This window comes from Halichoerus grypus, chromosome X (assembly GCF_964656455.1).
Source record: "Halichoerus grypus chromosome X, mHalGry1.hap1.1, whole genome shotgun sequence".
NCBI classification, from domain to species: domain Eukaryota; kingdom Metazoa; phylum Chordata; class Mammalia; order Carnivora; family Phocidae; genus Halichoerus; species Halichoerus grypus.
The window spans coordinates 64,437,035-64,509,123 of record NC_135727.1 but is presented as its reverse complement, the minus strand read 5'-3'; the positions used below and the strand labels follow the sequence as shown (position 1 = coordinate 64,509,123).

General features: G+C 37.4%; 1 protein-coding gene across 2 annotated transcripts; it reads left to right on the top strand.

Annotated features, from left to right (window-relative positions):
* The first annotated feature begins 25,069 nt into the window (after positions 1-25,069).
* On the top strand, positions 25,070-43,567 carry LOC118528822 (putative P2Y purinoceptor 10). Of its 2 annotated transcripts, none has more exons than XM_036081447.2 (2): positions 25,070-25,165; positions 39,708-43,567. In XM_036081447.2, the coding sequence occupies exon 2, from the start codon at positions 39,760-39,762 to the stop codon at positions 40,744-40,746; it is 987 nt and encodes a 328-aa protein (XP_035937340.1). In that variant the 5' UTR covers positions 25,070-25,165; positions 39,708-39,759; the 3' UTR covers positions 40,747-43,567. The 2 variants fall into 2 exon arrangements, with proteins under 2 accessions (XP_035937340.1, XP_035937339.2); XM_036081446.2 differs by having other exon boundaries at positions 25,078-25,165; positions 39,711-43,567.
* Positions 43,568-72,089: the final 28,522 nt, after the last annotated feature.

Genomic DNA, 72,089 nt, shown 5'->3' with positions numbered 1-72,089 from the left:
GTGGGGATCCTACACTCTCAGTGAGTGACAGAGCACAGACTCACAGACTGGTAGTGGCGGGGAAGGGATTTTAGGGCAGCTGCGGGGGTGGAAACCCAGAGCGGCAGGGTTGTGCATGTGAACTGAGAGCGGCTGGCAGTTTTAGAAGCACAAAGGGCAGAGACATGCCCCGACCTGGAAGCAGGACTGGGGGCAGTGCAGAGGGGTGGACAACCCAGGATGCTGCAGTTTATAGCAGCACGGACAGAAATGGAGACAGTGTGGCCTGGAGAGCTCACTAAAGAACAGACTGCGGTCTCTCTGCTCTGAGGCAGAGGGTTGGAAATGGTCTTTCCTGCTCTGACTTGCGGAAAAGACGTGGAAAGCTGCCAGAGAACAGAAGCTCCAAAAACTGATTCCCGCTGAGCCCATCCCTCGCCACAGGGAAGCAGGGCAACTCCGCCCAAACAGGGTTGCCTGAGTAACAGCACGGCAGGCCCCTCCCCCAGAAGACAGGCTGGGAAAGAAAGAGGCCAGCAACCCTAAGGTCCCAAGAAAACAGGTGCATCTTGCATGGGTTCTGGTCAATAATTTGCACTCTATACATTCCCTCAAACACCCATCAACAGAATGACTAGGAGGAGGAGCCCCCAAAATAGAAAAGACTCAGAGATTATGACTTATGCTGCAGATTTACAAATGGATGCAGATATAACCAAGATGTCAGATGGAATTCAGGCTAGCAATTGTGAAGACAATCGCTAGAATGGAGATATCAATTAATGGCAGCATAGAGTCTCTAAGGGCAGAAATGAAAGCTGAATTGTCAGAACTTAAAAATGCTAACAATGAGATCCAATCCAATCTAGATAATCTAACAGCTAGGGTAAGTGAGGCAGAAGAATGAATAAGCGACCTGGACGACAATATAATGGATAAAAAGGGAAAAGAGGAGGCCAGGGAAAAACAACTCAGAATGCATGAAAATAGAATCAGAGAAATAAGTGACACCATGAAGCATTCCAATGTCAGAATAATTGGAATCCCGGAGGGAGTGGAGAGAGAGAGAGGACTAGAAGATGTATTTGAGCAAATCATAGCTGAGAACTTCCCTAATCTGGGAAATGAAACAAACATTCGCATCCTAGAGGCAAAGAGGATCCCTCCCAAGATCAAGGAAAACAGGCCAATACCCCGGCATGTAATAGTAAAACTTGCAAATCTTAGAACCAAGGAAACCATCTTAAGGGCAGTTAGGGGGAAGAGATTCCTTACGTACAAAGGGAGGAACATCAGAATAATGTCAGACCTATCCACAGAGACCTGGCAAGTCAGAAAGGCCTGGCAAGACATACTCAGGGTACTAAATGAGAAGAACATGCAACCAAGAATACTTTATCTGGCAAGGCTGTCATTTAGAATGGATGGAGAGATGCAGAGCTTCCACGCCCGCCAGAAACTGAAAGAATATGTGACCACTAAACCGGCCCTGCAAGAAATATAAAGGGGGGTTCTATAAAAGGAGAAAGACCCCAAGAGTGATCTACAACAGAAATTTACAGGGACAATCTATAAAAACAACGTCTTCACAGGCAACATGATGACAATTCATATCTTTCAATAATCAATCTCAATGTGAATGGCCTAAATCCTCCCATAAAATGGCACAGGGTTGCAGATTGGATAAAAAGACAGGACCCATCCATATGCTGTCTACAAGAGACTCATTTGGAACCTAAAGATACATTCAGACTGAAAGTGAAGGGATGGAGATCCATCTTCCATGCCAGCAGACCTCAAAAGAAAGCTGGGGTAGCAATTCTTATATCAGACAAATTAGATTTTAAACTAAAGTCTGTAATTAGAGACACAGAAGGACACTATATCATTCTTAAAGAGTCTATCCAACAAGAAGATCTAACACTTGTAAATATCTATGCCCCCAACATGGGAGCAGCCATCTACATAAGCCAACTGTTCACCAAAATAAAGAGTCATATTGATAACAATATGTTAATTGCAAGAGACCTCAATACTCCACTCTCAGCAATGGACAGATCATCTAAGCAGAAAATCAACAAGGAAACAAGAGCTTTGGATGATACATTGGACCAGATGGACCTCACAGATATTTACAGAACATTCCACCTTAAAACAACAGAATACTCATTCTTCTCGAGTGCGCATGGAAATTTCTCCAGAATAGACCATATACTGGGTCACAAATCAGGTCTCCACCGATACCAAAAGATTGAGATTATTCCCTGCATATTCTCAAACCACAATGCTTTAAAACTGGAACTCAATCACAAGAAAAAATTTGGCAGAAATTCAAACACTTGGAAGCTAAAGACCACTCTGCTCAAGAATGTTTGGGTCAACCAGGAAATCAAAGAAGAACTTAAACAATTCATGGGAATCAATGAGAATGAAAACACATCGGTCCAAAACCTTTGGGATACTGCAAAGGCAGTCCTAAGGGGGAAATACATAGCCATGCAAGCGTCACTCAAAAAAATAGAAAAATCCCGAATTCACCAACTAACTCTACAACTTAAAGAACTAGAGAAAAAGCAACAAACGATGCCTAAGCCATGCATTAGAAGAGAAATGATTAAAATTAGAGCAGAAATCAATGAATTAGAAACCAGAAACACAGTAGATCAGATCAATGAAACTAGAAGTTGGTTCTTTGAAAGAATTAATAAGATCGATAAACCACTGGCCAGACTTATCCAAAAGATAAGAGAAAGGACCTAAATTAATAAAATTATGAATGAAAGGGGAGAGATCATGACTAACACCAAGGAAATAGAAACAATTATTAGAAATTATTATCAACGACTACATGCCAATAAACTGAGCAATCTGAATGAAATGGAGGCCTTCCTGGAAACATATAAGCTGCCAAGACTGAAACAGGAAGAAATTGACAACTTGAATATGCCAATAACCAGTAACGAGATTGAAGCAGTGATCCAAAACCTCCCAAAACAAGAGTCCAGGGCCTGATGGATTCCCTGGGGAATTCTACCAAACATTCAAAGAAGAAATAATACCTATTCTCCTGAAGCTGTTTCAAAAAATAGAAACAGAAGGAAAACTTCCAAACCCATTCTATGAGGTCAGCATTACCTTAATCCCCAAACCAGGCAAAGACCCCATCAAAAAGGAGAATTCCAGACCGATATCCCTGATGAATATGGATTCCAAAATCCTCAACAAAATCCTAGCTAATAGCATCCAACAATACATTAAAAGGATCATCCACCACGACCAAGTGGGATTTATCCCCGGGATGCAAGGGTGGTTCAACATTCGCAAATCAATCAATGTGATAGAACACATTAAAAAGAGGAGGGAGAAGAACCATATGGTCCTCTCAATTGATGCAGAAAAAGCATTTGACAAAATACAACATCCTTTCCTGATTAAAACTCTTCAGAGTATAGGGATAGAGGGAACATTCCTCAAGTTCATAAAATCCATCTATGAAAAACCCACAGTGAATATCATCCTCAATGGGGAAAAGCTGAGTGCCTTTCCCTTATGATCAGGAACACGTCAAGGATGCCCACTCTCCCCACTACTGTTCAACATAGTACTAGAAGTCCTTGCAACAGCAATCAGACAACAAAAAGAAATAAAAGGTATTCAAATTGGCAAAGAAGAAGTCAAACTCTCTCTTTTCGCAGATGACATGATACTTTATGCAGAAAACCTAAAAGACTCCACCCCCAAATTACTAGAACTCATACAGCAATTCAATAATGTGGCAGGATACAAAATCAATGCACAGACATCAGTTGCTTTCTTATACACTAACAATGCAACTGTAGAAAGAGAAATTAGAGAAACGATTCCATTTATAATAGCACCAAAAACCATAAGATACCTCGGAATAAACCTAACCAAAGAGGTAAAGGATCTATACTCTAGGAACTACAGAACACTCATGAAAGAAATTGAAGAAGACACAAAAAGATGGAAAAATTCTCCATGTTCATGGATCAGAAGAATAAACATTGTTAAAATGTCTATGCTACCCAGAGCAATCTATACCTTCAATGCCATCCCAATCAAAATTCCAAAGACATTTTTCAAAGTGCTGGAACAAACAATCCTAAAATTTGTATGGAATCAGAAAAGACCCTGAATCACCAAGGAAATGTTGAAAACGAAAAACAAAGCTGGGGGCATCACGTTGCCCGATTTCAAGCTATATTACAAAGCTGTGATCACCAAGACAGCATGGTACTGGCATAAAAACAGACATATAGACCAATGGAACAGAATAGAGAACCCAGATAAGGACCCTCAACTCTATGGTCAAATAATCTTTGACAAAGCAGGAAAAAACATGCAATGGAAAAAAGACAGTCTCTTCAATAAATGGTGCTGGGAAAATTGGACAGCCACTGAGAAGAATGAAACTCGACCATTCTCTAACACCATTCACAAAGATAAACTCAAAGTGGATGAAAGACCTCAATGTGAGACAGGAATCCATCAAAATCCTAGAGGAGAACATAGGCAGTAACCTCTTTGACATCGGCCAGAGCAACTTCTTTCAAGATACATCTCCAAAAGCTAGTGAAACAAAAGCAAAAATGAACTTTTGGGACTTCATCAAGATAAAAAGCTTCTGCACAGCAAAGGAAACAGTCAACAAAACAAAGAGGCAACCCACAGAATGGGAGAAGATATTTGCAGATGACACTACAGATAAAGGGCTGGTATCCAAGATCTATAAAGAACTTCTCAAACTCAACAACCAAAAAACAAATAATCAAGTCAAAAAGTGGGCAGAAGATAGGAAAAGACACTTCTCTGAAGAAGACATACAAATGGCCAACAGACATGAAAAAATATTTATCATCATCAGCCATCAGGGAAATTCAAATCAAAACCACATTGAGATACCACCTTACACCAGTTTGAATGGTAAATATGGACAAGGAAAGAAACAACAAATGCTGGAGAGGTTATGGAGAAAGGGGAACCCTCTTACACTGTTGGTGGGATGCAAGTTGGCACAGCCACTTTGGAAAACAGTGTGGAGGTTCCTCAAAAATTTAAAAATAGAGCTACCCTATGACCCAGCAATTGCACTCTTGGGTATTTACCCCAAAGACACAGATGTAGTGAAAAGAAGGGCCATATGCACCCCAATGTTCATAGCAGCAATGTCCTCATTAGGCAAACTGTGGAAAGAGCCGAGATGCCCTTCAACAGATGAATGGATAAAGAAGATATGGTCCATATATACAATGGAATATTACTCAGCCATCAGAAAGGATGAATACCCAACTTTTACAACAACATGGATGGGACTGGAGGAGATTATGCTAAGTGAAATAAGTGAAGCAGAGAAAGTCAATTATCATATGGTTTCACTTATTTGTGAAACATAAGGAATAGCATGGAAGACATTAGGACAAGGAAGGGAAAAATGAGGGGGGGGGCGATTGGAGGGAGAGATGAACCATGAGAGACTATGGACTCTGAGAGACAAACAGGGTTTTAGAAGGTAGGGGGCGGGGGGGATTGTTTAGCCCAGTGATGGGTATTAAGGAGGGCACGTACTGCATGGAGCACTGGTTGTTATATGAAAACAATGGGTCGTGGATCACCACATCAGAAACTAATGATGTATTGTATGGTGACTAACGTAACATAATAAAATTAAAAAAAAAAAAAGGAAATGCCCCTCCAGGTCAAAGGCGGTCAAGACTTGGTGTAAGCAGCTCTGACACCCACTAGGTGGCACTTTCTTGCTCCTTGAAGGCTTTCAGCACTGATGGGTGGGATGAATATGGCAGCACCTTGTTTGCTAGATCCAGAGCTGAAAGTCCATGCCCCCCACTCTTCAGTGAGCTCTTCCAGAAAAGCAATCAATCACTCTTGTGTTTCTCGTTTCTGTCAGAATGCTGCATTCACCCTGCTTTGTGACCGAGTTTCCACCACCCCCCTCAGGCACATGAATGACTTTTAACATTCCAAATTTTAAGGACCCCTGAGGAGCAGACCTGCACTGTTCCTCCAGGGGATGGTCTTGCCAAGCTTTTGCCATTTGCTGGGCCCATCTCAGGAAAGTGGTCACACAACTGTACAGCAGATCAGTTTATGGCAAAACAGAGCAGAAAGCCAGCACTAGGACTCGCTGTTCTCATCCAGCTTCTGAGCTCCTGTGCCTGGGAACAGTGTAGTACTTAAGTGCTACCCATTCTTCTTGCAACCCAGGGGATCCTCAGACCATGGTGTCATACCTAGGATTCCATCCCACTTTGCTACCTGAGGACCTAGAAGCTAGGCACATCCCTCACTGTAGCAGACTTTTACAAGTCCAGATTTTGCACTCTTTGCTGTTTATAATAGTTTGGGGTTGCCTCTGTAAGCAGGCTCCCTCCCCACTACCATTTCCATAGCTAAATCTCCCCCAATTCAAGTCTCCATACCTCCTACCTTCCCAGAGGTGGCTGCTTTTCTACTTGTAGACTTGCAATTTTTGTTCTCGCAAAACTTCAGTTTATTTCTTGGTTGTTTCAAATGATTTTATAACTATCTAGCTGTGTTTGAGGGACGAGACAAGCTTAGGGTCCTGATAATCTTCTACCATCTTAACTCTTCTACAAAATATTTCTTCTATTTGAAGAAAGACACTTCAGTGTAAGGCTCAAAAAAGTTTTAGTGAAAAATATGCAAAAATTAAAACTCTTCAGGGAGCTAAGATGGTGGCATAGTAGGAGGACCCTAGGCTTGACTCATCCATTGAACACAGCTAGATAATGATCAAATCATTCTGAATACTCAAGAAATCAACCTGAGGACTGATAGAACAAACTGCAAAACTAGAGGGAGAGATGAAGCCATTTCAAGGAAGGTGGAGACATGGTTTGGGGGAGAAACAGATTGTAGGTGCTGTGGAAGGGAGGGAGCCCTGGTCAGAGAAAAATGTGAGGAGTGGAATGCACAAGGATATGTACCAGGAGAACAATTGTCCAAAGCCATTGGCTGGGAAAGTGAGAGGGGCTGAATTTCATGTGCTTTTGGAACCAGTGGGGCTCAAAGACTGGGGTTTCAGAGGTCCCTGGGTTTAGCTGGGATAGAAACATGAGGACACTACCTTATTCCTGGAGTAGAATCAGGCAAACAACCCCGGGGCAGACTATGTGATCTGAAGATTGCCTAGTGGCACAGGGAGACACCATTCACTCTTTTTGGAGTGCATCTGTGAGAGTGCATTGCCACTCTGGGGACAAAAGAACTGGTGGGTGCGATTTTCCTCCTCTGCTACCACCATATGTGCAGAGACACCTGCTGAGTACAGGTAACCAAGACACTGGCTGTTTAGCCTGCTTGCTCCAAATCACATGCCCATGTGTTCTGGTACATTTGTCCTAGGTCAAACCTGCATCTGTCCCAATGTGGTGAGACCCTGTCCCAAAGGACCAGTGTAGGTCCCCAACACACCAGGTCCCTGAAGTTTGGAATTTTAAAAGTCAACAGGCCTGCCTAGGGTAAAGAGCAAAGTACACTGTGCTGCTCCAGGAAGGCAAATGACCCAGAGACCAAAAGTGTGAAAACACTGATCTGAAAAACACCTGTGACACACAAGGGAAAATTATGCACTTTTGTGAAAGTGCTTCCCTGAGAACAGCAAACACAGACACCCCTCTCCAGGGACAAAGGAGAGGGCTGGCACCATTTCCTTTCCCCACTCCTCAGCATAAACCACTTCAGTAAATAGTACTTGGTCAACACTGGCTGCCTAACCTGCTTATACAAAGTTCTCTCTCCTCCCCCTCCCTGTGCTCTGCTGGTACTGTTTTTCTAGGGCAAATATGCCTTAGGAACAGCACAGTGGGTCTCTCCCCCAGAAGACCAGCAGAAACTCCTGCACACACCATGTCTACTGAACATAGAGCTCTGCAAAGCTTCAGTTCTAGTGGAAATAGCATCATGTCCCTTTTAACAAACAGACCAGAGCACACCTAGTTAAAACTCACCACACTCTGCCCAAGGTCAAAACACTCTCCATTGCAGGAAAGGAGAAAATCTATAGATGACTGACCTGAAGGACAGAGCATCCAAAACAGCAGCAGAGTGCATGCAGCACACACCAGAGACACTTCCTGAAGCCCCACGTTTTGACATTATATGACCTCTTCTTCATAAAGCCTTTACTCTCAGGAGCAGGAAACATAACAGGCTTTACTAACACAGGGAAGGACACAGAGACTAGAAAAAAATGCCAAGATGGAGGAATTGATCCCAAAAGAAAGAAAAAGAAAAGGTTATAGCCAGGGATCTAATCAAAACAGATATAAGTAACATACCTGATCCAGAATTTAAAGCAACATTCATAATGATAGTAGATGGGCTTGAAGAAAGCATAGAAGGCATCAGAAAGACCCTTACCACAGTGTTAAAAGACATAAAAACCAATCAGTCTGAAATGAAAAATACAATAACTGAGAAACTAAACCAATTGGATATAATGACTACAAGGAAGGAAGAAGCAGAGGAATGAATAAGTGATATAGAAGATAGAATTATGGAAAATTATGAAGCTGAATGAAAAATGGAAAGGAAAATCTTGGGTCATAAAAGTAGACTTAGGGAACTCCGTGACTCCATCAAATGTAATAGCATTTATATCACATGAGTCTGAAAAGAAGAGAGAGAAAATAGGGGCAGAAGGTTTATTTGGGGAAATTATACCTGAAAACTTTCCTAATCTGGGGAAGGAAACAGACATCCAAATCTAAGAGGCACAAAGAACTCCCATAAAAATCAACAAGCAGGTGAACACCAAAACGTATTGTAGTTACATTTGAAAAATATTGAGATAAAACATTCTAAAAGCACCAAGACAAAAGAAGCCCCTAACTTAGAAGGGAAGACCAATAGGTTAGCAGCACAACTTTCTACAGAAATTTAGCAAGCCAGAAGACAGTGACATGATATGTTCAATGTGCTGAATGTGAAAAATCTACAGCCATGAATACTCTATCTGATAAGGCTATCACTCAGAAGAGAAGGAGAGATAAAGAGTTTCCCAGCAAAACAAAAGCTAAAGCAGTTAATGACTACTAAACCAGCCCTACATGAAATATTAAAGGGGATTCTTTGAGTGGGAAAGAAAGACCAAAAACAACAAAGACTAGAAAGGAACAGAGAAAATCTCCAGAAACAATGACAAAAGAAATAATAAAATGGCAGTAAATACATATCTGTCAATAATTACACTGAATGTAAATGGACCAAGAACTTCAGTCAAAAGATATAGGGTGTCAGAATGGATAAAAAACAAGAACCATGTATATGCTGTCTACAGGAGACTCGTTTTAGAATTAAGACACCTGCAGATTGAAAGTGAAGAGATGGAGAAATATTTATCATGCAAATGCATATCAGAAGAAAGCCAGAGTAGCCATACTTATAACAGACAAACTAGATTTTAAAACAAAGACTTCATCAAGACATGAAGAAGGGCACCACCTCATAATAAAGGAGTCTATCCAACAAGAAGATTTAACAATTGTAAATATTTATGTCCCCAATTTGGGAGCACCAAAATATATAAAATAAATAATAACAAACATAAAGGAACTCATTTATAATAATACAACAATAGTAGGGGACTTTAACACCCCATCTACAGCAATGGACAGATCTTCTAAGCAGAAAATCAACCAGGACACAATGGCTTTGAATGACACACTGGACCGGATGGACTTAACAGATATGTTTAGAGCATTTCATCTTAAAGCAGCAGAATACACATTCTTTTCAAGTGCACAGGGGACATTTTCTGATATAGATCACATACTACGTCACAAATCAAGACTGAAAAGTACAGAAATCTTGTGCTCATACCATGCATGCCTTCTGACTACAATGCTAAGAAACTTAGAGTCAACTACAAGAAAAAAATTGGAAACACCAGAAATACATGGAGGTTAAGGAACATCCTCTTAAAAAATGAATGGGTCAACCAGGAAATTAGACAAGAAGTTTAAAAAAAATACATGGAAATAAATGAAAATGAAAACACGATGGTCCAACACTTTGGGATGCAGCAAAAGTATTCCTAAAATGGAAGTATATAGCAATACAAGCCTGACTCAAGAATCAAAAAAATCTCAAATATGCAACCTAACTTTACACCTAAAGGAGTTGGAAAAAGAACAACAAATGAAGCCTAAGGCTATCAAAAGAAGGGAAATACTAAAGATTAGAGCAGAAATAAATGATATAGAAAGAAAGAAAACACCAGTAGAACAGATCAATGAAACAAGGAGCTGGTTCTTTGAAAGATTAATAAAATTGATAAACATCTAGCCATACTTATCAAAAAGAAAAAAGAAAGGAACCAAATAAATAAAATCATGAATGAGAGAGGAGAGATCACAATCAACACCACAGAAATACAAACAATTATAAGAGAATGTTATGAAAAATTATATGCCAACAAATTGCACAAATCAGAATAAATGGATAAATTCCTAGACACATAAAAACTACCAAAACTAAAACAGAAAGAAAGAAAACTTGACCAGACTGATAATCAGCAAAGTAATTGAATCAGTAATCAAAAATCTCCCAACGAACAAAAGTCCAGGGAGAGATGGCTTCACAGGTGAATTCTACCAAACATTTAAAGAAGAGTTAATACCTGTATTTCTCAAACTAGTTCCCAAAATAGAAGTGGTAAGAAAACCTCCAAACTCATCCTATGAGATCTGCAGTACTCTGAATTAAAAACCAAATGATGCCACAGAAAAAGAGAAGTATAGGTCAATATCCCTAATGAACATAGATGCAAAGATTCTCAACAAAATATTAACAAGTTGAATCCAAAAGTACATTAAAGTATCATTCCTCAGAGTTGAATGGAATTTATTCCTGGGTTGCAAGGGTGTATCAATATTCACAAATCAATCAGTGTGATACACCACATTAATAAAAGAAATTATAAGAACCAAATGATCCTTTCAAGAGATGCAGAAAAAGCATTTGACAGATTACAACATCCATTCATGATAAAAACTGAACATGGTAGGTTTAGAGGAACCATACTTCAGCATCATCAAGGCCATATACAAAAATTCCAGAGCTAATATCATCCTCAATGGGGAAAAACTGAGACTTTCTCTTCTATGGTCAGGAACAAGACAGGGATGTCCATTCTCAACACTGTTGTTTAACATATTACTGGAAGTCCTAACCTCAGCAATCAGAAAACAAAAAGAAATAAAAAGCATCCAAATCAGACAGGAAAAAGTCAAACTTTCACTATTTGCAGAGGATATGATACTCTATGTAGAAAACCTATATAAGCAACTAATGAATCATTGGACACTACATCAAAAACTAATGATGTACTCTATGGTGGCTAACTGAACATAATAAAAAATAAATAAATAAATTTAAAAATAAATAAATAAATTAGAAAGAAAGAAAGATAGAAAGAAAACCCAAAAGACTCCACCAAAAAACTGCTAGAACTGATACACGAATTCAGTAAAGTCATAGAATACAAAATCAATACACAGAAATCTGCTCATTTCTATACACCAATAATGAAGCAGTAGAAAGAGAAATCAAGGAATCAATCCCATTTACAATTGCACCAAAAACCGTAAGATATTTAGGAATAAACCTAACCAAAGTGTTAAAAGACCTATATTTTAAAAACTATAAAACACTGATGAAAGAAATTGAAGATGACACAAAGAAATGGAAAAACATTCCATGTTCATGGATTGGAAGAAGAAACATTGTTAAAATGTCTATACTACCCAAAGCAATCTACACATTTAATGCAATCCTTATCAAAATACCACCATCATTTTTCACAGAGCTAGGACGAACAATCTTCAAATTTGTATGGAACCACAAAAGACCCCAAATAGCCAAAGCGATCTTGGAAAAGAAACAGAGTTGGAGGAATCACAATTCCAGACTTCAAGTTATATTACAAAACTGTAGTCAAGAAGACAGTATGGTACTGGCACAAAATAGACACATAGATCAGTGTAATAAAATAGATAACCCGTAGATGGACCCACAGCGATATGATCAATTGATCTTTACCAAAGCAGGAAAGAACATCCAATTGAAAAATGACAGTCTCTTCAACAAATGGTTTTGTGAAAAGTGGACAGCAACATGCAAAAGAATGAAAGTGGACCACTTTCTTACACCATACACAAAGATAAATTCAAAATGGATGAAAGACCTAAATATGAGACAGGAAACCATCAAAATCACAGGCAGTAACCTCTGACATCGACTGTTGCAAATTCTTACTGGATATGTCTCCTGAGGCAAGGGAAACAATGGGGAAAATAAGTTATTGGGGCTTCATCAAGATAAAAAGCTTCTGCAAAATAAGGAAACAATTACCAAAACTAAAAGGCAACCTTCAGAATGGGAGAAGAAATTTGCAAATAACATATCTGACATATTAGCATACAAAATATATAAATAACTGATAGAACTCAACACCCAAAAACAAATAATCTGTTTAGGAAATGGGCAGAAGACACGAATATACGTTTTTCCAAAGAAGACATCCTAATGGCTAACAGACACATGAAAAGATACTCAACAGCAATCATCAGGGAAATACAAATCAAAACTACAGTGAGATATCACATCACACCTGTAAGAATGGTGAAAATTAACAACCCAGGAAAAAACCATTGTTGGCAAAGATGCGGGAGAAAAGGGAACCCTCTTACACTGTTGGTGGGAATGCCAACTGGTTCAGACACTCTGGAAAACAGTATGGAGGTTTCATAAAAATTTAAAAATAGAACTACCCTACAATCCAGCAATTGCACTACTAGGTATTTACCCAAAGGATACAAAAATGCTGATTTGAAGGGTTACGTGCACCCCGATGTTTATAGCAGCATTATCAATATAGCCAAATTATAGAAAGATCCCAAATGTCCATCGACTGATGAATGGATAAAGAAGTAGTACATATATAGAGTGGAATATTACTCTGCCATAAAAAAGAACAAAATCTTGCCATTTGCAGTGACTTCATGGAGCTAGAGAGCATTATGTTAAGCGAATTCAGTCAGCCAGAGAAAGACAAAAATATATATCACTCATATGTGGAATTCAGAAACAAAACATGAACATAGGGGGAAAAACAGAGAAGCAAACCAGAAAAGAGACTCTTAACTAGAGTGAAAAAACTGTGGGTTGCTGTAGGTGTGGTGAGCTGTAGGGTGGGGTGATGGTTTATTATTTTTTATTTAAACTCAGTTAGCTAACATATAGTATATCATTAGTTTCAGATGTAGAGTTCAATAATTTATCAGTTGCTTATAACACCCAGTTCTCATTACATCACATGCCCTCCTTAATGACCATCACCCAGTTACCCCATCCCCTCCACCTCCCCTCCGCAATCCTCAGTTTGTTTCCTATAGTTAAGAGTCTCTCATGGTTTGTCTCCCTCTCTGATTTCTTCCCATTCAGTTTTCCCTCCTTTCCCCTATGTTCCTCTCCATTATTTCTTATACTCCACATATGAGTGAAACCATATAATTGTCTTTCTCTGATTGACTTATTTCACTCAGCATAATACCCCCCAGTTCCATCCACATTGATGTAAATGGTAAGATTTCATCCTCTCTGATGGCTGAGTAATGTCCCATTATATATATATACACCACATCTTCTTTATACATTCCTGTCAATGGACATCTGGTCTCTTTCCATAGTTTGGCTATTGTGGACATTGCTGCTATAAACATTGGGGTGCAGGTGCCCCTTCAGATCACTACATTTGTATCTTTGGGGTAAATACCTAGTAGTGCAATTACTGGGTCATAGAGTAGCTCTATCTTTAACTTCTTGAAGAACCTCCATACTGTTTTCCAGAGTGGCTGTACCAGCTTGCATTCCCACCAACAGTGTAAGAGGGTTTCCCTTTCTCCACATCCTCGCCAACATTTGTTGTTTCCTGTCTTGTTAATTTTAACCATTCTGACTAGTGTAAGGTGGTATCTCATTGTGGTTTTCATTTGTATTTGCGTGATGCCAAGTGACTTGGAGCATTTTTTCATGTGTCTGTTGGCCATTTGTATGTCTTGGGAGAAATGTCTGTTCATGTCTTCTGTCCATTTCTTGACTGGATTGTTTTTTGGGTGTTGAGTTTGATAAGTCCTTTATAGATCTTGGATACTAGCCCTTTATCTGGTATGTCATTTGCAAATATCTTCTCCCATTCCATAGGTTGCCTTTTAGTTTTGTTGACTATTTTGTTTGCTGTACAGAAGCTTTTTATCTTGATGAAGTCCCAATAGTTCAATTTTCCTTTTGTTTCCCTTGTCTTTGGAGACATGTCTAGCAAGAGTTGCTGTGGCCGAAGTTGAAGAGGTTGCTGCCTGATTCTCCTCTAGAATTTTGATGGATTCCCACCTCACATTTAGGTCTCTCCATTTGAATTTATTTTTGTATACAGTGTAGGAAATTGACCCACTTCATTCTTTTGCTTGTTGCTGTCCAGTTTCCCCAAATTTTTTGAAGAGCCTGTCTTTTTCCCATTTTGGAAGATTCCTCCTTTTGGAAGATTAATTGACCATACAATTTTGGGCTTAGTTCTTGATTTTCTGTTCTGTTCTATTTATCTATGTGTCTATTTCTATGCCAGCACCATACTATTTTGACTACCTCAGCTTTGTAATGTAACTTGAAGTCCAGAATTGTGATTCCTCCAGCATTGCTTTTTTTTTTTTCTTCTTCAAGATTTGTCTGGCTATTCTGGGTCTTTTGTGGTTCAGTACTAATTTTAGAAGTGTTTGTTCTAATTCTATGAAAACTGCTGTTGGTATTTTGATAAGGATTCCTTTAAATATATAGTTTGCTTTGGGTAGTAAAGACATTTTTTAAAAATTTTTTGTATTGTTATGTTAATTCCCATACATTACATCATTAGTTTTAGATGTAGTGTTCCATGATTCATTGTTTGTGCATAACACCCAGTGCTCCATGCAGAACGTGCCCTCTTCAATAACCATCACCAGGCTAACCCATCCTCCCACCCTCCTCCCCTCTAGAACCCTCAGTTTGTTTTTCAGAGTCCATTGTCTCTCATGGTTCGTGGGTAGTAAAGACATTTTAACAATATTTGTTCTTCCAATCCATGACCATAGAATTTCTTTCCATTTATTGTGTCATCTTCAATTTCTTTCATCAGTGTTTTATATTTTCCAGAATATAGGTCTTTCACCTCTTTGGTTAGGTTTATTCCTAATTGTTTTATTACTTTGCTACAATTGTAAATGGGATTATTTTCTTAATTTCTCTTTCTGCTGCTTCATTATTGGTGTATAGAAATGCAACTAAGTTCTGTGCATTAATTTTGTATCCTGAAACTTTACTGAATTTGTTTATCAGTTCTAGCAGTATTTTGGTCAAGTATTTTGGGTTTTCTGTATATAGTATCATGTCATGTGCAAAGAGTGAAAGTTTTGCCTCTTTCTTATTGACTTGATTTTCGTTTCTTTTTGTTGTCTGATTGGTGTGGCTAGGCCGTCCTCCACTATGTTGAACAGAAGTGATAAACATGGACATCTCTCAATTTTTCCCATTAAGGATGATGTTATCTGTGTTTTCTTCATAGATGGACTTTAATATGTTGAAGTAAGTTCCTTCCAAACCTACTTTTTAAAATTAAAAAATATATTTATTCACCTGTCAGAGAGAGAGAGAGATAGAGAGAGTGCACAAGTAAGGGGAGCAGCAGGCAGAGGGAGAAGAAGGCTCCCTACTGATCAAGGAGCCTGATGCAGGACTTGATCCCAGGATCCTGGGTTCACGACCTGAGCCAAAGGCAGATGCTTAACTGAGTGAGCCACCCAGGCATCCCCTTCCTGTTTCAGTTTTGATACTCTATATGTTTCTAGGAATTTATCCATTTATTCTGGATTGTCCAATTTGTTGGCATATAATTTTTCATAATATGGTCTTATATTTGTCTTATATTTGTATTTCTGTGCTGTTAGTTGCTATTTCACTTCTCTTATTTGTGATTTTATTTATTAGTCTTTTCTCTTTTTTTCTTGATAAGTCTGGCTAGAGTTTTATCAATTTTATTTAGTTTTTCAAAGTACCAGCTCCTGGTTTCATTGATCCAATTTTTTTTTTTAGTTTCTTTATCATTTATTTCTGCTTTAACCTTTATTATTTCTTTCCTTCTGCTGGTTTTAGGTTTTGTTTGTTCTTTTTCTAGCTCCTTTAGGTATAAGGTTAGGTTGTTTATTTACGATTTGTTTTCTTTTGGAGGTAGGCCTGTATTGGTATAAACTTCCCTCTTAGAACCACTTTTACTGGGTGCCTGGGTGGATCAGTTGGTTAAGTGACTGCCTGCAGCTCAGGTCATGATCCTGGAGTCCCAGGATCAAGTCCCACATTGGGCTCCCTGCTCAGCGTGGAGTCTGCTTCTCTTTTGATTCTCTCTCCTCTCATGCTCTCTCTCACTCTCTCTCTCAAATAAATAAAATCTTAAAAAAAAAAAAAAGAACCACTTTTACTGCATCCTAGAAGGTTTGGACCATTGTATTTTTATTTTCATTTGCTTCAATGTACTTTTTTATTTTTCCTTTTATTTCCTTGTTGACCCATTTATTGTTTAGTAGCATGTTATTTAAACTTCAAATATTTGTGGTCTTTTCAGATTTTTTTCTTTTGGTTGACTTCTAGTTTCATAGTGTTGTTTTCAGAAAAGTTGCATGGTATGATTTCAATCTTTCTGAATTTGTTGAGGCTTGTTTTGTGGGCTAAATGTAATATATTCTGGAGAATGTTCCATGTGCTCTTGAAAAGAGTGTGTATTCTGCTGTTTAAAGATAGAATGTTCTAAATATATATGTTAAATCTACCTGGTCCAAAATGTCTTTCAAAACCATTGTTTCCTTATTTATTTTCTGTTTAGATGATATGTCCATTAATGTAAGTGGGATATTCAAGTCTCTTACTATTATTATATTAATACTGACTAGTTCCTTTATGTTTCTTATTAACTGTTTTATGTATTTGGGTGTTCCTATGTTGGTTCCATAAATATTTACAATTCTGTATCTTTTTTTTTGATTGTCCCCTTTATTATTATATAGAGTCCTTCTTTGTCTCCTGTTATAGTTGTTGTTGTTTTTTTAACATCTATTTTTTTCTGTGTAGGTAATTCTACCCTGACTTTCTTTTGGCAATGATTTGCATGATAGATGAATCTTTATTCCCTCACATTCAATTTGCAGGTGTCTTTAGGTCTAAAATATGCCTCTTATAGGCAGCATACAAATGGGTCTTATTTTTTTAATCTATTCTGACATCTTATGTCTTTTCGTTGGAGCATTTAGTCCATTTGCATTCAAGGTAACTATTGATAGATACGTATTTATTGTCATTTTATTATTTGTTTTGTGGTTGTTTTTGATGATTTTCTCTAATCCTTTTTTGTCTTTCTCTTTCATGCTTTGCTGATTTTCTTTAGTGATATATTTGGATTTCTTTGCCTTTATTCTTTGCATATTTATTAGTGGTTTTCCATATATGGTTTACCACTAGCTTTATAGGAAACATTAGCTGCATATAGCAGTCAATATGAAGTTGATGGTCACTTAAGTTTGAACATATTCTTTACTACTCTCCTTCCCACGTTTTAGGTAAATATTGTCATATTTTACATCCTTTTATTTTGTGGGTTTCTTGACTGATTTTTTACAGAAAAGTCTTCTTTACTCCTTCTGTGTTTCTTTCCTTTGTATTACTACTTTTGGTCTTTCCATTGAAAGAATCCCCTTTAATATTTCTTGCAGGGCTTGTTTGGGGTCACAAACTCCTTTAGTTTTTGTTTATCTGGGAAACTCTTTATCTTTCCTTCTGTTCTGAGTGATAGTCTTTCTGGATAGAGTATGTTTGCCTGCAGATTTTTCCCATTCAACTCTTTGAATATATCATGCCACTTTCTTCCGGCTTGGAAAATTTCTTCTGTAAAATCCCCTGTAAGTCTTTTGGGTTTTCCCTTCTGAGTTCTGTCTTTTGTCTTGTGGCTTTTAATTTTTTTTCTTTATCACTGTATTTTGCCAATTTAAGTACAATATGTTTTGGTATTTATGTGGTTTTGTTGATTTTGATGGGGGTAGTCTCTGCCTCCTGGATCTGGATATTTGTGTCCTTCCCCAGATTAGGGAAGTTTTCAGCTATTATTTCTTCAAATGTATTTTCTACCCCCTTTTCTCTCCTTCTGGGATCCCTTTAATACATTGTTATTACATAAATGGAGTCACTGAGTTCCCTGTCTATTGTGTTGCATAATTCTTCTTTCTCTCTTTTGTTCAGCTTGATTACTTTCCATTACACTGTCTTCTAGGTCATTAATTAATTCCTCTGCTTCTTCCAGACTGTTGTTCATTCTATCAAGTGTATTTCTCATTTTGTTTGTTAAGGCTTTTATCTCGGCTATATTATTCATCATCTCTGTGTTAAGTGTCTCACTGATATCTTCCACTCTTTTCTCAAGTCCAGTGAATATCCTTGTGATCATTATTTTAAATTCTCTTTTGGGCATGTTACTTATATCTATTTCACTTAGATCTCTGACTTGTCCTGTTCATCATTCGGGATAAATTTCTCTGTACTCTCATTTTCTTTAAGTCTCTGTGCCTGTTTCTGTGTATTAGGAAAGTCAGCTACATTTTCTGTTCTTGAGGGTTATTGTCTTATGAAGAAGAGGTCCTGTAGTTCCCTGATGTGTAATGTTTACTGTTCCCTAGGGCCTAGCATTTCTAGGAATGTCTCCAATATGTGCAGCTTGTGCTCTGCTGTTTTGTCCTGGCTGCTTTATCTTTCATGCCAGTCATCTGTAGAGACTATCTTTGCCTATTTTGGCCAGTGTTTTGTCCATGGCCTGAATATGGTATGTTTTAAGTAAGTGTGCTCTTCTCTGTGAAATGAGACCTGTCCCCACTGCCACTAGAACTAAGACTCCACAAATCTACATCAGAAGACACAATGTTTGCAGGGGTTTGGGTTGGTCTTCTTGGGGAGTGACGCACTGTACTGGGACTGAGGCAAGTGTGACTGGGAATGGCGGTTCTGCTGGAGTGGGGGGAGCCTTGGTGTAAACAAGTTAGTGGCAAGTGGTTCTCGCAGGTTGCCCCATGTTTATGTTAAATGATAGGAGGAGGGAAATGGCACCAGCCAGTTCCTTTGTTCCCAGAGGGGTGTGTCCATGAATGCTTTCTCTGGGATGTGCTCCAAAATGAATGAATAACTTCCCCACCATGTGCACCAGGTGCTCTTCAGATTCCTTATTCCATGCTGTATGTCCCCAGGTTGTTTGCCTGCCTTCTCACCAAGATCAGCACAATGCCCTCTGGGCTCTATCCCAGTCAAGCCTGCTGACCTTTAAACATCCAGGGTCAAAGCCCTGCTAGTTGCCGGAATTCATTAAATTCACCCCCCCCCTCACTATCCAAACCAGTTTCTGTGGGGATTGTCCCATGTGGTCCCCTGTGTGCTAGTTTGTCTCTCCCCCCTTTTCATGACTGTGCTCCCTCTGACCTGCAGGATTTATTTCTCTCTGAAACTGTGTCTCTACAGTTCCTACCTTCTTTGATGTGGCTTATTCTCTACCTTCAGTTGTGGTGTTTGTTCTGCCAGTCTTCAGAACAATTTCTGGAGTATTTAGGATGATTTGATAGTTATATAGTTGTATTTGTCAGGTGAGGTGAGCCTAGGGTCCTCCTATTCCACCACCATCTTCCTACTCCACATCCAAAATAAGTATTGATGGATACATATTTATTGCCATTTTGTTACTTGTTTTGTGGTTGTTTTTGTAGTTTTTCTCTGATCCTTTCTTCTCTTGGGTCTTTCATGTTTTTTGGCTTTCTTTAGTGGTATACCTGGATTCCTTTCTCTTTATTCTTTGCATATCTAGTACTGGTTTTTTATTTATGGTTACCATTAGGTTTGTAGATAACATTTTCTGCATATAGCAATCTATATGAAGTTGATGGCCACTTAAGTTTGAAGCCATTCTTTACTCCTCTACTCTCCTCCATGTTTTAGGTATATGGTGTCACATTTTATATAATTTTATTTTATTCTTACCTTGATTTTTACAGAAATATTTATTTTTACTGTTTTTGTGTTTTTTTTTTACATTTTTTACATGGTTTCACTTATTTTCTTTCCTTTCCACTCAAAGAGTCTCTTTTATTATTTCTTTTTTTAAGTAGGCTCCATGCCCAACATGAGGCCCAATCTGGAGGTTGAACTCACAATGTGAGATCAAGACCTGAGCTGAGATCAAGAGTCAGATGCTCAACCGACTGAGCCACCCAGGCACTCCCCTTTATTTTTTCTTGTAGGGTTGGTTTAGTGGTCATGAACTCCCTTTATTTTTTCTTGTAGGAATGGTTTAGTGGTCATAAACTCCTTTAGTTTCTTTGTTTGAGAAACTCTTTATCCCTTCTATTCTAAATTATTGCCTTGTTGGATAGAATATTCTTGCCTGCAGATTTTTCCCTTTCAGCACTTTGAATATATAATGCCACTCTCTTCTGGGCTGCAAAGTTTCTGCTGAAAAATCTGTTCATAGCCTTGTGAGGTTCCCCACATATGTAACCGTCTTCTTCTCTCTTGCTTTTAATTTTTTTCTTTGCTATGTCTCTTGGTGTGGGCCTCCTTTGTTTGATTTTTTGGGGGGACTCTCTATGCCTACTGGATATCCCAGATTAGGGAAGTCTTTAGCTATTATTTCTTCAAATTAATATTCTGCCCCCTCTTCCTACTTTTCTTCTGGTATGCCTATAATGTGAATGTTATTATGCTTGTTGGAGTCACTGAGTTCTTCCCTTAGTTACTCTCATTTTGCATAATTTTTTGCTCTCATTTTTTTCAGCTTGATTATTTTCCATTACTTTGTCTTCCAGGTCATTAATTCATTCCTTTGCTTCATCTTGCCTGCTATTTATTCCATCAAGTGTATTTTTAATTTCATTTATTGTGTTCTTTATCTGTGATTGATTCATTTTATCTCTTTATTAAGGGTCTCACTGATGTCCTCCACTCTTCTCAAGTCCAGTAAGTATCTTTATGATCATTACTTCAAATTTTCTATCACACTTATTACTTATATCTGTTTCACTTAGGTCTCTTGCTGTGGTTTTGTCCTGTTGTTTCATTTGGGAGATATTCCTCTGTGTCCTCATTTTGTCTAAACCACTGTGTCTGTTTCTGTGTGTTAAGAAAGTCAACTAAATCTCCTGTTCTTGAAGGTAATGGCTCTATGAAGAAGAGGTCCTGTAGTTCCCTGCAGTGCAGTATCCCCTGTTCCCCAGGATGTGGTTCTTCAGGGAGTATCGCCTATGTATGTTGCATATGCCCTCCTGTTAAATCCTGGTCACTTTTTCCTTCAGTTCAGTTGTCTGCAGAGCCTTTCTTTGCCTGTTGTGGGCAGTGTTTTGTCCCCATCCGGGTGGAGCACGTTTTAAGAAGGTGTGCACCAGTCTGTTTGCAAAATGAGACCTGCTGCTGCCACTGTCACCAGGACTGAGTTTTCACAAAGCTCGTGGGTTGGGAGACAAGTTGTTGATGGGGTTTACACAGGTCTTCTGGGGAAAGGAACCTGCAGCACTGGGACTGAGGCAAGAGTGACTGGGAAGGACAGATCTGCTGAAACATGTGGACATGGAGCCTGCTGTAAGCAAATTAGGTAGAGATTGTTGGCATTGAGCTTGTTCTCTCAGGTGTCTGTGGGTTTATGCTGAAGTGCAGAGAACATAAATGTCATTTGCCAGCTACTTTGTTCCTGGAAGGGTATCCCCATGATCCCTGCCTTTTTGGACCACACTTAGATGAGTAAATAACTCTCCTTCCTGTCTGCCTCCGGCATTTTTCAAACTCTCCTTCCAGGCTCTAGTCCCCCTGGCTGTTTGTTGTGCTCTCTCTTTAAGAGTTGGGACTCAGCTTTCTGATGCCCTTCAGGCTCATCCAGAGCTAACCCTGATGACTTTTAAAGTTCTAGGCTTTAAGTCCTGCTTCAGTATTCATGAAATTTGGCCCCTCTCACCCTCTTGTTTTCAAGGCTAAATATTTTGTGGATTTGTCTTCCTCATGCACACTCCCCAGTGTGATTGTGTATTTCTCACCCTTCTCTGTGCCACCAGCTTTCTCCTGAGCATGGACTGCCATGGTTGATTTCACTCCCAAGCCAGATCTTCACCCTTCCTACCTTTTTTGAGGTAGCCTCTTCTCTACTTTTTGTGGAGTTTTTTCTGCCAATCTTTGCATAATTTTCTGGGTTATATACACTTATGTGAGTGTTATCTAGTTGTATCCATGGGATGAGGTGAGTTTATGACCTACTCTGCTATCTTCCCCATTATTTCCTCTCCAGATATTGGAAACTGTTATCTAAAGCAATTAATATTCACTAGTTGTAACACAAAAGGAGTTGAAATCACAGTTCACTCTTCTTAAAAAATTATTTGTTCCACTATTTTTCCAGGAAGGACTGAAAATCCATTTAAAATGCTGCATACTATAGCAACATAATATAAATAAATGTTATGTGTAAAATAATAAAGAGAAAATGAGCAAGGACATAAAAATAGATCCATGAAAGATGATAATAAAAATTACCATAAAAAGATCTCCAAACTTGCTACCAGTAGACTGTAAATTAGTTCTAGGTTTTTCAGCAGACTATATAAAAAAGACATATGTAACCCAATTATTAGTATCTATAAGAATCAAATCAAATCAAACCAATTGCTTAAGAAATATTTAGTTATTCATAATACTAAAATCAGGTAGTAGTCTTGTGTCCTCCTAAAAAACACAGTATGTTGTAATGAATAATGTCCTTAACGATAGTTATCCCTCCTAATCTACTCATACTATTAAAGAATACCCAAAAGACTTTAAAACACCAACTCATAAATTTACCCCAGCCTAGGGAAGATATGATGTATCAGTTAAAAATAAACATTGAGAGGATATATACAGAGAAGAGAGGAGCTCAGAACTATGGGCAAAATAGGAAACATATACTATTTTTTAGACTCTTATGACTGAATATTTATTACTTTGAATTGATATTGATTCCTACACTGTCAGTCATATTCAATAACCAAAAACTCTCTTCAAAATGTTAATTGGAGATAATTCAGTTATCTGCTTTTTTGGTTTGTCCACAGATTTACTCCTTTTAATTAATACTCAAAACTTTATCTGAGTTGAAATTGTCTTTGTCTAAACTGGGTCACTGACTTCTGAGCAACTTTTACTTCCCTTTTTAGGACCAATGAAAAGAGAGGATACTTGCATGCAAAAGAGAAATGAGGTAAGCTGGCAGGTTTTCTTAGTAATGTTAAGGTTTTTTTGTTTTGTTTTGTTTTGTTTTTGTTTTTGTTTTCTGTGAAATGAAGGTGGGAGGTAGTGACAATAGCTAATTATCAGGAAAGGGATCTTTTTCTCCTTCTGTCTCAGGGTTTGGCTTTAAAGCTCAACAAGTCTGGAGATTTCTTTGTCCAGAAAATAATCATACCCTAAGAAAACTGGCTCACAGTGGGCCCAAACTCACAAAGGATGTATTTTTACGAGAATTTAATAACTTACAGTAAGGAACAGAACTGCCAAGTGGACTGAAATGTGTGTTGGACTGTCAGCGTATTCTCCTTTTAGGAAGGGGTCAAGTCAGAAAACTAAATTGACAACAGATTCAAGCTGGATAAATATATGAAGTCAGAATTAAGAAGAGAATTGCAAGGTCAAGTGTATTTCATTTGATATACCTCAGCCAGGATGAGTATCCTTTCCCTTTGCCAGTCCTCACAAGTCATGGTCTTTTCATAAAGCAGTTCAAATTCTTAGTTTCTAGTGCTGAAAGTGTGTCTTTTCCAACTCTTGGTAACCTTGAAATTTGTATTAGAAATCTCTGAGTGTTAGGCATGGCTTCATATAGTTTTTGAATGGTTCTGGTTTTATAAGGAGAGCTTGTTGCAGATTTAGGTTGCCCTCCTACAAAAATGTTGTCATCCACTTTCTTTTTTAATTAGTTTAATCCACAAATTAAAATGCTACTGTTCAACCTAACCCATGTACTTTCTTGTTTTCCCTTTGCTATGGTTATTACCCAGAAGGCTCTTTGCAGCTCTTGGCCCTGGGTTCTGAATGTGGTTCCTTTACATGCCCACAGAGGTCTGTATGCTTTGCAAGCTTTGTTTATTTCATAACTATTTTCAGACTTGGCCAACACTATAATCCCCAGGTGTATATTTTTTTCCTTTATTTGCACACTTATAAGGTCCCATAAACATTATACGTGAGGATCAAAATCTTAGTACACTGGAGAGAGACTCTGTAATCAGCACTATTTATTTATTTATTCATGCATTATTTGAACATTTAGTTTTATCATTCATTAGCTCACTTATTCATTTAACAAACACAAAAAGTCTTTGTGCTAGACTAACTGGGAATACAGAGATGAGTCAGACATGATTTTTGCCCTCAATCAGTTTGCAGTATACACAGAGGATAAACCGTCAACAAAGATAACTAAACTACACATTAAATTATGAGCTTTGGGATGAGAGGTTGAGGGAAGAGCACGCCATATGGAAAGAAGAGTGTAGCAAAAATGGTTCTACTGCTCTTAGTTCTGACTTATATTTTTGAGGTTTCCTCACCCTACGACCTCAGGCTTGAAGGAGTTGCAACTTTCTTGTTCTAAAGTAAACTCTCTTCATATTTTGCCTCAAAATCCTATCTTGCCACGGAGATTCTAGTGAGACAGATAGACATGTGAGTTTTGGTGGAAGGAGATAGGGTGAAGAACAGAAAGGAAAGCTATTATGCAGTTATTATTTGATTTTGCACAGACTTTGGCTCCAAACTCCGAATTTCTCTGTACAAATGAAATAAAAATGAAATAAAACTTGAGTGCCGTCATCTGCTCAAGGGACTTACCTTTGGTTTGTGCAAATAAGGTTTCTGTGGTGAGACACCAAATGAACTCAACTTCCTCTTTCAACAACATATTTTTCAGTTATCAGCAGGATCTGTGCCACCCAGAGTTAGGCTTTTTCACCCTCAGCTCTCTGCAAAGAAACAAGAGTGCTAATCCTGACAAAGCTCCAGGGTAAGTTACAGCCTAGTATCTGGGAATTGGTGGTTCCATGTGGAAAGATTGGTGGGGGCATGAAGATCCAGGATAGAAGAAGTTGTGGGACCATTGTTCAAATTGAAAATGGTCCCTGGTTTCTCATTTGAGACTTCTTACAGCGGGATCAATGGTGATTGCCCTTGAGTCTAACTAGAGTACAACAAAGTCAGTTAATGCCATCAGTCCCCACCATTACTCAAGGTGCATGGAGTATGTGACGCAGCTCACTCTTTTCTGAGGGCTCTTTGTTTCTCCATCACCAGGGAAAAGAGCACAAAATGTTAAGAAAACTGTGTTTGTGAGACTCATTGAGACAAGTTGGCATATACAGTCAGAAAAAGAGTATTTGAATTTTTGCTCTCTATAATTTATCTAGTTTCATAATGAAGGAAAAGTTTGTGTATAAGCTTCTTGCTTTGGTAAGTTTAGTTTTCACATATACAGAAACAGTAAGTTCTTTCAGGATAGAAGGAATCAGATCATAGATTTTGGAGTTGAAAGAGCTCTTAGAGATTCAAATCCACCACAATACAGATGGGGAAACTGAGAGCCAGTGAAGCAAAGACACTTGATTTCAGACAAATGTAAAAGTAAAGACAAATGATTTAAGAGTGTTTTCAGAGGTGTTTCTTGATCTTTTATAAGTTGCTTTGTTGACCCAAGTTTAGCCCTACTGGATAGCAGAGCCCTTAAGAGGCACGTATCTTTCAAGTGATTTTTGTTCTTATTACTCTGAGTGCTAGCAACCTCTCTGGTTCTGAGCCAAGATGACTGAGTCAAAAGGAAACTTCTGTTGGGGAGTCTTTAAAGGTGGACTGTGCTATGCCTCTTGGTACCAAGATGATTCTGAGTAAAATAATAAGCTTTGTTGTAATTTTGGTGGAGAGTAGTCACAGTCCCAAAGATCCTGCCAGTGGGGAAATTTTTATTTTGATTGCTTAAATGGATGCAGGATGTCACTGTCATTTCTATTAATTGAGGAGTTTATCACTTAGTAATTGTGACACAGTAAAATTATTGATTGCTAAAATAGGTGGTATGCTGGTATACTGAGGTGGGAAATGGCCTGAACTGTACCAAGAATCAGGTAATGCATTCAGGGTAATTGTCTTTGCACACAAAGGTTGAACACAGGTCCTTTTTTGTTAAAAGCAGTTCCTAATGAAGCTTACTTAACTGGGAAAGTCATTGAGTTCATTTTGTACAGATTGTTCAAACCCTGGCAGTGGTGGAGCATAAGACTAAAAAATGAGTGAGCATACTTCTGGGTGATTTGGGGTGGCTTTTCATGGCCAGTTGTGTTTGAGGTAAGTCAACTGATATCTTAATAGGCAGGGCAGTCTCTTCAGCCACAGCTTGAGCAAAGAGGACAGAGCTGTCTGTTGTGAAACCACTCTAAGAGTTCCAATAGTCAGAACAATGACCGGTAGGTAGTCTGTGCTTTATTGTAAAACTTTTGGTCAAGAAGTCTACTTACATCCAGGCCAGAATATTTTGCAAGGAAATTTTTATCTAGTATTAGTTTGCATGTATCACAGACAGAGTAATGAAGTAGATGGATCAATAAACACAGAATCAAAAAGTTTTGGTCCTAGTTCAAGTTTTGCTAATGATTCACTGTGTGGCCTTTGGCAAGTTTTATTTTGGTAGGTCTCAATATTCTCACCTGTAATTAGGTGGGAGAGCTTAGAATTGATGGTCTTTACTTTCCTTCATAACAACGCAATGACTTGACTCTAGGCTCCTAGGTACCTGAGAAGAGTTGTATATCATTAAGTGGTAAATAATAAGGCCATAGCATGAAAATCTAACTAGAGAAGACTTTCTGGAAATATAACCTAGATCATAAATGGAACCCAGTAAACTTTGTCAAGGGCCATTATATTTCTTCCAGAATAATATTGTCATGAGAATTCAACTTTTAGACCACAGGCAAGTTTTTTTTTGTAAGCAATTTCCTTTTTTTAATGAAAAATACAAACAACAAACAAGGGAAATAGCTCTGAAATTTGATTTCCACAATGACATTGTCACCTAATCACTATTTCTCAATCTTCCAAAACAAAAGTTCCCTTTGAGAAACCTAAAAATGTCACTACAAGGTTATCGTGGACTTGCTTCCCTAGGAACCAGACCCCAGGCTCCTAGAAAAACCTACCCATTACATTGACATTTTCGAGTACTATGTGTTCAACAGCTACAAAGATTTTATAGACCTGTACTTTCAACAGTTTGTATTATAGGAACAATGATTTTGATTCCCAAATATGTTTACTATAATAAGGAATATTCTTTTTTTCAGATGACTCACGCTTCCAAGCCTTCCACTTTAAGAATTATTATTTTAGTTCTGTTAGCCATAACCATACATTTTTGGGGATTTTCTAAACCCAGAAAAGTACAGGATCCAATCAAAAACCTGTGGAGATTACTTTCTGTACAAGTAAAGGGGAAATGAACTAACATTTATTTAATGTCACTGTGTACCAGACATGAAAATATGTCATTTCTTGTACATTTTCCATTTAGTCTTTACAGCAATCTATGTTGCAAGGACTATGATCTTACTTTTATAAATGAGGAAACTGAAGCCCAAAGATATGAAGAAGTTGCTTCAGGCTAGTCAGCTGATAACTTAAGATATGACCCCAGTTCTGCCCAAAGAAGGTGATTCTTTCCACCTCCAAAATACTTCCCCCACTGCAAAAATGATATCTAATTAGGCCTCGTTCTTAAATGATTAAAAATCTAATAAAGATGCATGCATGGAAGTTAAATTCAAACATTTAAGATTTTGTTTATGAATAGTCTAATTGCTTTAATTCATTTTTCAGGAGAAAAATAATTTTTACTTCCTCTAATTTATAGAAAAAATGTCTTGTCTAGACTTACAGAATATATCCAAATCTTAGTGTTTCTTATATCAAGTGATTTAGAGTTGATTCTAATCAATTCAGCAAATAACAGAGTTCCAAATTCCAGTTGTTCTTTTTTGGCTGTGATTGTGATTGAATGAAGAGCACTATGGTCATGGTCAGACTGGCTTAGGTAATACATGTGAGACTTTCATGGTTTAAAGAAGAAAAAGGTCAAGTAAGGCAAATCAAGTTAGGTTCCCAAATGACTTGTAAAGGTTGTCCCTTAGGGAATGGGAGGGCCCCCCTCAGAAACCTTTCTCTATTTGATTTTCCCTTCTCCTTCAAAGATGACAACCCCACATACTGGCCCTATTATCAAAGAAAATAAGAGACACAAATTTGATAAACATGTTCACTTAGTGTTATTAATGACTTAATGATGAGGGGTGAAAAGAGGGGAAGGACTGAGAGAGTGAAGATTTGTAGAGTTGTATAGGAAAAGAGCAGTCACCTTGATACCAGAAGCCTAGGTTTCACTCTCCTCACTGTGCCACTTGCAAACCTTATATCTTCAGGTAAATAAGGTCACTCTTTGAGCCACAGTTTTCTGATCTGTGAGATGGGGATGATATTCTCTGACCTGATCATTCATAATATATACCTCTACTAATGATTAACTGCAATTATAGGTATAATAATAGTTTGTAAATTATAAATCAGTAGATGGTTTAAGATGGTGGTTGCTGCATTAATGATGACAGTGGCAGTGCTGGTAGTATTATTTAGAGGCAGGCGTTGAAAGGGGCCATGCCCATAAAATAATAGCAAGTTAGGGCTGGAAGGGAGTTAAAAATCATGCAGTTCAAACTGTCTATTTTAATAATGAGGGAAATGAAAACCACAGAAGGGAAGAGGCCTAGCAGGGCAACAAAAGAACAATCTAATAGTTACTAGACTCTAAATGTCTTAGCTCCAAATCCAGTACTTGTTTCAATATATCCTACTGCTTTTAAGTCTTCCCCAACCTATAGCAAATATTGTCACATTCAGCTTACTACTGTTATAAAGAAATTGTCTCAGTACTCTATTCACAGATCTGTTATGATTTGGGTTCACAGGCAAAACTTCCTAAAGATCCTTGGTTTTGATGCAATCTTACCCTGACACCTGGTAGGCAATCATTTGCCATATATGCATAGATATAAAAGTGCTAGAACTAGAACTGAGAATAATAGCTTCATCTTTGATGAACAGTCTTATCCATAAAAATGCCACTTTAAAATAAATTTTTGTTTGTGGAAAACATTGTTTGTATAAGAAAAGTTTTAGCTTTCTCTGCTCATAAACAGCTTAATTACAATGGAAATCATAATAGCTGACTTTGAGAAAGTTAATCCTGCTGAGCCTCCATTTTCTGATCTGTAAAAGGAGTATAATAATAATTTCCTCAGAGCTCTTACAAGGATTAAACGTAACATATGAATAACACTTGGACAGTGACTGACAGGATGCATGTGGAAACTTCTTGGACTTAGCATTTCACTGAAACTTAGAAATCTGGTACAAATTCTGATGACATATGTAATTTCACATTTGTGAAATCTAGCATTTAGGTAGTTGGTTGGGAAGCAAAACTACCTTCAGTTAGATCTTACTGGTACCTCCTAAGTTTTTGGACTCAGCTCCACTGAGTTATATTTAAAGACCTGACATACCTTTATGTTCTGAGACAAAATTTAGTTATTTCTGTGAAGTTAATGTTTAATGACCATATTCCTACTTAAGCTTTTGGGGTTCCTGTTGGATTGTAAATAAAAATCTGGGGTGGCATGCTTTGGAATTCTTAGGTGTCCAGATTTATTAGACTCCAACCTTATTATCCTTGCTTTGACCATATATTCAGTAGCAGAGGAGACTATGACCATTGATGGTGAGAGTTGCTCATGAGATAGATATTAGAAGTAAAGCTAAGGCTCTACCTATATGTGCTTATTCTATATATTCTTGTCTTTACAAATGAATGTATATGAATGGAGCACTTAGGGCATGCCTAACCCTCTGCTAAGTAAAGTGAAGAATATAAAAGTCTAAGATACAGAGTCCTTTGTCAGAGAGACTACATTGTTATGGTGTAGGCTCTAAGTCCATATAAAAGTACCATATGTGTACAAAGAAGGATACAGTCATAACAGAGTTTTCCAGTGCAAGGAAAAGATGAGAGTTGAGAGAGAACCCTGAGAAAAAGTAAAATATTGGCCTCTGAGATAGGATCCAGGAAGAAACTTCCCTTTAGGGATTGGCTCCTGTCATCAGATCCCTCTTTGAAGAGAAGAGGCATCTCCCATCATGGTCCTGGCCTTTGGTGTAAGAAGCATGTATTCTGGACAAAGCACTGCACACTGGAGTGACCAAGAGGCATTTACTTTGATAAGGGTGATATTGGAGGCACTGGAAATTCTGCTCTTATCTTTATCTAGGTGGTTCACATCTACAGAGCTAAGGGCTGAAGTATATGCTGAGAATGTGGCATTTTCACAGGTTATAATTTTGCCTGGACTTTATTGTCAGTATGGTTTTTGTTAGCTGAGCTGAGTTGATTATACAACAACAATGAGATTAAGTCCTTGGAATTAATCTCTCCATGAGCCAATTAAAATTGTTTTAATAGTGCTGTATGGTTAGCTTTGTTCTAGAGTTAGAGAAAAATAGATAATGAAATTTAGAGTATGACCTCTGATTTCACAACCCAATGTAGAAAGATCCATAAATAGTTAAACAATATGAGTTGTCACAAAGCAAAGTATTTTTTTCAGTTAAAAATATCTACTGAATGACCAGTCATTCTGCTAGATTCTAGAGATTTAAAAAGAGTGAGATGTGGTTTTTGCCTTCAAAGTGCTCATAGTTTAGTTAGAAATATGGACATAAATGGAAACATTTGATATAATGCAGTGAGTGTATTGTTAAAGCAATTCCTATGGTGACATGGTAGCCCCAGCTTGCATTTTTAATACATCATTTTGATAGCAGAGTAGTTAATAGATTTTAACAGGGCAATCCTCAAGGGAAATAGATCAGTTAGTGAGTGTTTCAATAATTCAGAAAGGGAAGAGAGAGTGTGACAGTGATGGAGGGAGAGAAAACATGATTGAGAGAGGAGTCTAGGATTATTCTAAGAAGTCTGATAGATAGTGGTGGGTAAGTAAAAGGTCAGGGACTATGATGACTTTTGTTTTGGACATATTCATTTTGAGATGCCTACACATATTAATATGTGAAATTTCAGCTGGATGCTGGACAAATGGGTTTAATATCTTAGGAGAGACCAGGCCTGGACATAGAGAAATGAAAGTCATCAGGATATGGGTGGTAACTGAAGCCATTAATGTAGGTGGTGTTACTCAGCACGAAGATGATGAATAAGAAGAGAAGATGCAGAACTAGGGAAAACAAACATTTAACGGATGTGAAAGAATAAAAAAAACCATGAGAGAAACTCAGTATAAATGGACAAATAGTTAAGAGGAGAATTAAGAAATTCTTGTTTGAAAGCCAAAGGAAGAGAACTTTGCAAAAAGATGGAAGTGGGCAGATTGTGTCTGGGGCAACAAAGAAGCCCTGCATGATTTAGCAACATGAAGGTCACTTGTCACTTCGCTAAGCAGTCTCAGTGAGGTTGTGAGGGTATATACACCACCTTGAAGTGCATAAAGAAGAGAGTGAAGAAAAGGAAACAATCAGTGTAAACAACTATTTTGAGAAGTTTATTTAAGAAGAGAAAAAAAGTAACAAAGAGATAGAGTAGGATGAATACACAAAAGAATTATTTTGGAGGTTGGTGAGACTTGATGAAAAAGATCCAACTGAGAACGGAGGAAAGCATGATGATCTAGAGTAAAAGGGAACAATTAATGAAAGAAGATCCTGAGAGAGATAAAATAAATTGAGAGCATGGAAATTCATCTTGAGCAACAAGAAAGGCAGCTGTGTTGGAAAGTAAGAAAGATGTAGCTGTACTTAAGATTATATGTGTTGGGGGGAGACAGTAGATGAACTTGAGTTACTTCTCACCCAATAACCTCAATTTTCTCTGTGATTTGAGAAGTTAAGACTTTCTGCTGAGTAGTTGGTGGGAATGCAAATTGGGGCAGCCACTCTGGAAAATAGTATGGAGGTTTCTCAAAAAGTTATAAATAGAACTACCCTATGACCCAGCAATTGCACTACTAGGTATTTGCCCAAAGAATACAAAAATATTAATTCAAAGTGATACATGCACCCAGATGTTTATAGCAGCATTATCTATCATAGCCAAATTATGGAAACAGCACACACATCCATTGACTCATGAATGGATAAAGAAGATGTGATATAGGTATATATACAATGGAATATTACTTAGCCATAAAAAAGAATGAAATCTTGCCATTTGCAATGACGTAGATGGAACTAGAGAGTATAATGCTAAGCAAAATAAGTTAGTCATATAAAGACAAATACAATATGATTTCACTCATATGTAGAATTTAAGAAAGAAAACAAGTGGAACAAGAGAGAGACAAATCAAGAAACAGACTCTTAACTATAGAGAACAAACTGATGGTTACTAGAATGGAGGTAGGTGGGGAGATGGGTAAAGTAGGTGATGGGGATTAAAGATTGCACTTCGTGTGATGAGCACTGGGTGTTGTATGGAAGTGTTAAGTCACTATATTGTACACCTGAAATTAATATTATATTTTATGTTAACTAACTAGAATTTAAATAAAACCCCTAAAAAACACTCTTTGTTGAGAAAGGTGAGGGATGGGAGAATAGGAGAAAAGAAGCTTTAGTCAAGTTGTAAAGGTGCTGAATGGCCACCATGGAAATGGAAAAACATACTAATCAAGGATGTGCAAGGAGAGTCTGGAGCGAAAAAATCTTAGGCTGGAGATCATAAATTTCTAGTTTTGGCATTCCAAATAAACCCTAGTATTCTTAATAGGATCATTCAGCAGTTTGGATAGTAAAAAAGAAAATGGATTGTGGACTTGATCTGGGATTAAGGCGTTGCCAGTCTGGTACAGCAGAAGAATGGTGAACAAGGAAGTTGAGGTTTCTTGTGTGAGAGTAGTTGGTTTGACCATTTAATGTAGGCTGAGTGAGGGAGGAAGTAGGATAAGGGTGGGTGCTGGGTTGGACCATCAGAATTGGAGGGATTTAAATATTTGAAGTCTCTGGGAATGTATGATGCAGGCTAGTATGGTGAAACTTAGTAATTATAATGTTAGAGAGTCAAGAATTGATGATGCTTGGCAGAGAGTACAAACTTCAAAAGTCCTGTAATAAGGATAATCTGAAAGTGCTTTGGAAAAGTGCAAAACTGTGATATCTTTTTATAAATTTTCACACATTCTATAACTGAATGTATCTTTGACTCCTCAGTCAAATGGTATCTCAAACTGGCTAATTCCATACATGATTTTTCTTGTAATTTCATTATTCCTGCCATGCCAAATTCATTGCTGTTGCTGTTTTTACCTCAACTGTTGCACCAGTAGGGTAACCAACTGTAGTTTCCCTTAGACTTTCATAGTTTTAGCCCTGAAAATCCTGTCTCAGGAAACCCTCAGTCTTAAGCAAACAAAACTGATGGTAACTCTACAAACTCCCAGCTGATATGGACTTCCTGTCTTTGATGTCCCATCTTTCCAATCCATCTTCTACACTTCTGCCAGAGTGATTGTTTTAAACCATCAGTATGGTAATGTGACATATCTTCCCAGAATCCTTCTATGACTCCTCCTAAAACCTTCCATGACTGGGTTGCATCTACTTTTTTAGTTTATTTTTCCTTTTACTACCTTCTCCCATTCTTACTTCTCATTCTACCTTTCCCACCATCTCACTCTGTTTTCCAGCTAGACTAGAACACCTATTATTGCTATCTATAGGTCCTTTATTAACTTCAGGATGTTTGAATGCTATCTATTCATTGCTGTCATTCTTCTCCCACCCTTTCTTCTCCAGTACCCTGCCCACCCAAACTGCTTGTTGAAAATGGATTTACCTTTAAGTTGAACTTCCAATCCTCCTCTTCTGTGCAGGATTCATTTCTACTCCCATAAAAACTTCTTTATTATCTCTTCATGGCAAGTTTCAAAAATCTTTATGGTTAGTTATTCTTATGTCTATCTCTCTTAAATGACTATAAACATTTTGAGGACAACAGTCATGCATTATTCTTCTCTGAAATTTCCCACCTCGCTCTACTATTCTTAGCAGTCAACATACTGGATACACCCATAGCAGAATTTTAATTTGCTGTATGAAATCATAATCCACTGAATCCCAGATGAATAGCATTGGTAATACTCAGTGCAGGCTTTCTTGAATAGATGAAACTTGACCAAAACTTTAGAGAGCTATTAGGATTTAAATTAAATAGTGTATACTTCAGGAAAAGTAAGTTAATTTTATCTCTTCCTCAGTCACCATCTCTGTTTTTCTTTCCAACCCTGTCCCTACAGGGACCAATAAGAAAATTCAGATGGCTTGGAACAAGTACTATCTCTTCTGGCTTGAGGTGCTCTATCTCTCAGAATTCAATAAAAGCTGCCTGACATTGTAAAAAGAGCATTAAGAGGTCTACAGGTCTGACTTCTGGTCTCAGTTCCATCATGTTCTTACTAGGTGACCTTGAACAAGGTATTTAATTGTTCGTGAATAAATCTCTTTGTCAGTTAAACACTATGGTGGGGTATTACTGGTATTGTCTCACTTACCTACAGGGATGATGCCATGATAATATGAGGATTTCTTATCACCTATACCATTTACTACATTTCTTGTCATGCACTGTTTATGATGCTGGAGATTTTAAAAATATTTCTCCCACCAGACCAGAAGCTTCTCAGGGACAGAGATTATGGCAGATAGTTCTGTATTTTCCACAGGACCTAGCACAGAGTTTATAAGATTATGTGTATTAAATATATGCTGATTAAGGCAGCCAGAGTCCTCAAAAAGCCATGGCAAAAAACAAAACAAAACAAAACAAACAAAACTAAATAGAGTTATTTTTCCTTTATGTTTACTTTTAATGTTTGGAGAGCTTTAGTGACTACAGATGAAGCCTTCTCACTCTCCTTTAAGTTCCTATTCATAGGCGAGTAAGAAGCTATTTGCTGATGAGATAAGGCAGTTTTACCCTTTGCAGAATGGCAGCCAAGAAAAATAAAAGATTGAGATACATTTAGAAGTAGACCACAAGGACTAGCTTCTTTCTGAGTTCCAGATAATAGTCTTAATGATACTCTGAGACCTTGGGTGGTGCTGGTTTCTACCCATAGAATATGTTTGACCACTTGGGCTTTCTAAATTATTTTGCATTTCTCTCAAGTTTCTACAGGTATGAATTTTCTGAGTTAAAAGGGTAGGTGCAAGGAACACTGATGATAATAACCCAAATCAGAAGACAACATCATAGGGAAATAGCAAGCAGCAGAAATGTATTAGTTAACATATCCAAGTTTGCATTTTTGCTTAATGCTTCCAAACAGGGACTTTAAACTACTGTCTACAGTCCAATCCAATTATGCGACTTTTCTGTGAGTGCTTCCTAAGTAGCTGGCTGCCCTGGCAATATGGTGATTAACATAACAGATCTTGTTATGGTACTAATGAAGCTAATGGCACAATGGGTGAAAAAGACAACAGACAAGTAAACATTTAAATTACAAATGTTGATGCTATGAAGGAAGGAACTGAAAGTTTGAGAGTATATAATGATGTGCATGTTTACCTAGATAGTATTGGCAGTGAAGGTCTCTTTGACCTGCAAACTGAGATTAAAAGGAACCAGACAGGTGAAGCCCTGGAGGGAGGTAATTCCAGACAGAGAATAAATGTGCAGAGGCCTTCGTCAGGAAAAAACTTGGCTTGTTCTAGAAACTGAAAACATCTCAGTGTAGTTGAAACATAGAGAATGAGGAAGAGAATGGAATGAAGTGATGTTGAAGGGCACAGGAGACATATTAGCTACAGCCTTTAAGCTATGGTGAAAAGTTTGGCCTTCATACAATAGAAAGCCAGCAAAGGATTTTAGGGAAGAGAATGACATATTTCAAAGAAAGATTATTTGGGCCACAGTATAAAAAGTGTTAGAAGGGGTTAATAAGTGCCACAGCAAAGGTAAGGGAGTACGGAAACAAGGGTAGTTTCCAATTCTAATATACTACCTCTACACAAAGCAAGTTTTGTGACTGTTGCAACTTATTTAACCTCTTTTGGTCTCAGTTTCCTCATCAGTGATATGGAAATAATCATAGGGCTGCTATGAGGATTAATGAGATAATATATGAAGAGTGCTTTGCCTGTAAATAAATGGTAGCCCTTAATAAATGGTAGTGAAAATTAATGTTAGTGTTAGATACAGTATGGGGAATGGATTGCAGGGGTTAAGACTGGAGTGCAGGGAGTATGGTAAATCAATCTCTTTCAATAGTCAAGAGGAAAGGTGACAGTGGCCTAGATTAGGATGGCAACAGTGGAAGTATAGATGGATTGGAGAGATATTCAGGAGGGAGAATCACCTGGTTTCTGATTGGATATGGGGGAAATGTAGTGATAAGGGTTAGCGAAATTGTTACTTTCCAGCTTGAGTGTCCAAGGAAAGTCATGATACTTATTGAGAAGGGAGGCTCAGATTCAGGAATGAATCACCAATCTTACACATTTTTCTGAGACAGGAACCAAAGATATATCTAGATTTAAGGGGAGAAAAATTGGCAACATAGGTGGCACAAGCCAACTAGAAATAGTCAACAACAGAACTAGAGGCAAAGAGAGAGAAACAGAGACAGTGGCAGAAGCAGAGACAGAAGGAATGTACTTCAACCTTAACCCTTCCATTCAGCATTTTTCTATTAGTGGCTTCTTAGGTTGTTCTCCTTTATTAAATTTCAGAAATGTCACAGATTGTCCACAGTAAGCTAAATATTTCCTGAGAGAGCTTATATTTCTGTGCTACCCAAACCAAATTCCCCCAGCTTCACCCTACCATGGGAATTTTACATTTAATTGTCACCAGATTTGGGGCAAAATCATCCTATCTTCCCTTCAGTCTGGAAAAGAGATTTTGGAAAGCAGAGCATGCAAATCTCTAAGCTCACAATAAACTGTGAATTGCAGAGGCATAATCCCCCCACCCGCCACACACACACACACACACACACACACACACACACACACACACACAGAAGGTGTGAACTTGATCTCTAGCTCGCTATTCTCGCTTAATAAGTTTCTGTTATTTAACACAGAGTTGTGAATGGAACATCCCCCTTTAGTAAGTGAAACTTTCTACACCAGTGAAGCAGGAACAAATACCCATGTCTATAAAGTACAAAAGTAGAAGTGTGATTTGGGTGGGTGTGAGATGTTCTCAGTTCTTGGAACTGTAGTGCACTTGATGAATCTTCCCTTGGTTTCTCACAGTTTTTGCATGGATAATAGATAATAGTAGAAACATTGCCAATAATGAACTCAAAGTGGGTGTTGAGGAAGGATGGGTGTCATGTGTGGGGACAGGTGTTTAGTTATATTATAATAGCCTAACTAGAGTAATCCTAGTGTTATAAGATTATAAGGTCCCACTATGGGATTAGAAAGGTTCTTCTATAATGTGCCCTCCAGATGTCATAAGCCCCATTCTATTAAGTAGCCCCTCCTAAGCAGAGAGAAGAAAGTGGTGTAGTGGAAATTGCATAGGCTTTGGAGAAAAGAAGCCATAATAGTATATCCCATTTTTACTATTTTCTAGGTTTGTTACCCCAGAAAATTTACTGTATCTCTCTGAACCTCAGTTACTTCATCTGCACTACAAGAGTAATAATAGTACCTACCTCTGATGATAGCTATGAGAATGAAATTGGATAATGCATGTGAAAAATTTCATTGCAGATTCTGGGGTGCATTCTTGATAGTCACACCATGATAATTATTTTCTCTTTTCACCTGTGAACAACACTCCACCTTCTGTTCAAAGTCATACATACATAAGCAAGATGACTGCATGACTTTTTAGAACATGTCACAAGCCAAGTAGCAAGGATGAAATAGGGGAGGGAAAGTGAAAGTACTCTTTAGAATAATGGTAGCTCAGAATGTTGACTTTTTTGTATGTGATTTAATCATTTGGGGTTCTGTTTTTAATTCACATTTCTATTCCCTGGAATAGGACTTAAAACGCTATAAGAAGTCATTCTGCTACTTATGAGGAGAATCTAAAAGCAACCACTTCTTTGTTTTGTAAACTTACTTAAAACAAAACAGAAACAATTAAAACAACAAAAATGTTATTTCACCTAAGAAGCAACCTCACTACTGTATTCCACTTCTAGCCCTAAATGCAGTAAACATTCTTGCAATATGAACAGAAGCTATGTTTGTAAAATTTGTTTGGGGGAGGAAAACAAATGAAGAGAAGGGTGTTTATAAGGATTAGGCACCTTGTAATCCCATTTGAAGTCCCAGATCTTCTGTTTAGTATCTTTTTGGCCTTAATAAACCTCTTTTGGTCTTACTTCTACATGTATTATGTGAAGGTTGACTTAAATGATTTCTTAAAGGTATTTTTCAGTCTAAAATTCTACAAGAGTTTTAAACTAAAATAATGAAGTCGTTGCTCTCTTATTATTTGCAGGCAGCCTGTGTAAATCCATGACCAGACTTTGAGAAACCCTAAAGATTACTTTATTTTACCCATGTTCTATATATATTACATAATAAAAACCACACTAAAGCATAAAATAAAATTAAGGACATTCATATTTTTTCTTATGATGATGACTATTTTAATGAAAAAAGCATTAAGCTTTAAATTGTTTCCAAAAAATGATTTTGTGGCCTATTTTACTGGTTCCCTAATCAATGTTTACTGTGACCCTTGGATCATCTGCCATGTACATGATGTCACACCAGTACAGAATTCTTAGGGAGAAAATTAGTCTCTTCCCTTTCAGATCACGAAGGGGAATTCCTAGTTCAGATTCTGATTTCATGTATTAATGATGTTTTTCATGTAAATTGGAATAAGACCTAAGCCAGAGAGAGAGAGAGAGACAAAGTGTATGAGAACCACTTATGCTATTGTGATAGAATGATAAGAAGTTAGTGCTCCCAAGTCCTGAAACTCAGCCAGTATACTGGCAATGTGGGCTAAAGATGCAGGGCCATTTTCCAAGTGCTGTAGGAAGGAAGGTAGGAAGTCAGAACCCAAAGGAGAAGAAAGGGGATGTAAAAGGTAAGGCTGGATTTCTATCATTGCAATTGTAAATGAGCAGGGCTTGGGGCAAGAAAAATTTGGATGCAAAAAGAACAGACTGAAATGCCATACCCTTTTTGTTGTGGTAAGAACAATAAACTAAATATTTCAGGACATCCTTGCCTACAAGACACAACTTAGACAATTTGGGAGGGCAGTTTGGAGACAATTCCATGGTTTCCTGATTCATTAGGTGACCTTGGATCAGTAGTATATATTCCTTGAGCATCTGCTTCTTCATCTGAAAACAGGTCTTTTCTAATTCTAATACTCTGTTTCTTTAAGTATAAAAAGGAATCTGGGTGTTGGCTATAGAACTGGTTAGTCATTATACTCTTTTTCTTTGATTAAGCAGGGATTATAACTCCACGGCTTACCTTGATGAGTATACTGAAATATTCAAGATGGTTAGCAACAGTACCAGCAATGCTGAGACTGACTGCAATGCTACTGATGTGACATTTCAGAACTCCCTCTATGCAGCCACCTACATCCTCATATTCATCCCTGGTCTTCTGGCCAACAGTGCAGCCTTGTGGGTTCTGTGCCGCTTCATCAGCAAGAAAAATAAAGCCATCATTTTCATGATCAACCTCTCTGTGGCTGACCTTGCTCACGTGCTGTCCTTACCCCTCCGGATTTACTATTACATCAGCCACCACTGGCCTTTCCAGAAGGCCCTTTGCCTGCTGTGCTTCTACCTGAAGTATCTCAACATGTATGCCAGCATTTGTTTCCTGACGTGCATCAGCCTACAGAGATGTTTCTTTCTCCTCAAGCCCTTTAGGGCCAGAGACTGGAAGCGTAGGTATGATGTGGGCATCAGTGCTGCCATCTGGATCATCGTGGGAACTGCCTGCTTGCCATTTCCCTTTCTGAGAAGCACCTACTTAGCCAACAACACTGAGTCCTGTTTTGCTGATCTTGGTTATAAGAAAATGAATGCAGTGGCTTTGGTTGGAATGATTACAGTTGCTGAGCTGGCAGGATTTGTGGTCCCAGTAGTAATCATCGCATGGTGTACTTGGAAAACTACTATATCCTTGAGACAGCCACCAATGGCTTTCCAAGGAATCAGTGAGCGGCAGAAAGCACTGCGGATGGTTTTTATGTGTGCTGCAGTCTTTTTCATCTGCTTCACTCCTTATCATATCAACTTTATTTTTTACACTATGGTGAAGGAAACCATCATTAGTAGTTGTCCCATTGTCCAAAGCACACTGTATTTCCACCCTTTTTGTCTATGCCTTGCAAGTCTCTGCTGTCTTTTGGATCCAATTCTCTATTATTTCATGGCCTCAGAGTTTCGTGACCAACTATCTCGCCATGGAAGCTCTGTGACCCGTTCCCGCCTTATGAGCAGGGAGAGTGGTTCATCAATGATTAGCTAAAAATAAAATAACTCTTCAATTATGACTTTAACTATGTTTCCTAGCTTTTCCCAAAGACCAGAATGACCAGCCAGACAATTGGTTTAATGGAAGTTTTGGAACAATGGAAATCTTGTGTGATAGTTGTGGTCACAGGGATGTAATGGGGGTGACAGTGTGTAAGAAATGTGGGAGAGGTAGGGAAGATAGAATTTGCCTGTTTCCTCTTTGAAATTCAAGATACTTTCTTAAGAAACTTAGCTCAAGTTTTGACAGATGTTTTCAAGCAAATGAAAATTGGATTATTTTATCTTAAAAATTTCTTTAGAAAATATATTGTTAATAAGATACAATAAATACATGAATCTTTTTCCAAACTTTAAATGCAAATCTCTTTTATATGAAGACTTTTACTTGTGAATGAGAATAAAATTCTTCAGTCTTTCTAAGAGATAAATGCACAGGCAAGGGGGAGTGACGATTGAAATAATGTGTGCATAAATTTCAGGGCCACAAACCTATTACTGAATAAAGGGCATGGGAATTTGTTCATTCACCGAAAATGTATTGAATGCCTATTGTATTTTGGGTTATCAATTTCTTGGGTACTTTCACAATATAGCAAGCATCTCATCTGGCCCTTCTAATAAACTTGTGGAAGTTTCCAATACAAATGATAAGTAGAACCTCAGAGAGGGGAAGTAACTTGCCTCAGGATAAACAGTGGTAATCTAAAATTTGTCCTGTATACACCACATATGCTTAAGTTATTCCCTCTATTTGTGTTGTTACTTTTACTAAGTCAATATTAAACTTGACTTAAATGGTGAAGACACAGACCAAAGCTAAGCTGCATGAGACCAAGACCATTTCTACACAATTTGCTTGAGATTATCTGAAAAGTCTGGGTTATGGGAATGGCAGATCAGGCTTCCAGCTACAAAGCATCAAATGATAAATAGATAGTTTTTACTAATACTGTCCCAATCTACAGTTTAATGATTAGAGATATAGGAAACCCAAATAGTTCATTATTCCTTACCAAAGATATTTTAAGGCTTAATGTAGGTCATAGAAAACCCATAAATAGATGAAATAATAAAGAAAGAAAGAAACTGACAGATGTAGAAGTTCTTTATATATTTTGGATATTAACCCCTTATTGGATATATCATTGCAAATATCTTCTCCCATTCAGTAGGCTGCTTTTTTGTTTTGTTGATGGTTTCCTTCACTGTGCAAAATCTTTTTTATTTTGATAGTCCCAAGAGGCTATTTTTGTTTTTGTTTCTCTTGACTTAATTGACATATTTAATGTTGCTGGGTGGCGGCAAAAAATCTGAGAGATGAACATTTTGTGAAATTTAGATTTTTTTTGGAGCTTGCCCAACTTCTTTCTTTTAAAATATTACTATACATCACTGAATAAATTTGTGTTTATTAAGAAAGTTCTGTCAGTAGAGCTCACAGATATTCATTAGAAACAAAAAACATTATCACATCATAAATGAATGGGAGGAAAAGCATTTGTCCTCCTTCTGGCAATCTCTTTATCTTCATTTTTCTAGTGGTTATATCTATTATTTTAGAGCCATTATGGAGGATTTGAATATAAGCAATCCTCAGCTTCTCAGTTTGGCATTTATGAAACTCAATACATCACTTTCATCACTTATGCCTGAAATTTAAATAGCACAAGCACTTTGCATGCCAGAAGGAGAAGGGAAGTGGATGTCTTCAGTATATCCATTTGAACAGACTGGCTGAGGTGAAGGAAGGAGGGAAAACTAAAACAGAGAAATTAAAAGAAGAACAAGGTTTCTAGGGAAGAAGAGAGTTCTGTAATTATAAATTAATGAAACTGGTTTTCTTGTGCTTTATTAACCTACCTCTGAAAGCACTGCTTAAAGAAGATTTCCAGATATGTTTGGAGTTAATGGAAGCATTATCAGAATGACTGTCTAGACGGCCCCACTCTAAGAATATAATTTTGAAAGAAAACTATTTGGAAGTACACATCCTGCTGTTTGCAGAGAAAAGGTATTTCAGTTCTAAATACTCACACTTACTTTGAAGTTGCTGCCTAGAGATAGAGCTTTGAACACAGCATTTGTAGATAAGTGGGCTAATTAATATATGTACTTTTCATTTGGCCACCATTAAAGTGGAATCTTTGGGCTTTTTTGACATATGAATTCCTATTGTAATAAGAGAGAAAAATATAACATCAAAGCAAGTGATGGCTGGTTCTTGAATTTTAAAGGCTGGGATGCCTTATACAACGCTGACATAAAGATGACAGTGTTTGATTTTATGAGATAACAGCTCAGTAAATCAGTGAGATTGCTTTAAGTTATTACAACGAACAATTTTAACATTTATCTGTATGCTTATTACAGAGACATGATGCAAGACAAATAAGACAGGAAAATATATCTCCTTGAATCAGCTTTTCTAAAAAGTCACCAAAAAAATCTATATATTTGCCTCCATATCTCTGCAAGATGCTTGTCAAAATTCACTTAGATACCGTTCAGAATCTTATAATACTGATAAAAGATTCCTTAACCTGACAGTTTCAGTAAAAAGAAGGAAGAAGTTTTGAGAGATAAAATAACTTTGTACAATAATCTATATGACCTTAAATGCAGTTTATGCATGATTGATTATGCTGTTCACTTTTAGAAAGTTTTAAATATGAGCAGAGTACAGATATAACACTTATCATAGATTAAATAAATTATTTTTATGTAGCATGTGGTCATTTCTATAAAAATATTAAGCATAATACTCTTATTTGAAAATTTAACTTCCCTACAATAAAATTGCTACTGTAAGTAAATCGTTTTTCCTTACATTCTTTTGCACATTTTATAGGACTATAACCCAACATAAAAGTAAAGTTAGTGCTTATGAATATAAACTTAAAACTGCTTTCCACTTTTAAGTAGTAAGTATTTAGGTGTCATATTAACTCTGACCAAATATTAAGACTTTAGGTGCATTACAAATTCAATATGTAATTACAAGTAAAAGTATGCTATTATCCTCTAAGGCTCTGAAAGAGTTAATTAATCTCCCAGGGTTCAAAATTTACCACACATGAATAATTAAGGTATTTTGAGAATTTTCAATGTACGGAATTGATAAAGTGGAAAGGGAACAACTGGTTTACAGAAGCTGAATTCCAAATCGGCTACTATGGGGAAAGGAAGTAGCAAAATTGCAGTAGCTGTTATTATAGACTAGCAGATTTCCTGATCTTTTGGAGTTGGGGGTAGGTTTCCATGACCTGAGAATTTCCATCTGAATTGGGTCTTACATGATGGCAATGTTTTCAAGTTGTTGCCAAAGAGGAAGAGTAAACATTCTTATTGGAAACCCTCTTGAGCCAAAGGTAGAAAGGGAAATAAAGCTGAGAGGTGACTAATACTGAATACTATAGTTTGGCTAGAAATATACAGGGGAGTAGGAAGTAATGAGGTGGTAAATTTTACAGATTTGGTTCCAGTTCAAAGTGGCAACATTGAAAGAACCTGAATTCACCTCCTCCCAAGGACATATCAAATCTAGAGCTATATAGAGAATAATTTTCTATGGGGAAAACAAAAACAAAAATAAAAACTAAACACTGGCAGAGTGACCCCTTTACATTTGAAAGTGTAGGGAAACCACATCAAAGTGGTAAGGAAAGCTGAGATGCAATCTCACCATAAACTCTTAACCCTGGCTCAGTGATCCACAATTGAGGTGGGGAGGGATTCAAAAATCTGGAGCTTCAACTTGAGGAGCAAAGTGTTTATACCCCATATTGGGCACCCCAATTTTTAAGACTGATATGTGAGAGACAAGCCTCAAAAACATCTGGCTTTGAAGGTCAACAAGCCTCAACTCCATGAGACCCTCAGGGCTGTGGCAAACTGAGAAACAGCTCTTAAAGGCCTCCTTTGCACAGTCACCCATTTTAGGGCTCAGTACAAAGCAGCCCCTTGAAAAGTGTCTAGACTTTATGTGAAACAGATTAATTTGCGAATTTTAGAACATTGGTCTGAGGGTCAGGTATCTGCTGAAATATTCTTAATACTCTTTAGGGACCGAGGCAAGAAGACAATATCTTCCTGCTCTCCCTCAGGCCTACTAAAGTCAGCGGGCACCATCTTTTTTTTATTTTTTTATTCTTACTTTCCTTATTTTCCTTTCCCTTGTTACTTTTTAGGTTTCTGTTTTTTCCTTTTTTTTTTCCTTTTTACAGCAGTTTCTACCTTTGTACTCCTTCTTTACCTCACTGCAGCCAGTGGAAACAATTTTTGCTCTCTCCCTCTGTCACATTCCAGAGCACTAGTATCTTCTGGAAGAAAGCTTCCACACATATCTGGTGCCCAAGTTTTTACATTTGGTGATCCGACTTTTGTGGCTGTTGCCTAAGGGATGTCTCTTGATCACCTGACTCTGGAGACCTAGCAGGCTTGCAATTTTAAGTCCCATGGGATTGTATTAATTGAAGAGACAGTTTGTGGTATATTACCACTACCAGGATACTGCACAGATTATCAGGTTGAAATACACACTTAGTCTTTCTGAGAAAGAGAACTACTTGGGTGTGATCTTTATACTCCCTTGCCTTGCTCCAGCTCATTGGTATCTTACATAAAGGAGTTTATACCATTTCTGGTGCCATGATTTTTGTGGCTGCTGCCAGAGGGCACCTCTACATTGCCTGGCTCTGGTGGCTGGCAGGGCTTACACTCACTAGTCCGACAGAACTGTATCCAATGGAGGAAGCATTCTTTAACAGCTACCACTCTGAAGGCACAGCAAGGGACAACAGACCCAAGACCTCACTCTTTCTGTGAAAGCGGTTTAATTAGCTTATTATCATAGCTGCAGCCTGAACATTAAGTTTCTAATTAAGCATATATCTAAGGCCTGAGTGTAAACCTTTCTTGAGACCTTAGAGGGTGGCACTATTTTCATGTTCTTCCTTTGCCAGGCTTCAGAGTGCCAACATCTCTGAGGTAGTGTATATAAGTATCTGGTGCCCCAGTTTTTATGTATGGTGCCCTGGTTTTTGCAGCTGCCACCCAGGAGATAATCCTTGAATACCTGGCTCTGGTGGCCAGGGAATCTTATGTTTCTGGGCCCCACAGGTCTGTAACAATCAGAAAAATAGTTCTTGGAAGGCTACTACCCCCAAGGCACTGCACAAGCAGCAGACTGAAATACACACCCAGCTATTCTGTTAAAGAGGCCTACTTGCTTGTCCTGGAACTTCAGTCTTAGGGGCAGGTTTAAGGTTTGGCACACATCTAGGAGCTATAAAGTTGCTCTCGGAAAACATAACCTGGGGCACACTACCATTGTGCTGTCCCTCTACCTCACTATAGCTCATTGGCATCTTCCAGAATAAAGCCCATATGCTTATGTGGAGGCCCAAGTTTTGTGACTGCTGCTCAGGGAACAACTCTAGTTTGGCTCTAGTGTCCAGTGGGGGCTCACACTTGTAGTCTTACAGGACTGTATATATTTGCATTCTTTAAAAGCTGTTGTCTGAGGGTCTGGTTTCTAATCAGACTGAAGCTAGATGGTGATTGAGATCCTCCCCTTTGGGACACTGACATCTTGGCACACCCTCAACTACTAGGAGCTATTAAAAATAAAATAGGCTGCCTGGACAATCACAAAGGTTTGAGACACAACCAAGAGCTAGGGCAGGGTTGAACAATAGGGTTCATTTCCTATATGAGGCTAACCCTTCATGACAGGGAGAGGTGGCTGTTTCATCTAATGCATAGACCAAAACAGAGTGTAAAGGAAAATGAAAAAAGAGAGGAACATGTTCCAAATGAAAGAAAAAGATAAAACCTCAGGAAAAAAAAAAAAAAACTTAATGAAACAGAGATAAGTAATTTACTTGATAAAGAGTTCAAAGTAATGTTTGTAAAGATGCTCACTAGGGTGCCTGGGTGGCTCAGTTGGTTAAGCATCCAACTCTTGATTTTAGCTCAGGTCACGATCTCAAGAGTCGTGAGATCAAGTCCTGCATTGGGCTTTATGCTCAGCACAAAGTCTGCTTGAGATTCTCTCTCTCCCTCCCTCTGTCCCTCCCCTTGCTCTCTCTCTCTCTGTCTCTCTCAAATAAATGAATCTTTTTTAAAATGATGTTGACTGAACTCAGGAGAAAAATAAATAAACAAAGTGAGAATTTCAACAAGGAGATAAGAAAGTGCCAAACAGAAGTCACAGAGCTAAAGAATATATTGATTGGACTGAGAAATACATTAGAGGGGATCAACAGCAGACTAGATGAAGCAAGAAAGGATCAGTGAACTCAAAGACAAGGAAGAGAAGCTCACCCAATCAGAGCAGCAAAAAAGAAAAAATGTGAATAGCTTAAGGAATTTATGGGAAAGCCTAAACAGACTAACATTCACATTGTAGGAGTCCCAGAAGGAGAAGAAAGAAAGAGACAGAAAATTTATTTCAAGAAATAATGGCTGAAAACTTCCTTAACCTGAGGAAGGAAACATACAGATACAAAATGTCCAGAGAGTTCCAAATAACATGAACCCACACCAAGACACATTATAATTTAAAATGTCAAAAATTTTTTCTTTTTTGATGTTTCTTTTTTTTATCATGTTATGTTAGTCACCATACAGTACATCATTAGTTTTTGATGTGTTCCATGATTCATTGTTTTCGTATAACACCCAGTGCTCCGTGCAATACATGCCCTCCTTAATACCCATCACCAGGCTAACCCATCCCCCCACCCCCCTCCCCTCTAACACCCTCAGTTTGTTTCCTGGAGTCCATAGTCTCTCATGGTTCGTCTCCCCCTCCGATTTCCCCCCTTTCCCTTCCTTCTCCTAATGTCCTCCATGTTATTCCTTATGTTTCGGAAATAAGTGAACCATATGATAATTGATTTTCTCTGCTTGATTTATTTACTTAGCATAATCTCCTCCAGTCCCATCCATGTTGATGCAAAAGTTGGGTATTCATCCTTTCTGATGGCTGAGTAATATTCCATTGTATATATGGACCACATCTTCTTTATCCATTCATATGTTGAAGGGCATCTCAGCTCTTTCCACAGTTTGGCTATTGTGGACATTGCTGCTATGAACATTGGGGTGCATATGGCCCTTCTTTTCACTACATCTGTACCTTTGGGGTAAATGCCCAGGAGTTCAATTCCTGGGTCATAGGGTAGCTCTACTTTTAACTTTTTAAGGAACCTCCACACTGTTTTCCAAAGTGACTGTACCAGCTTGCATTCCCACCAACAATATAAGAGGGTTCCCCTTTCTCCACAACCTCTCCAACATTTGTTGTTTCTTGCCCTGTCCATTTTTGCCATTCTAACTGGCATTAGGTGGTATCTCAATGTGGTTTTGATTTGGATTTCCCTGATGGCTGATGATGATAAATATTTTTTCATGTCTGTTGGCCATTTGTATGTCTTCTTCAGAGAAGTGTCTTTTCCTATCTTCTGCCCACTTTTTGACTTGATTATTTGTTTTTTGGTTGTTGAGTTTGAGAAGTTCTTTATAGATCTTGGATACCAGCCCTTTATCTGTAGTGTCATCTGCAAATATCTTCTCCCATTCTGTGGGTTGCCTCTTTGTTTTGTTGACTGTTTCCTTTGCTGTGCAGAAGCTTTTTATCTTGATAAAATGTCAAAAGTTAAAGATAAGGAAAAAATCTTAAAAGCAGCAAAAGAAAAAAATTGTTACATACAAAAAAATGATAAAACTATACGCAGATGTTTCAGCAGACATTTTTCAGATCAGAAAGTGTAGCATGATATATTCAAAGTGCTGAAAGAAAAAAAAATCCTAACCAAGAATACTCTATCTGTCAAAGTCATCATTCAGAATTTAAAGAGAGATAAATAGTTATTCATACAAGCAAAAGCTAAAGGAGTTCTTCACCACTATACCAGACTTGCAAAAAACATTAAAAGGACTTCCTTAAGCTGAAGAGATGAGACACAAATCAGTAACAAGAAAACACATGAAAGTATAAATCACACTGGTAAATGTAAATATGGTAAATATAGTGGATTAATTGCTTATAAAGCTAGTATGAAGGTTAAAAGACAAAAGTAGTACAAATAATTATAACTGCAATGATTAGTTACGGAATACACAAGATGTAAAATGTGACATCAAAAACATAAAACATGGGGGGGGGAGAGTAAAAGTTTTGAGCTTTAGAATGCATTCAAACTTAAGTTGTTATCAACTTAAAATAGACAATTATAAACATAAGTTGTTACATGAAATCATCATAGTAACCACAAAGCAAAAACTTATAGTAGGAGTAATGTCACCAAAATGGTGACATAACTTGTTTCTGATTTCACGACCCTTCACAAGAAAAACAACTAACAATTATTTAAGAAAAATGAGAGAATCTTAGATCACTGGGGTGAGACTGAAGCACTCTTCTGCACCACAGAGACCAAGACAGACTACATTAAAAGAGTAAGAGAAATGGCTACACATTGACCACATTGTCCTTTCCCCAGGCCAGCAGAATACCACACTGAGAGGTTTCCCCTGAGTCTCTGGCTTTTACAATGGGAAACAACCTAGGGGAAAACCAACCCCGCTTCAGCATTGTGGGTTGCTTTGTGGGAGCCCCTAATCTGATTTTGCACCATGAGGATTGCAGGAGAATCTGCAGGGCTCAACCCCTGGGCATCTGACTGTGATGGAGAAGACAGGAGGGGTTTGCAACAACCAATACGTGGATCTTAGCAGACCAAGATCATATACAAAGTGCCCGAAAAGTAATCCTAACCAGTAGCTTTGCTGATCTGCAGAGCCAAGTCAGGGGCAAACTCTGACTAAGGAACTTTGCAAGGTTTGGATATGCCTGATTTGGATCCTCAGATGAGGAGTTTTGCTGGCCCTAGAACCTGGTTTGCCTATGCCCAAGCAAGAACCAATCACAACCCCATCTGCATGTAGAATGTCTTTAAGCCCCAAGAAAGCCTGGCAACAATTTCTGGAAGCAATGCAGCTCAGAAGCACTCAAGCTGAGAGGCAGGAGGGCAGAACTGGTTACTCCCAGAGCAAAGCCAGTACTAGGTATGGATCATTCTTGTGCTATGTACAAGCAGGGAAATTACTTCATAGCCAAGGCTGAGAATAGCTCTCAGTACCTCCCCCTCCTGCCCAGGTAAGGAATCTGTGACATAGTCCCACCCACTGTGGAAAGTGTCTTTCAGCTCCAACTGACCAAAAGGGCTGGTGCATCTCCTGGAAGTTGTGCAGCCCAGTGCCACATGAGCCAAAAGCTTATAGTTTTCAGAGCAAAGTCAGTGGCCCTCTTTGATCAAGGAACATGGGCTATGGGTCAGTTTGACTTAAGACAACAAAGAGCTTTACAAGCTTAGACCTGCTTTTCCTTCTATGCCCAGGCAAAGAAATTAATCTGTAGCTCTGTTCATTGTTGAATAAACCTCTAGCTGTCCAACCAGGGAACATAACCAGAGCATACAGAAAACTGCATAGCCCATTCAAAAGCTGTGCATACAATGGCACTTAAACTGAGAACACAGCCTGTGCCTTCCCCTCTCTGACTAGGAAATTAAGTGCACACTGACTGATTCAGATCCCCAGACAAGTTGTACAGGCTCTGGGTCCCATGCTGTTGCCTGGCCAGGGCAGGTAAGCTAATTCATAGCCCCACCTACTACTAAATATAGTACCCAGTCCCTACCATCCAATAAGTCTTAACAGAGAATGCAAACAATTGTGGAGCCTACCCTATAACCTCGCCTGGGTAAGGAACAAAGCCAGCAGCCCTACCCATTCATTCTTAGCCAGTGGTACACCCCAGATCCCCACTCTCAGAGCTCAAACAGTTTCTTCAACCAAAAATAGACCATAATAGTAGACCTCATCTGCCCAAGGACATTATCAGTAGTCACACCTAGAAACCCTACTGAACTGACTGGTGAAGAACTGTCTCTGCCAAAGCAAACATATAAAGTGTAGAAAAGGGGCCAGTTACTCAAATGCTCAGATATCAAGGTAAGTAATCAAGGATCATAAAAAAATATCAGGTAAATAATGACACCACCAAATGACACTAATAGAACTCCAATAACTGACCCTAAAAAAATGGAGATCTGTGAACTGTCAAAGAATTTAGAATAATCCCATTAAGAAAGGTTAAAATGCAGACATACAACTAAATGCAATTAATAAAACAATGCATAAATTAAACAAGAAGTTCAACAAGGAGATAGCCACCATCAAAAAGAAGAAAAAAAAAACCAGAAATCCTAGAGTTGAAAAATATAACTGAACTGAAGAATTCAGGAGTTTCAAAAGTAGACTTGATCATGCAGAAGAAAGGATAGGACATTGAAATTCATCTAGCAGGAGAAGGAAAAAAAAAGGAGTAAAGAAGGCCTAGGGGAATTGTGGAACACAAAGAAAATAAATAATATGCACATTTTGGGGATTTCAGAAAGAGAAGAGAAAGAGAAAAGGGAAGAAAGTATATTTAAAGCAATAATGTCTAAAAAATTCCCAAACATGGGGAAAAATGGACATTCAGATCCATGAAGCCCAAGGATACCAAATTGGTTGAAACGAAATAGGGCTATGCTTAGACATATTATAATTATATTGTCAAAGTCAAAGACAAAGAAATAATTTTAAAAGCAGAAAAAGAGAAGAGATAAGTTACATAGTAGGGGATCCCCATGAGATTATTAACATATTTCATAGAGGAAACATTTTAGAACAGTAGAGGATAGTATGATATTTTCCAAAATATTGAAAGAAAATAATTGTCAAAATAGATTTCCATGCCTGGCAAAGTAGTCTTTTAGAAAAAAAAAAAAAAGGAATAAAGACTTTCCCTAACAAGCAAAAACTGAGGATGTTCATTACCACCAGACCTGTTCTACAAAAAAATGATATAGTATTTTGAGTCAAGTAAAAAAAACACTAATTAACATTATAAAAATATAAAACATCAGTGTAAATCTCACTGGTAATAGTGAATATATAGTCCCAATTAGATTATGCATTATGGTTAAGAGTGGTACATTATTTACTTACAACCCCAGTGTAAAAGTTAAAAAAATAAAACAAATATAATAAAAATAACCATAATTACAGCAATATGTTGTTCATTACACAATATAAAAAAAACTTGTAAATTATAACAGCAATAACTTAAAATGGGAGGGGGAAGAGAAGTAAAAGTATAAAATTTACAAATTCTATTGAATTTAAGATGTTGTCAGTTTAAAAGAAGGTATTACAAGTTTAAGATATTTTATATAAGCTTCATGGTAACCACAAGGGAAAATCCTACAAAAGTTACACAAAAGAACACAATAAATAAGTCAAAGTATACTGAACCCAAAAGACATGAACACACACACAGAGCAGAATAAGAAGCAAGGAAAAAAAATCTATAAAACACCCAGAAAAATAACAAAATGGCAATAGTAAGTCTTTACTATCAGTAATGACTTTAAACATAGATTAATTCTCCAATTCTAAGACATAGAATGGCTGAATGGATAAAAACAAAATAAAAACAAGATCAAACAATATGCTGCCTAAAAGAGACTTGCTTTAGCATTAGAGACACACATAAACGAGAGTGAAAAAATGGAAACAAGACATTTTGGGCAAAAAATGTGAATAGCCATACTTATATCAGGCAAAATAAACTTTAACATACACGAACATGGATGAGACTGGAGGAGACTATGCTAAGTGAAATAAGTCAAGCCAAGAAAGTCAATTATCATATAATTTCACTTATTTGTAGAACATAAGGAATAGCATGGAGCACATTAGGAGAAGGAAGGGAAAAATGAAGGGGAGGAAATCGGAGGGAGAGATGAACCATGAGAGACTATGGACTCTGAGAAACAATCTGAGGGTTTTAGAGGGGAGGAGGATGGGGGGATGGGTTAGCCCAGTGATGGGTATTAGGGAGGACATGTACTGCATGGAGCACTGGGTGTTATAAGAAAACAATGAATCGTGGATCACCACATCAAAAACTAATGATGTATTGTATGGTGACTAACATAACATAATAAAAAAAAAAAGAGAGAGAGACAAAGTAGGTCATTATATAGTAATAGAGTGGTCAACACACCAACAAGATCTAAAAATTGTAAATAATTAAGCACCCAACATTAGAGCATAGATTTATATACAAGCAAAAACTTTCTCCAAAGAAGATATACAGATGGCCAATAGACACATGAAAAAATGCTCAACATCTCTAATCATCAGGGGAGTGCAAATGAAAACCATGGAATATCACCTCACACCTGTTGGAATGGCTAAAATCAAAAACACAAGAAGCAATCATTGGCAAGAATGTGGGGTAAAAGGAATCCTCGTGCATGGTTGGTTGGAAAGCAAACTGATGCAATCACTGAGAAAAACAGTATGGAGTTTCCTCAAAACATACAAAATAGAAGACAGGAAGATGGTGGTGGAGTAGGAGGACCCTAGGCTCACCTAGTCCCATGAATACAACTAGATAACTATCAAATCATCTTAAATACCCCATAAATTGACCTGAAGACTGACAGAAAAAACTCCACAAATAAAGGGAGAAAAGAGGCCACATCAAAGAAGGTAGGAAGTGCAGAGAACTGGTTTAGGGGAGAAAAGGACACTGGCTACTAGGGAGGGGAGGAAGCCGTGGTCCTGGAGAAGGGAAAGAGAGAGGAGCACACAGGGGAATGCACAAGGAGAAAGTTTCCCCATAACCATTGGCTTAGAAAACGAGAGGGGCTGAATTTCATGAGTTCTTGCAATCAGCAGGGCTTAAAGCCTGGAATTTTAAAGGTCAGTGGGCTTGGCTGGGATAGAGCCTAGAGGGCACTGTGCTGTTCTTGAAAAGAAGACAGGCAAACAACATGGGGAATACAGCATAGAAAAAGTGATCTGAAGAGCATCTTGGGCACACAGTAGGGAGATTATTTGATCTTCTCAGATCATGCCCCTGAGAGGCAGCATTTGTGGAGAGACTGCTCCAAGAATAAAGGATCTAACTGGCAACATTTCCCTCCCCTGCCACTCAGCATAAACACAGAGTCATATCTGGGAAGCATCACAGTGGCGCACTGACTGCCTAATTTGTTTACACTAAGCCCCATCCCCCTGTGTTCCAGTGGACTACCTTTCTCAATCACACTTACCTCAATCCCACTGTGGAGGACCCTTCCCAGAATACCAGCACAAACCCCTGTCCACACAATGTCTCCCTACCAGAGAGTTTTTTAGGGCCTCAGTTCTGGTGGAGGTGGTGTCAGGTCTCATTTCACAAACAGACAGACCAAGGCAAACCTAGTTAAAACTCGCCACATTCAGGTCAAGGACCAAACAAAGCCCACAGCAGGAAAGGAGAGCCTCTGCAGATAATTGGTCTGAAGGACAGAGAAGCAAGAACGCAATAGCAGAGGTTATGCAACACACATTCTGGAGACACTCCCTGAAGTGCCAGGCCCTGGGCACTACATGACCTCTTCTTCATCAGGCCATTATATTGAGAAGCAGGAGACATAACTGGCTTTTCTCACACAAAGAAGTAAGCAGAGACAGACAAAATGAGAAGACAGAGGAATTTACCCAAATGAAAGAACAAGATAACATCATAGCCAGAGATCTAAGCAAAACAGATATAAGAAACATGCCTGATAGAGAATTTAAAGCAATGATCATAGGATACTCACTGGACTTGAGAAAAGAATGGAAGACATCAGTGAGACCCTTACCACAGAGATAAAAGAGTTAAAAAAGAATCAATCAGAGATGATGAAGAATGCAGTAAATAAAACAAGCTTGATACAATGAACAGTAGGCTTGGAGAAGCAGAGGAATGAATTAATGACCTAGGAGAAAAGTAATGGAAAGCAATGAAACTGAACAAAAGAAACAGAAGAGTTATGCAACATGAGAACACCTAGGACTCAGTGACTCTATCAAGTGTACTAATATTCATATTATAGGGAACCCAGAAGAAGATAGAGAAAAGGGAGCAGGAATTTCATTTGAAGAAATAATAGCTGAAAACATCCTTAATTTGGGGTGGGAAACAGGCATCTAGATCCAGAAGGCACAGAGAACTCCCAACAAAATCAACAAAAGCAGGCCCACACCAAGACATATTGTAATTAAATTTTCAACCTACACTGATAAAGAAAAAAATCTTAATAGCAAGAAAACAAAAGATATCCTTAACTTACAAGAGAAAACATAAAGCTGGCAGGATATTTTTCAATAGAAACTTGGCAAGACAGAAGGGAGTGGCATGATATATTCAAAGTGCTGAATGGGAGAAAACTGTAGCTACAGATACACTATCCAGCAAGGCCCTCATTCAGAATACAAGGAGAGATAAAGAATTTCCCAGGCAAACAAACACCAAAAGAGTTCATGATCACTAACTCAGCCCTGCAAGAAATATTAGAGGGGAATCCTTGAGTGGAGAGACCAAAATTTACAGTATAAAGACAGGAAACACAAAAGCAGTAAAAATGAATATTTCTGTAAAAAGTCAGTTAAGGAACTCACACACAAACACAAAACAGATATAAAATATAATAAGATATACCTAAAACGTGGGGAGAAGAGGAGAAAAGAATGGGTTCAAAATTAAACAACCATCAACATAGTATAGACTGCTATATGCAGAAGAGGTTATACACAACCCTAATGGTAACCATATATCAAAAACCGCTAATAAACTTGAAAAGAATAAAGAAAAAGAAATGCAAGTATGTCAATAAAAAAAATCAACAAAACACAAAAGAAAGACAAGATCAGAGAAAATCTCCAGAAATAACCACAAAATGAGTAATAAAATAACAATAAATACATATCTATCAATAATTACTTTGAATATAAAAATGGACAAAAATCTCCAGTCAAGACACACATAGGGTGTCAAGATGGATAAAAAGAACAAGACCCATCTATACGTTACCTACAATAGACTCATTTTAGTGGGGCACCTGGGTGGTTCAGTCAGTTAAGCGTCTGACCCTTGGTTTTGACTCAGGTCATGATCTCAGGATTCTGGGATCAAGCCCTGCATTGGGCTCTGTGCTCAGCATGGAGTCTGCTTGAGATTCTCTCTCCCTCTCCCTCTGCCCCCCAACTCATGCTCTCTCTCTATCGAAAATAAATAAATAAATCTTGTTTTAAAGGCACATAGGGTGTCAGAATGGATAAAAAGAACAAGACCTGTGGATATGCTACCTACAATAGACTCATTTTAGACATAAAGACACCTGCATATTGAAACTGAGGGGAAGGAGAGATATTTTTCATGTAAATGGATGAAGAAAGAAAGCCAGAGTAGAAATACTTATATTGGGGAAATAAGATTTAAAACAAAGACTAACAAGTGATAAATAAGGGCACTATATAATAATAAAGGGGACAATCCAACAAGAAGATATAACAATTATAAATATTTATGCACCCAGCATGGGAGAACCCAAATATATAAAACAATAACAAACCTAAATGAACTAATGGATAATAATACAATAATAGTAGGGGCTTTAACACCCATTCACATAAATGGACAGATCATCTAAACAGAAAATCAACCAGGAAAAAAAAGCTTTGAATGACACACTGGAACAGATGGACTTAACAGATATAATCAGAATATTTCATCCTAAAATAGCAGAATACACATTCATTTCAAGTTTTCAAGTCCACACGGAACATTCTCTAGAAAAGATCACACATTAGTCCACAAAACAAGCCTCAACAAATACAAGAAAATTGAAGTCATAACATGCACCTTTTCTGACCACAATGCTATGAAAGTAGAAGTTGACAAGAAAAAATCTGGAAAGACCACAAATACATGGAGCTCAAATAACATGCTACTAAACAATGAATGGATAAACTAGAAAATAAAAGAAGAAATAAAAAATTTCATGGAAACAAATGAAAATGAAAACAGAATGGTCCAAAATCTTTAGGATGCACCAAAAATGGTCCAAAGAGGGAAGTATATAGCAATACAGGCCTACCTCAGGAAGCAAGAACAATCTGGGGCACCAGGGTGGCTTAGTCAATTAAGTGTTCCACTCTTGATTTCAGCTCAGGTCATCATCTCAGGGTTGTGAGATCGAGCCCTGCATCATGCTCCTCACCAGAGTCTGCTTGAGATTTTCTCCCTTTCCCTCTCCTTCTCCTTCTGCCCCTTTCCCTGCTCTCTCTCTCAAATATATAAAAGAGGGCGCCTGGGTGGCTCAGTTGGTTAAGCAACTGCCTTCGGCTCAGGTCATGATCCTGGAGTCCAGGGATCGAGTCCCGCATCAGGCTCCTTGCTCGGCGGGGAGTCTGCTTCACCCTCTGTCCCTCCCCCCTCTCATGTGCTCTCTCTCTCAAATAAATAAATAAAATCTTTAAAAAAAAATACATAAAAGATATATATTTTTTAAAAAAGAAGTATTAAAAATTTAAAATAAACAGCATAACCTTACACCTAAAAAAACTAGAAAAAGAACAGCAAATGAGGCCTAAAGCCAGCAGAAGAAAGGAAATAATAAAGATTAGAGGAGAAATAAATATAAAAACTAAAACAAACAAACAAAAAAACCCAAAACACACAAAAAAATAGAACAGATAAATGAACCAAGGAGCTCTTTCTTTGAAAAAAATTAATAAAATTGATAATCTTCTACCCAAGCTTATCAAAAAGAAAAGTGATAGGACCCCAAAAAATTACAAATGTGGGATGGGGAAATAAGAACCTACACCACAGAAATACAAACAGTTATAAGAGAATATTATGAAAAACTATATGACACCATCTGGACAACTTAGAAGAAATGGATAAATCCCTAGAAATATATAAATTACCAAAACTGAAATAGGAAGAAATAAAAAACTTGAACAGACCAATAACCTGCAAAGAAATTAAATCAGTAATCAAAAAAATCCCAAGCAACAAAAGCCCAGGGCCATATGGCTTCACAGGTGAATTCTACCAAACTATTAAAGAAGAGTTAACAACTATTCTTCTCAAATTGTATCCCCCTCCCCCAAAAAAGAAAGAAATTGAAGGAAAACTTCCAAATTTAATCTAGGAGGCCAGCATTACCATGATACCAAAACCAGATAAAGACACCACAAAAAAAGAGAACTACAGGTCAATAACTCTGATGAGCATAGATACAAATATCCTCAACAAAATACTAACAAACTGAATCCAAAAATACATTAAAAAATCATTCAGTATGATCAAGTGGGATTTATTCCTGGATTGCAAGAGCAGTTCAATATTTGCAAGTCAATCAGTGTGATACATCATATTAATAAAAGAAATAAGGACCACATGATCATTTCAATAGATGCAGAATAGCATCTGACAAAGTACAACCATTTATGATAAAATCTCTCAAGGAAGTAGAGTTAGAGTGAAACACCTCAACCTAATAAAGGCCATTTATGAAAAATCCAGAGCTAACCTCAACCTAAATGGGGAAACACAGAGCTTTTCCTCCATGGTCAGGAACAAGATAGGAATATCCACTCTCATCATTTTTAATTCAACATAGTATTGGAAGTCCAAGCCACAGCGATCAGACAACAAAAATAAATAAAAGACATCCAAATTGGCAAAGAAGAAGTAAAATTTTCAATATTTGCAGATGACATTATACCTATATATAGAAAACACAAAGGACTCTGCCAAAAAACTGCTAGAACTGATAAATAAATTCAGTAAAGTCACAGGATACAAAATCAATGTACAGAAATCAGTTGCATTTCTATACACCAATAATGAAGCAGCAGAAAGAGAAATTAGGAAAACAATCCCATTTACAATTGCACCAAAAACAATAAGATACCTAGGAAGAAACCTAACCAAAGAGTTGAAAGACCCAAACTCTGAAAACTATAAAACACTTATGAAGGAAATTGAAGATGACACAAAGAAATTGAAAGAAATTACATCTTCATGGATTAGAAAAACAAATATTGTTGAAATGTTTATACTACTCAGAGCAATCTACACATTTAATGCAATTTTTTTCAAAGACTAACAGTATTTTTCACAGAATTAGAACAAACAATCCTAAAATTTGTATGAAACCAATGAATGACCTTGAATAGCCAAAGCAATCCTGAAAAAGAAAAGCAAAGCTGGAGGCATCACAATTCCAGACCTCAAGTTAAATTACAAAACTGTAGTGATCAAAACAGTATGGTACTGACATAAAAATAGACACATAGATCAATGGAACAGAATAGAAAACCCAGAAACGGACCCAGATCCAAACGGTCAATTAATCTTCGACAAAGCAGCAAATAATATCCAATGGGAAAAAGTCTCTTCAACAAATAATGCAGGAAAAACTGGACAGGAACATGCAAAAGAATGAAACTGGACCAGTTTCTTACACCATGGACAAAAATAAATTCAAAATGGATGAAAGACCTAAATGAAACCATCAAAATCCTAGAGAAGAACACAGGCAGTAATCTCTTTGACATCTGTCATAGCAACTTTTTTCTTAGATATGTCTCCCGAGGCAAGGGGAAAAAAAGCAAAAATAAATTATTGGGGCTTCATCAAGATAAAAAGCTTCTGCAGGGTGAAGAAAACAATCAACAAAACTTAAAGTCAGGCAACAGAATGGGAGAAGATATTTCCAAATGCCATATCTGATAAAGGGTTATTATCCCAAATATACAAAGAACTTATACAACTTAACACCCCAAAAGGGAATAATTTCATTAAAAAAATGGGCAGAAGACACGAATAGATATTTTTCCATAGAAGACATATACATGGCCAATGTTCATATGAAAAGATGCTCAACATCACACATCATCAGGGAAATACAAATGAAAACCATGATGTGATACCACCTCATACCTGTCAAAATGGCTAAAATTAACAACACAAGAAACAACAGATGTTGGCAAGGATGTGGAGAAAGGGGAACCCTCTTGCACTATTGGTGGGAATGCAAACTGTTGCAGCCACTCTGGAGAACAGTTTGGAGGTTCCTCAAAAAGTGAAAAATAGAACTACCCTATGATCCAGCAATTGCACTACTAGATATTTACCCAAAGGATACAAAAATACAGATTTGAAGGGCTACATACATCCCAATGTTTATGGCAGCATTATCAACAATAGCCAAACTATGGAGAGAGCCCCAATGTTCATCCACTGATGAATGGATAAAGAATAAATATTATATATATAAATATAGTAATTATATATATAATATATATTATAATAATTATTATATATATTGGAATATTACTCAGTCATCAAAAAGAGAAATCTTAACATTTGCAATGATGTGGATGGAGCTAGAGTATATTATGCTAAACAAAATAAGTCAGAGAAAGACAAATACCATATGATTTCATTCATATGTGGAATTTAAGAAACAAAACAGATGAACACATGGGAAGGGGAAAAGAGAGAGAGAGAGAAACAAACTATAAGAGACTCAAGGATAGAGAACAAACAGAGGGTTGATGGAGGGAAATGGGTGGGGGATGGGTAAATAGGTAATGGGGATTAAGGAGTGCACTTGCAATGATCACAGGGTGATGTATGGAAGTGTTAAATTACTATATTGTACACCTGAAACTAATATAACAGTGTATGTTAACTAACTGGAATTCAAATAAAAACTTTAAAAAGATAAAAATAAAAAAGATGAGGGGCGCCTGGGTGACTCAGTTGGTTGGGTGTCTGCCTTTGGCTCAGGTCATGATCCCAAGGGCCTGGGGTCGATCCTCGCATTGGGATCCTTGCTACGTGGGGAGTCTGTTTCTCCCTTGGCCCCTCCCTCTACTTGTGCTCCCTCTCCCCCTTTCTCTCTCTCTCTCTCTCAAATAAATAAATAAAATCTTTAATAAAGTAAAATAAAATAAAATTTGAGTGGCCAAAAAAAAAAAATCAAGTATTATTGAGATTTATCTTCTCTGTAGTTTCCCTGGCATGATAGTTTTTCACTCTTCTTTGAGCTACTTGCTCCCACCCCACCGTGAACAACCTTTGACTTTCCTACCTTCTTTGATGTGGCCTTTTCTTTATCTCTAGTTGTGTTTGTTCTGCCAGTTTTCAGGTCACTTTCTGGGTTATTTATACTGATGTGAATGTTGTCTAGTTGTATCAGTGGGACAAAGTGAGCTTGGAATCCCCCTACTCCGCCGTCTTCCCGACCGCCAATGTATGCATTTTAAATTATCATTGTAGAGCTAGACTCTGAATTTCCTTAAAGACCGCATGAATTTTAGCTACGTATTCATCCCCCTACCAAATTTTTTGGTATATTGTAGGTGTTCAATAAGTGGTTGTAGAATTAATTAACAAATTAAGTTCATTTGTGCAGAAACAAATTCCTCTCAGTCAGTTTTGCAAGGAACAAAGAGAAAGCAAATTAAAAGCTTCTGCATTTTTCAAAGATTTTATTATTTATTTATTTATTTATTTGAGAGCAAGTCAGAGAATATGAGCAGGGAGAAGGGCAGAGGGAGAGAATCTCAAGCAGACTCCTGATTGAGCATGGAGCCTGAAGTGGGGCTCAATATCAATACCCTGAGAAGCTGACCTGAGCCAAAATCAAGAGTTGGGTCCTTAACCAACTGAGCTACCCAGGTGCCCCAAAAGCGATTGCATTTTAATAAGACTTATCACCTGGGTAATAATTAAATAAGCTTAACTCTAAAATAATTCCTAAAGCACAAATTAATTGCTTCATACACATATGTGAATGTTTCAGCATTCCATTAGAAACTATAACTTATTTTTAAAAATGACTTTGAAGTTATTTAAAGATAAAAGAAAAAAAATGTAAGCCAATACTATAAATTTGAAAAACAGGTATAAGTGTCTTGAAAGCTCATCACAAATTGTAAGGAGTGTAAAAACAGGATCCCCATAGTTCAATTTCAACAGAAATATGTGAGAGGGCTTGAAGCAGATTAGCTTGTTCCGGTCTGGTTAAAATACCAATAAAGTTAGTTCAATTGTTTGTTTTGAATGAATGTAATATTGCAACACTACAAATTTCTTTGCCCAGTAATTTTTATTATTTAGTGGCACCCAAAAGTAATTAATATTGTTTAAAACGGGCTAGAAGGTTGCCCCTCTCACCCCACACCCAAATAGGTGAACAACACTGTAATTTCTTAAACTGGTTTTCAGGAATGAGGTATTTTTCAGCCATTTAAATCTGTGAAAGAAGGGACAGGTTGGGTTCAGATAAAGGTGTATTAGGGGGAGGCTTATAAAAATTAGAGGAAAAATGATCATCCTAACAAGCCAATTTTTGTGTGTCTAATGCATTTATACGGACAGATTAGCTTTTGATTATTAGGTAAACTATCCTTGAAATTTTTCCTTCTTTCTTCCTTGTCTACTCTTGCAATTAAGTGATAGAATGTCTCTCTATGGTATTCCTTCTAGTAGAAACAAAAATCTCAATGTGTGTTTAAGAAAAAATCCTTGAGAACAGGGGTCATGGCCTATTAGTGTACCAGTGAGCACAGTGCCTTGCAAGTACTAGTTTTTAAATAAATACCTGAATAGGTAAATGATGCCTTTTTTTTCCTTTTATGATACCATCACTCAGCTCAAAATACAGTATGTGTCAACCTAGGCTCAAAATATAGTAATTGTTGATTCCCCCTTGTCCTTCAGCCCCCAAATCAATTAGACACAAAATTCAGTTGTTACTTCCTTTGTAACATCTCTCAAATCCATTTCTTCTTATTGTAACCACCAATCTGATCTGCCACAGTCCTCAGGGACACAGTGAAGTGTCTCTCCCTGTTCGTCTGAGTCTCTTTTGCACACACCTTGCCAAATCTTGTTTACTTACACACAATAGGTTGTAAGAGTTCAGGAATTCTTTCTTCTTAGAACATTGGTCACAATTTTCCTGTGTTGCTGATATGGAATTACTCCTCTATGATTGCTTAAGAGATTTTTATTTTATTTTATTATTATTTTTTAATTTAATTTTATTATGTTATGTTAATCACCATACATTACATCATTAGTTTTTGATGTAGTGTTCCATGATCCATTGTTTGCATGTAACGCCCAGTGCTCCATTCAATACGTGCCCTCTTTAATACCCATCATGAGGCTAACCCATCCCTCCAACCCCCTCCCCTCTAGAACCCTCAGTTTGTTTCTCAGAGTCCGTAGTCTCTCATGGTTCGTCTCCCTCTCCGATTTCCCCTCCTTCATTTTTCCCTTCCTACTATCTTCTTTTTTTTTTTTTAACATGTAATGTATTATTTGTTTAGAGGTACAGGTATGTGATTCAACAGTCTTGCACAATTCACTGCGCTCACCATAGCACATACCCTCCCCCGTGTCTATCACCCAGCCACCCCATCCCTCCCAACTCCCACCACTCCAGCAACCCTCAGTTTCCTGGGATTAAGAACTCCTCATATCAGTGAGGTCATATGATACATGTCTTTCTCTGATTGACTTATTTCGCTTAGCATAATACTCTCTAGTTCTATCCACGTCATTGCAAATGGCAAGATTTTGGTTTTTTTGATGGCTGCATAATATTCTATTGTATATATATACCACATCTTCTTTATCCATTCATCTGTCGATGGACATCTTGGCTCTTCCCATAGTTTGGCTATTGTGGACATTGCTGCTATAAACACTGGGGTGCACGTACCCCTTCGGATCACTACATTTGTATCTTTGGAGTAAATACCCAGTAGTGCAATTGCTGGGTCGTAAGAGATTTTTAAACAATTTTTTTTTAGAATTTTCATTATTTCCATCCCCCCTTGCTTAAACTAAATTTCTGAGGATTGAGTCTGCATTTGAACTTTTCTTCTAATTTGTTTGATTCTTGAAATGATGATTCCAAGTCTATTTATTTACTACCAAATGCCATAATGGCTTATCTATCTACCTGTCATCTATCATCTATCTATATCTATTCATCTCTTTATGTCTCCTACTCATTTACCCCAAAACAAAAGTTTATAATAAAAACAATTCTAAAATATGACAGTTAAAATAAATATTGAATTAGCAATAAAAATCTGTTAATGATATGCCCACCATTTCAAGAGTTTTACATGTCTACTGAAATCCATCCATGGATTCAAGATTAAGATCTGATTTTGGGGAAGAACAGAAGATAATTTTAGTGGTAGGGACATGGAACAAAGAATTTGAAACAGTAAATTCAACTCTGAACTAGAGTGGGGAAAAGATAAATATGGTTGTCTACTCTGTCTCATTGCCAGGCAGCACTACTGTATGATCATCACACTACTCTTTAAAGCAGCTGATCTTCTATCCTTCTCGGCCTTTTGGCTAAGATCAAGTGTAAAGCAGCTGATCTTCTGACTACCCCCTTTTGATGGGATAGGAATTCAGTCTATTCCTTTCCAGTAATCTATCTTCCTGGTATGAGTCTTTCCTGCTCAACTCTAATTTTCAATTGCTTATGGCCTGTTCATGACACTTCCCAACTCCAAATTCTTATTAACTCATGCTTGGATTATTACAATACTCCTAAATGGTTTCCTTGCCTTCAGACTCACTTCCTCCCTAATTTATTTGTACACTATCTTCAGAAGATTTTTAGAGATAATATATTTGATCAGGGCCATCTCTAGTCCATCTAGTTCTTTTATAAATTATTTAAAAAGTGTCCCTTTCAGTCTAATATTGTTTTCTGGTTAAAAGACTTGTATTTTATGAGTTAGAAAATTACACAACCTCCTCCAGGTGAATCAGCACTGTGCTTAGGAACACTGTTTGGTTTGGATTTCAGCTCCCATGCACATCTTTTATAGTCACTCTTCTGCACTGCACAATTATATGCAGTGTTCCTTCCTTTCTTTACATTATTTTTCTATGCTAAACATTTACTGAAGCCCCGTGGCTTATGATAAATATTATAACCATTTGATTTTTCTTCCATATAGACAAGTCCAAAATAATCTGGAAAGGAAAAGAGCCAAAAGCAAAAGAAGGTCCCAGACAGCCACTTAAAGTCTTGTACTCTCAAACTATAACTGCATCAATAGTAAAAGTAACATTTTGGGAGGAATCAATGAGACCTATTCCAAAAATCTCACCCACTTTTTGATTTCAAAGCTTTGTTTTTCTGAATTTAATGACGTTTTCAGACCTAACGCTGTTGAAGTCGAATGGCTGTTAGTGAATCCTTCTAATGGGACCAGTCAATGTCAAGGTCATGAAATTCTGAATGTTTGTCTTTGAAATCTTTAACAGTCCTTCCTGAGCAGCTTTCTCCATGTTTACACATTTTATTCCTTTTCAACCCATGCACAAGGTTGCCCAAACAGCACATTGCCAAAATGGTGTTAATAATTTAATATGGAGGTGGGAAGGGGAAGGGATAATTAGGTAATGGGCATTAAGGAGGGCACTTGATGTAATGAGCACTGGGTGTTATATGCAAATGATGAATCACTAAATTCTACCCCTTAAACTAATAATACAGTATATGTTAACTAAATTGAATTTATTTTTTAAGATTTTATTTATTTATTTGTCAGGGAGAGAGAGAGAGAGAGAACAAGCAGGGAGAGCAGCAGGCAGAGGGAGAGGGAGAAACAGGTTCCCTGCTGAGCAAATAGCCTGATATGGGACTTGATCTCAGGCCTAGGATCATGACAACCTGAAGGCAGACACCTAATCAACTGAGCCACCCAGGTATCCACTAAATTGAATTTAAATAAAGAATAATAAAAAAGATACATGTGAAAAAGAAAAAAAAATCATGTGTTAAAATTAGCATTTTGATGAGCACTGGGTGTTATATGCAACTAATGAATCATTGAACACTACATCAAAAACTAATGATGTACTATATGTTGGCTAAATGAACATAACAGAAAAATAGCATTTTCACTGACGTGTATAAAGAGAGCAATGCTTAATCCAAAGAAGAATTTTAATCATCTTTATGGGAGGCATTAAGCATAATCTTTCCTTGATTCCAAGGAAGTTCTTATCTTTACCACCCTTTAACACTTGAAACAGACAATATGGCATAGCATAGCAAGGTGATCTAAATACTTCAGCATGGCTTGGAAACATTTATCTTATTTAGCCAGTCTAAAAATTATATTTGACTTACATGTACGTATACATAAACACCAGTTGCTTTTTTTTTTTTATAAAAAAGAAGAAAGATGATGATAGAGAAAGACAGGTGCATAAGTAGTTGGAGCTTATTTCATTTTTGTCATATATTATTTTTCCAAGCACCATAGCAAAGACACATGACCTTTCAGGACACTAATAGAAAAAGCCATTGCATCCATGAGATCTAATGCTGTCTGGGGAATAGTTTCTTCTGTAAATTTAGCAAGCCTCCTAATAGTCTTCAGTGTAGTATGAATGAATTCCCCTAAGATGTAGATGCCTTCCAAGACTGTGAAGCATGAAGTCATGGGAAGGAGGAACAAAACATAAAGATAGACAATGGGGAATCATTGGAAAAAACAATATTTAATGTTCTCTGTTAAAAAATAACATTTAAAAGACATTATAACTTATGTTTTATTTTATTTTTAAATAGCAAAGTGACATTCTAACAGTTAAGCTGAATTTTGCACTTTAAACTTTCAGAATAGACTGAGAAAACTATGGTAATACGTGGCAAATTAAAATCAGATACTCTGTTCCTGGTTGAAGTGTACAAATCATGGAAATTCTGAATTTATCAAAGCCAAAATTTCAATTTTCTTTTCCTACAATATCCTCTGAGGGGAATGCTTTCCAAAACAACTGAGTGATGCTGACGAAGAGTTCTACCTCCCATTAGAGGTAAAATCTTTTGTTTTGTTTTGTTTTCATTTTTTTTTTGTTTTGTTTGTCCTTTTTACTGAATAAACTATGTTACTTCCTCTTGTAGCTGTACATGCCTGCAGTTCTCTACAGGATATCTGGGTAGAAAGGGTAAGGTTCTTGGCTTTCTCTCAATACATTAAAAACTAGAACTTAAAAATCTCTGTGAATTGAAAATGACAATACAAATTTCTGCTGCTTCCATCAAAATGTAATTCTGAATCTGTTAATATTTTACCTTTTGAGGGATGTATTGTTATGAAGTATGGAGATTCTCAGTAAGGAGATTATTCAGTGAGGTAATATCTATTTATAAGTTTAAGTGGTTAAAATGTTCACTGAAACTGCTGCATGTTTTGTGTAAGGAAATGTGGCTGTCTGAGGGAAAGCTCCTTTCTCTATAAGTTAATATGCTACTGATATAAACCAGGAGTCCAGACTTAAATACTGATCTTAACAAATATATGTTAAAATTAGGATAGTGGTTGATTAAACACAATTCTGTTAGTATGAGCAGTGTGTGTGGGGGGGACTTAAAATTTTAAATCCAGGGTTTTGCCAACCAAATTATGTGGCATTCAAATGATAAATACATTTACATGCCTAAATCTTTTCATAAGATGAAACTTGACATGTTTCTTTTGATTGGGACATTTTTCATACATTCATTTTGTGGTGGGACATAAAAGCTTCAAATAGTACAGAAAGATTTTCATCAAGCCCTAGAAGCTAGGACAGCTGTTAAATCTCAGAGGGGCTGATTCTCAATTTATGATGAACATTTCTTTGGATGTATTTTTAACTTGAGAACATGGGAAATATTTTAGGAAGGGGTTCTAAGTAGGGTGCAGTCTTTGTTAGAAGGAATTCATTCCATTTTCCTTATTTGAAATAATAAAATAGCTGTTGCCCTTTAAAAAATCTGCTAATTTTACACATGGAGTTTAATTCTTAAGTATGTGAGATTATTCAGAATATGTAAAATTATGTACATCCTGGAAAAGTTGGTACAAGTCATCTAATATATCAGTAAGATCTAGTCATATTGATACCTTCTCATGACATGAGCAAATCAGTACATTTTGTATATACTGAATTCCCCCAGATTAAAAAGTTAGAGACACTAAGTTCCCTTTAAGTAAAAAATGACTCAATAAATATTTTTACTGTAAAATATCAGGATAAAGACTTTATTGTACTACTAGTTTATTTTCCAGAAACAACACATAATTAACAGCTGTGGACTACATGAACATGACTCACAGGATGGCACTATCTGCATATTATGGTTGCCAAGTGGCACCATAATGTTGTATATTGAAAGCAACTCTGCTTAATCACTCTGACCACAAGTATAGATGGATTTTTTCCTCCACCCAAGCAGTTCCAAAGTGGCCGAGATGGGACAGCATATGAAATACAAGCAGCCTAGGCAGCTGCAGGGATTTAGGAACCTTCAAAAGAGCTGAAGTCAGCAATGCCCCTTGGACTGATCTTCCCCAGAAATTGTGTTTTGGCAGGACTATGAAGAAAGAACTTCCTCAGTAGACCTAAAAATTCTGGATTGAGTTTTTTCTTCCCAAACTTCCCCCAGCTACCAAGAAAGTTGACTAGGAGGATGTTGGTTATTTAACCAGCTTCTAAAGTTGGATGAGAGGAGGGAGGACATTAATCATCTCTGTATCCCTAATAGCAAAGTTCAGCCTAAATCTGGTGCTGAGTGAAGACTAGGTATTTACTAAATGTAGAACCCTAGGGGGAGGGAGGGTTTGCTTGTTAAATGGCTCTGTGCTGAGGTCTTGCTTTCTGCAGCTGGAAATGCGGGTGTCCAGGAATACTAAGAAATTCTTCACTAGAGCTTGAGACAGTTTTCCACTTGGTCAAAATTATTGCTCAAGATAGGAAAATAATGCATCTTTATAATTTTGAGGAGTATTAAATGATAGCATACTACTAGAATTAGACTTACTAATTGACAATAGCTTAAGCATATTATTTTGAGACTGGGAGAAGTCACCCCTAACCTGATGTGTCTCCTAGCCCTACCTGTGTGTCTGCATCCAACCAGAAATTCCACTATTAATAATCTATTACCAGAGATTACTTACTGCCTCTCTAAAGGCCTACTTCTTGAAATATAAATGCTTATGGGATAGGTAAAAAGCTAAGCTAATGTTAATTCGGGAAATGAATTTACGGGCTTTATTTATCAGCCAACTACTAGATTTTCTCAAAAAAGGAAGGTTGGTACTCCAGAAGGTATTAAGGAATTGGAAAGACTTCACTGGGCAGAAACAAACCCACAATTATATGGTCAATTAATCTTTGAAAAAAGAGCAAAGAATATGCAATAGGAAAAAGATAGTCTCTTCAACAAATGGTGTTGGGAAAGCTGCATAGCCACATACAAAAGAATGAAATTGAACGACTTTCTTACACAATACACAAAAATAAATTCACTGCATCTGTATCTTTGGGGTAAATACCTAGTAGTGCAATTGCTGGGTCATAGAGTAGCTCTATTTTTAACATCTTGAGGAACCTCCATACTGTTTTCCAGAGTGGCTGTATCAGCTTGCATTCTCACCAGCAGTGTAAGAGGGTTCCCCTTTCTCCACATCCTTGACAACATTTGTTGTTTCCTGCCTTTTTAATTTTTGCCATTCTAACTGGTGTAAGGTGGTATCTCATTGTGGTTTTGATTTGTATTTCCCCGATGGCTAGTAATGTTGAGCATTTTTTCATGTGTCTGTTAGCCATTTGTACGTCTTTGGAGAAATGTCTGTTCATGTCTTCGGCCCATTTTTTGACTGGGTTATTTGTATTTTGAGTGTTGAGTTTGAGAAATTTTTTACAGCTTTTGGATATCAGCCCTTTTGGTAATGTTATTTGCAAATATTTCTCCCATTCCGTGGGTTGCCTTTTGGTTTTGTTGAATGTTTCCTTTGCTGTGCAGAAGCTTTTTATCTTGATGAAGTCCCAAAAGTTCATTTTTGCTTTTGTTTCCCTTGCCTTTGGAGATGTGTTTTGAAAGAACTTACTGTGACCAATGTCGAAGAGGTTACTGCCTATGTTCTCCTCTAGGATTTTGATGGATTCCTTTATCACATTGAGGTCTTTTATCCACTTCGAGCTTATCATTGCTATGGTGTAAGGGAATGGTCCAGTTTTATTCTTGTATATGTAGCTGTCCAATTTTCCCAGCACCACTTATTGAAGGGACTGTCTTTTTATTTAGATATTTTTTCCTTAATCCAAAGATTAGTAGACCATAGAGTTGAGGGTCCATTTATGGAATCTCTATTCTGTTCCATTGGTCTATGTGTCTGTTTTTGTGCCAGTACCATGCTGTCTTGGTGATCACAGCTTTGTAATATAGCTCGAAGTCAGGCAATGTGATGCTCCAGCTTTGATTTTCTTTTTCAACATTCCCTTGGCGATTCAGGGTCTTATCTGGTTCCATACAAATTTTAGGATTGTTGGTTCCAGCCCCTTGAAAAATGCCAATGGTATTTTAATAGGGATGGCATTGAAAGTGTAAATTGCACTGGACAGGATAGACATTTTAAGACTATTTATTCTTCCAATCCATGAGCATGGAATATTTTTCCATCTTTTTGTGTCTTCCTCAATTTCTTTCATAAGTGTTCTGTACTTTCTAGAGTAGAGATCCTTTACCTCTTTCGTTATGTTTATTCCTAGGTATCTTATGATTTTGTTGCTATTGTAAATTGAATTGATTCCTTAATTTCTCTTTCTACAGTTACATTGTTAGTGTATAGGAGAGCAACTGATTTCTGTGCATTCATTTTGTATCCTGCCACATTGCTGAATTGCTATATGAGTTCTAGTAATTCGGGGATGGAGTCTTTTGGGTTTTCCACATAAAGTATCATGTCATCTGTGAAGAGGGAGAGTTTGATGTCTTCTTTACCAATTTGGATGACTTTTATTTCTTTTTGTTGTCTGATTGCTGAGGCTAGGACTTCTAGCACTATGTTGAACAATAGTGGTGAGAGAGGGCATCCCTGTCATATTCCTGACCTTAAGGGAAAAGCTCTCAGCTTTTCCCCATTGATAATGATATTCGATGTGGGCTTTTCATAGATGGTTTTTATGATATTGAGGAATGTTCCCTCTATCCCTATGCTCTGAAGAGTTTTGATCTGGAATGGATGTTGTCTTTTGTCAAATGTTTTTTCTGCATCAACTGAGAGGATCATATGGTTCTTGTCTTTTCTTTTATTGATGTGCTCTATCACATTGATTGATTTGTGAATGTTGAACCACTCTTGCATTCCAGGAATAAAACCCACTTGATCGTGGTGAATAATCCTTTTAATGTACTGTTGGATCCTATTGGCCAGGATCTTGTTGAGTATTTTGGCATCCATGTTCATCTGGGATATTGGTCTGTAATTCTCCTTTTTGATGGGATCTTTGCCTGGTTTTGGGATCAAGGTAATGCTGGCCTCATAGAAGGAGTTTGGAGGTTTTCCTTCTGTTTCTATTTTTTGGAACAGCTTTAGTAGAATAGGTTTTATTTCTTCTTTAAATGTTTGGTAGAAGTCTCCTGGGAAGCCATCTGGCCCTGGACTTTTGTTTTTTGGGACGATTTTGATTACTGTTTCAATTTCATTACTGGTTATTGGTCTATTCAGATTGTCTATTTCTTCCTGTTTCAGTCTTGGTAGTTTGTAAGTTTCCAGGAAGGCATCCATTTCTTCCAGGTTGCTTAATTTGTTGGCATATAGTTGCTGGTAATAATGTCTAATAATTGTTTCTATTTCCTTGGTGTTAGTCTTGATCTCTCCCCTTTCTTTCATGATTTTATTATTTTGGGTCCTCTCTCTTTTCTTTTGGATAAGTTTGGCCAGTGGTTTATTGATCTTATTAATTCTTTCAAAGAATGAGCTTCTAGTTTCATTGATCTGTTCTACTGTTTTTCTGGTTTCTATTTCATTGGTTTCTGCTCTAATCTTTATGATTTCTCTTTTCCTGCTTGGTTTAGGTTTTATTTGCTCTTCTTTCTCCAGCTCCTTTAGGTATAACGTTAGCTTGTGCATTTGGTATTTTTCTAGTTTTCTGAAAGAGGCTTGGATGGGTATGTATTTCCCTCTTAGGACTGCCTTTGCAGTGTACCATAGTGGACTAAAGTGCTTTAGTTCTCATTAAATTCTATGAATTGTTTAAGTTCTTCTTTAATTTCCTGTTGACCCAATCATTCTTTAGATGCTCTTTAACTTCCAAGTGTTTGAATTCCTTCCAAATTATTTCTTGTGATTGAGTTCCAGTTTCAAGACATTGTAGTCTGATAACATGTAGGGAATAATCTCAATCTTTTGGTATTGGCTGAGACCTGAATTTTGACCCAGTATGTGGTCTATTCTGGAGAAAGTTCCGTGTGTATTCGAGAAGAATGAGTATTCTGTTGTTTTAGGGTTTAATGTTCCGCATATATCTATGAAGTCCATCTGGTCCAA

What these genes read in the sequence shown, in the direction of transcription:
- LOC118528822 (XM_036081447.2), top strand. Translation starts at nt 39,760, where the DNA reads ATGGTTAGCAACAGTACCAGCAATGCTGAGACTGACTGCAATGCTACT.